The following is a 71,895-nucleotide window of genomic DNA, read 5'->3' on the forward strand; positions in this document are numbered from 1 at the left end:
AGTCAGGGCCTGGCAACAGTATCCAAGATTATAGGAAAAATCATAGTATGATACAAGCAAAAAGCTTTGATGTAGAAAATGAAAGTGGAAATGTGAATAAACAGAAGAAAACACTGAACATGAAGGAAAAAAATACTATAGATGGATAGACATCAAAAAGACAAACCTAGAAGATGGTAACTCCATAACAATTCCAATAGAGGCTCAGAGGAAAAATGACCTGACTACAAGGACATAAGAGTATGAAGCAAGAGATATAACATATGATGTTAAGTGAAATGAAACAAGGACAAAATGGAAAAGAGAGCTTATACCTTGGAATGGAAAGTGGTAAATCTTACTCAAGAATTGAGCTCCCTAAAAACTAGCATAGACCAACCAAAAAGCAATGGCTCCATGAGACAAGAAATATTATTTCCTGTTCCATTAAATGTAGCAACTTATACTTTGGTAAATATCGAATCATTTCATTTAGACAGTTTTATTGGCATATAGTTGTGTGAAAATGCTTTTCTTTTTTCTTAATCAAATTAGCTAATAGCTTATCTATTTTATCGGTTTAAAAAAAATAGATCCTAGTTTTATGTATTAATTAAATGGTTTTTTTTTTTTTACTTTAAATTCTATCAATCTCTCCTTTGTTTTCAAGATTTCTATGTTGGTATTTAATTAGGTTGTGTTTTTTTTTTAATCGCATGCCCATAAGATGATGGAGTTCAGACATAAATATTGTCCCCTAAGTACTATTTTGACCAGATGCCACAAATTCTAGTATGTTGTCTTATTGTCATTATCTTTAATGAAATTATTGGTTGTATCTATAATTTGTTTAGACTCACACATTCTTTCAGATTGCTACTTAGTTATCAATTAATTTTTTTGTCTTTGCTTCAATGTCCTGCTTCAAAATTACATTAAATGTAATTTTTATTACATTTTTATCTCTCTTTTACCAAAAGATCAAGAATATAAAGATAACCAATGGAAAAAAATTGGGAGGGAAAGAGAACAAGCTGTATCAGTTCTTGAACTTTATTACAAAGTAGTAATCATCAAAATAATTTGATACTGGGCAACAAATCGAGGGGTTGATCAGAGGAACAGATAAGGTAAAGAACATAAAGAAGCAAATGAGCACAGTAACCTGGTCTTTGATAGCCCAAGATCCTAGTTGTAAGGAAGAGAAATCTCTATTTAACCAACCTGTTGGAAAAACCAGAAAACAGTCTGGCAGGAACGAAGTACAGACCAACATTTCATACCGTATTACCAAGATAAGCTCAAAATGGGTCATGATTTAGACATAAAAGGTGACATTATAAGCAAATTAATGGAGCATGGAAGAAATTACCTGTCAGATCTATGGATAGGAGGAAAGTTCATGACCAAACAAGAGACAGAGGGGTTCACAGGAGGTCAAATGGATAATCTGGATTGCATAAAAATTAAAAAGTTCTTGCAGAAACAAGACCAATGCAGCTAAAATGAGAAGAAAAACAAGAAACTGGGGGAGGAGAATCTTTGAAGTAGATTTCTCTGATAAAAGTCTCATTCCCAAAATATGTAAGGAACTGAGTCAAATTTACAAGAATATTCCCCAACTGATCAAGGATTATGAATAGGCAGTTTTCAAACGAAGAAATCTAAGCTATCAATAGCCATATGAAAACATGTTCTAAATCATTAATAATTAGAGAAATGCAAATTAAAACAACTTTGAGCTACCACCCTATGCCCATCAGATTGGCTAACATGACAGAAAAGGAAAATGAGAAATTTTGGAGTTGCTATGGAAAAAATAGGTTTACTAATTCATGGGGCTGTGGACTAATTCAACCATTTAGGAAAGCAATTTGAAACTACATTGGAAAGGTTATTTTAACTGTTCATAACCTTTGAACCAGCAATATTGGTACTGGGTCTATACCCTAAAGAGATCAAATAAAGAGGAAAGGGACTTGTTATTTATAGCAGCTCTGTGGGTAGTAGACAAAAATCGTAAACTGAAGGGACATCCATTGATTGGGAAATGTTTGAACAATTATGGAATGGTTGTTGGTTGTTGTCCTTCGTTCTCAAAGATGACCAAAATGACACCGCCATGATAAAGTGATGTTTCAATGTGTCTGACTGTGGCTGATCAGACACAATATGTGCTTGGAATGCTCTACCACAGGCTGGGCACAGATAGTCTGTGTGAACATTTGGGGTGGGTACTCCAAATTTGGGTGTCCTAAGTTTCCTTTGTGCTGTTTCAATTCTGTTTTGCTCACAGAGCACAGCACCTTTTCTGATGTGGGCATGCCATCCTGAGTGGTCCTGTGCCAGTGTTTCCCATGTCCCACAATCAAATCCAAAGTTCTTGAGACAGACCTTGAGAGTGTCCTTGTATCCCATCTTCTGATGTGATCACCTGCCCCATGCGAGTTCTCCATAAAACAGTCTTTTTGGCAAGAGTACATTTTGCATTCGAACAACGTGGCCAGCCCATCAGAGTTTTGCTCTCTGAAGCATAGTTTGAATGCTTAGCAGTTATTAATGTGATGGAATACTATTGTGCTATAAGAAATGGGGAAGGGGATGGTTACAGATAAATCTGGGAAGACTTGTATGAACTGATACAAAGTGAATTGAGCAGAACCAGGAAAACAATTTATCCAATAACGATATTGTAAGGATAATGGACTTTGAAAGACTTAATAACTCTGACTGATACAATGACCAATCACAACTCCAAAGAATGAATGATGAAACATACCATCTACCTCCAGATAGGGAACTGATGAATTCAACAAATTGTAGCGTATTTTATCTTCTTTCTTTCTTTTTCGGATACAGTTAATGTGGAAATTTTTTCAGCATGACTATAGATATTTGTAATTGGCTTTGTTTTTCTTGCCTTCTCAGTAGATGGAAGAGGTGGCAGGAAGAAGGAAATAATTTAATTCAAAAAGAACTGAATCAAAAAAAATTAAATACATAGAAATAAGTGTACATTTCCTTAGCATGGTTAAGTAGTATAGATCTGAAACCAAGAGCCACTATTATATGTAGGAAAGAAAAGCTCAACCTTTCCAGCAAGATCAGTAGTAAAACAAAGATATCTATTAACATCACTATTATTTGACATGGTTCTAGAAATGCTAGCTATAACAGTAAGAAATTTTAAAAGAAATTGAGTAAGCAAAAACAAATACATATGTGTATATACATATATATGCCAGTTCTACAAAGACCACACCTAGAAATAGCAAAAAACAAAAACTTTTATCCAGGCTGACAAGAAACAAAATCAGAGAAGATGTACAAAGGAAAATGTGCCAGAAAATACACAGAGTGAATGAGCTCTCTCACTGGGTATAAGATAGCTCAATCAAAAGAGAGAATCCAAGAGCTCACCTCAAGAGGAAAGTCCCCAAAGACTCTACGTCTGGGGATAGGGATATGATCAAGGTACCAATGCCTCCCAAATGTTGGCTTCTTCCCTGAGTTTCTCCCTTTAGGAAATCACTCCCCCAAAAGAAGCGAGAACTATATGTCTTGTCTCTCAAAGCTGGAAGCCAGAAGATCAAACTTTCTCTTCTCAAGCTCTCTACCACACAGTCCCTCACACAGATATGGAGGGTTGAGTGATCTCCTCCAATAAGAAGAGCTTTATGCAATTGAGTTTCGAGCTTACAATCAGTTACAATAAAATAAAATAAAATGGAGGAGTCAGACCTGAGGGCCTCTGAGGCCCCTTTTAGCTCTTGATCTATGATCTGTAAAATGAGAATAAAAATGCCCGCAATAACTACCATACATCATTGTTCTGAGAATCAAATATAAATTTTACATCAATGTGTAAAATGCTTTGCAAACTTTTAAGATCCTTTATAACAAATGCTCAGATTTATACACTTTAAGGTTTGATCCTCACAGCAATTCTGTGAAGCAGATGCTATTACTATCCCCATTTTACAACTGAAGAAACTGAGGCTAGTAACTTAGCTAGCATCACATAGATTGTAAGTGTTAGAGGTAGGATTCAAACCTAGGACTTTCTGATTCTTAATTCAATGAGTTGCCTACTATACCCTAAAGCATACCAATATTGGCCTGTGGCAGCTGCTTTTATTCCTCATTGGCAGAGGAAACCACCAAGAATTAATTCTTCAATCATCAAATAACATGACCAATAGAAAATATTTCTGTTCTTTTGGCCACTTGAGCTCTGATAAAGTCAACTGAACACTCACCTTTACACCCCATGATAGCACCATGACTGATAGCCATTGAGACAACATATCAATAGCGTAGGATGACAAAATTCTGCAAAGTTGAGCTCCGAGCATCCTGACCTTGGGAACACAGAACTCAGTGTGCCCTTCCCCTGCCAGGCTGGCTATGCCCTGGCAACTCTGACACCTTCCAACTCACCTGGTTCACCCTCGTGGAGATAAGAATCACAGAGTCTTTGAATGTTAGAGATGGAAGGGACCTTAGATATCCTCCAAGGCCAACACTTTATTTCACAAGATAAGGAAACTGAGGCCCAGAGTAGGAAAGGGACTTGCCCAAGGTCACAGATAAAACCAGTGGCAAGGACCCTTCTTCTCTGACTGCCTAATCTAGCTACTCTTTTCATTAGCATTACAGAGGAAGAAGGCTGGGGAGAAAATTAGGCATGGACTAGCTCTGGTCGTCTTACCTAAGAACAACATTCTTCTGAAAATCACCAAATAGCAGAATGTCTACAGGACAGATAGGGCTAACCTGAGCAGAGGAAGAGGAAGCACTGACAAGGTCCCAGGAAGGCACCCTTCCCATACATAAATTATTTCCTTCCCTAATCTCCCTAGCTATCTGAAATTCTTACTGTAATTGTTCATTTCTGTAAAATTCAATTACCTAGGGGGGAGGGAGTATATTATGCTTTCAGTCAGTCACATAATACTGTGAATTCATTCTAAAATGTTTTGCTAGTGGAGATATCAGAATTGAAGGAATTGAAGTTGTTATTTGGGAGGGGAGGGAAAGACCCATATGTATAAAAATGTTTAAAACAGCTATTTGTGTAGTAGCAAAGAACTGTACACTAATGGGGTGTCCATCAACTGGGAAATGGCTGAACAAATTATTATAGAACATAATGGAATACTATTGTAACTTAAGAAATTATGAAAGGAAAGGTTTTGAAGAAATCTGAAAAGACTTATATAACCCATGTAGTATAAGGTGAGCAGACTCAGGAGAACAATTTATACAATAGTAATATTATAAAGAAAAAGTTGTTAAAGCCTTAAGAACTCTAATTAATGCAATGAGTAACCACGATTCTTCAGGTTCTGAAGAGTCTGAAAACTCATTGAGAAGAAACTGCAAGAAGACCAGGTGATTAGCAATGTCGAATGAAATGGAAAGGTTCAGAAGAACTAGAACTGAGAAAAGACAACAGGATGTGGCCATTGAGAGGTGTCTGGTGACTTCAGAGAAGGTATTTTAGTTTAGAGGTGAGGTTGAAAGCCAGATTGCAAAGGGCTGAGGAATAAATGAAAGGAAGCTGGAAGCCACAAAGGTCAACAATTGTGTGGGGATGTTTCCCCTAGGAATTTGGCTGAAAATGGGAGGAGAGATAAAGATGATAGCTATAGGAGTTGATAGAATATAGTAAAAGTTAGCTTTTTTAAAAAACTTAAACTATAGGTGTAGTAAAGGAATAGATCCTGGGGTGTGAGGAGACTGAGGAATTGGGGGGTCAGAGAATTAGAATGAGCATGACCAAGAATGTTGAAGTCTCCCAGTATGAGGGCAGAAGTTCTGGAAGGTAGGAAGATTGTGAACCAGCTGATGAACTCCTTGAGAAAGGAAGGAGAAACACATAGGAATCAGTAGACCAGGGCCAATGGAATCTGTACCAGGTGAAAAATTTTAACTGAGTGAACTTCAAGGTGGGAGAGATCACTGAGTCCCTGAAGCAAAAGGAGAGCCTGAAAGTGGCAATAAAGAGCAAGAAGGACTCTTACTCTCCCTCGAGGACAGTAGGGTGGAGGGAATGGAGAAGACATCCAGGGATATAGTGTCATCTGGGAGAATCCAGGTCTCAGAGTATGCAACAAGTTGGAAGGAATAGAAAAGAAGTCCAGAATGAATGGAAGTTTGTTTATTATAGAATGGGAATTCCAGAGGGCACAGTGGAAGGAGAGGGTAGAAGAAGATGAGAATGAGAGAATAGGAAGCGGAGGTTAGGGAATTTACTCCTAGCAAGCTGGTGATTAAGTAATACAGGGATGCTCAGAGTAGCACATGGTGGGTTAACCACAGGGGCATAATGGATAGAAGACGAATCAGAATGCTCACAAGTAAAATGCTTAGAAACCTCCAAAGGAAATTCCAGACTTTTCCAGTCACTAGCCCCATGACACATCTAAATAACAGCAATCATCTTTCATACTTGTATTTTGTTAATTGATTCACTTTGAATTTTTATACTACAGTCACTTCCCAATAAACCTTCCCCATCTATTGAACCACCATCTATAACAAAGAATAACTATTAAGCAAAACCAATTCACACAGATATTGTATCTGATGTGGGCTGTAGTATCCCATACATACTGTTTAACCACCTCTCTTACAACAAGATGAAAAATATGTTCCTTCTTTCCTCAGAACCAAGACATATCATTGTATTTAATCTTGGTTTTACAATTCTCTATCAGCAAAGAAATGCCTGACCTCCACATTTAGTTGGAAAAATAATGAAAATAAATTCCCAGAGCTACTTTATCTCCTCCTCCCTCCCTAGTAGATGTACTCTAGGTGAGCTCATTCTTCCCAGTAGTAACCTTGCAGTGTCCCAGAGTCTTCCCCATACACATATTTTGTGCCACCTTCCCTGGACACAGAAATTGCTAACTGAAGACTTTCCTGAGAACCTTTCTGCCATTCAATTCCTAATCCACATCCATGTCCTGAGGTCCAGGCAGTCTACAATCAATCCAATCAGCTATCAGTCCAAAAATTGGCAGAGGAGGGGAAGAAATAGGAAAGGGTGAGGTGGAGTAAGATGCTTCCATTATACCATTAAATAAAAAAAACTGTTCTCCCTCTTGGTTTGGTCATTCATCTACTTAGAGGTTGGAAACTGGAATATTAATTCAACTCAATAAATCTTTACTGAGCATCTCTGGAAGTCATGGAACCATGAAAAGAACACAAGTTGGCAGTATACCAGCTGCCACTTACTACCTAAGTGATCTCAGGTAAGTTACATAATGCCTTTAGGTCTCAGTTCCCTCCTTTGTAACAGGAGGAGGTTAGAATAAATGATCTCTATGGTTCCTTCTAGATCTGAATCTATGATCCTCTAATGTGACATATGAGCAGTCTTAAAGTTATCTCCTAATCGTTTTATTCCATGACCAAAACTTAGAATGAACCCTTCCAACATTTTTGAAAGCTATCAGATCCTTCCATTTCTTTACAAAATACACTTCAACCTTCCCACCACACCCAATTCCCAAACTACTGTCACATGGTCCTACTTGAACCCATACTATAGTTTCAGTAAAGTTTGTTATTGTTGTTTGGTTGTTTTTCAATCGTGTCCAACTCTTCTTGACCCCATTTGGTGTTCTCTTGGCTAACATACTGAGGTAGTTTGCCATTCCTTCTCCAGCTCATTTTACAGATAAGAAAAATGAAGCAGGCAGAGGTTAAGTGATTTGCCCAGGGTCACACAGCTAGCAAGTGTGTCTGAGCAGATTTGAACTCACAAAGATGAGTCTTCCTGACTCCAAGCCCATCGATCTATCCCTGTACCACCTAACTGCCCATTCAGCAAAGTTACCAGAATACTAATTTCTATTAAGGGTTAAATATGCCTCTTCCTCGTAGGTATGTGAGGGCTGTGTTTTTTGTTTCTGTTTTTGTTTTAAACAAATCAAGTCAACAAGCATTTATTAAGTGCCTACTATGTGCCAGATGCTGCCAAACAGCAGTCCTTGCCTTCATGAAGCACATAGCATGATGGGGAAGAAAACCAGCAGACAATCTTGTACAAAGAAGCTAGAGACTCGAGATCATCACCAAGGCAAGGCGCTAGCATTTAGGGGGATCAGGAAGGGTCTCCTGCAGAAGCTGATGTTTCAGCTGGCCCTTATGGGAAGCCAGGAAAGCCAGAAGACAGAGATGAGGAGGGCGAGAATAAATGCCTGGAGTTGGGAGATTGAGCATCTTGTGCAAAGAACAGCAAAGTGGTCAATAGCATTATGAGATAAAAGACAGTTACAAGCTAGAAAGGGGCAAGAGAGATGGATGGACGGAGAGATAAGAGATCAAAAGAAGCTTTGAAGCTTGCCCCTTTGTGAAGCTGTTGGAAATGATTTTATTTCACAAAAGAAGTAGGGGGGGGGATCTTATTTAAAATAACCCTGGATTGTGACAAGAAAATGGGAAAACATCAAAATTCATTATCCAAGTACAGTCCCAAAATATCAGGTTCTCCAGAGTCACAGACACTCCACAGAGCTCTCTCACCTGCTCCTGGGACGCAATGTCTCAGAAGAAAATCTGTGAAAATCAGAAACACCAAATCTGATGGAAGTAACCTGACCCATGGTACAGTGTCAAGGATTAAGATCCTCACTTTCAAATCCTATATTAAGGATCATTAAATTGTTTATGGCCAGAAGACAGAAGTATTTAACTTTTTTTCCCCATAAAATAATAGAATGGTTCAGATAGAAACAAAGGATATTAACTCAATCCCTTAATTTCTGAGTAATGGAACTGAAAGAATTGAGTTCAAATCCTGGCTCTGTGACTTACTATTTATGTTGTCTTCAGTAAGATACTTTCCGATTCTGAACCTCAGTTCCGTAATCTATAAAATAAGGGAGTTAAATCAGATAATTCCGTTCCTGCTAATTCTACATAAGCATGAGTATGTGTATTTATTTATGTATGTATACAGAAACAGAAAGAGAAAAACAGAGACAGAGAAACAGTTTAGGATCAATGACCCTCGTGTATAGCCTTCATGGGTATCAGTTGTTATGTACTAGTCAACAAGCACATGAAATCCTCATCACACAGTTTATTTGATCTCTTCCCTTACTCATTATTATCCCAGGTTCTAAGGTAATTAAGGCACATATTCTAATTTTCCTCTTCAATTATAAATTTTTTAGCTATAACCAATTAGCTATGAGCCCCCATCCCTCCCTGTGATTTATTAAATATCATGTCTTAAACAAACTGAGGAAATCTGTTTTCATATGAATATTTGCTCATCTCTCTAAATCCAAAGTCACAAACTCCTTTGGCTATCAGTAGGGCCTGTGGACTCGAAAAATACTGTTGTGCTTTGTTTTGTTTTGCTTGTAAATTCACTAATGAGGGAAACTAAATTTCAGTTGAAGGTTAGTGAAAATAAAGATCTAATTTTTTCCCCAAGTTAAGTGCATGGACCCCTTGAAATCTTAACCCCAGATTACAAATATCTAGGCTACCTCAAATCTTGGAATTGTCTAAGTTTAAATAGACTTACTTAAGTCTATTTAAGTTTGTCAAGGTGGACTTCAGCTTAAGATAACAATATTCAAAGGTCCTAGCTGAGCCTAGTTCTCCAAACACTTCAGCAGACCTAAAAGGGGCAGATGAAATGGTGATCGAGAAGATGAAGGAGAAATACTGGTATGTATCTCTAGTCAGTCTAGGAATGCACACAATGTCCAGATACTTTTGAAAACTCAAAGCAGGCAGCTCCAGAACACAGAAGGCAGGACAAGCTCTGGTAAATGGAATCTGAGTCCAGTGAAATGTTGGCTCTGGCGTATCAGAGCTGTAGGGAACAGTCAGTCCCCAGTAGATTACTGCCTGGGGAAACCCAGTCAGGCAGGGCAAATATGCACTGTGACTCCTCAAAAGGCAACAGTGGAGGGCGAGGGGGGGGGGGGTCAAAGCTAAAGACAGATAGGTAGGCCAACTTTGTGGTGACACACCTGCTAGGGGGTCCTCCAAGAGGCCTAAAGCTAGCCCTCCTAAAGGAACCACAGCAGGAAACAGAGACAGTCTGGGGTTGCATACCAAGGATGAGGTGGGAAGTAGGGGGTGGAGGCATCTCCAGAAGGCACAATACCAGCTTGATCTTCGACATCTAGTTAGGGCCTGTCAGGACCACAGAAAGAAGGTGGATTATGCAAGACAAGCGGAGGCCGGCATTGGCATGGGGCCACCAAAAGGCAGAGACAAAAACCAGGGACTGTGGTAGAGGTCAGGAAATGGGTCCATTCAGAACTGTAATGGGAACAGCACCCAAAATAAAGAATAAACTTACCAAAGATGGCCTGCCAGCCATCAGGAAGAGTATGGCCCTGGCAGAAACTCACAATCCAGGATCCAAGACTGGAGACATAAAGAAAGCAAAGAAGATGCCAACTACTATGGAGGGACATTATGGATTAAGAGAGCCCAAGAGATAAAGACAGAAAAAGATAAGAATTCCATCATTAGAATAAGGAGAGCCTCAGAGAATCAGTTACAAGGACTCCAAAAATAGATGGAAGAAATTAAACAAGAAATTAAAATGAATTAGAACAATTGAGGAAAAAAACTGACTAGGGAATAAATAGCTTAGAACAAGGTCAAAATGAACTCTGTGGTTCTCATAAGACAAGAAGAAATATGAGAATAAAGTCAAAAGACTGAAAAATTACAAGAATGTAAAAGGTATATACTATCAAAAAAACTGATTTGGAAAAAAAGGTCGAAGAGGAATAATTTAAAAATTATCAGACGTCCTGGAAACATGAAACATAAACCAAAAGAGCATGTTTCAAGAAGTCATAAAAGAAAATTGCTCAGATCTATTGGAATCAAAATGCAAAGTGAAAATGGAAAAGATCAACTGGTCAACTCTTGAGAGAAACCACAAATTATAAACATCCAGTAATATCAAAATCAAAATCCAGAGCTTCTAAATCATAGGAGAAATACCACAAACAGCCACAGAAAAGAGTTCAGGTATTAAGAAAGGTCAATAATAAATAAATTTGCAAAGACTCAGAGGTAAGCTGCTTCATCCAGTCTGAAACTGCACCAAAAATATGACTAGGAAAGTGTGGAAGCTGTCAAAGAGGTTGAACCAAAGAAGCCAATGTTGGCTCAGGAAAACTCAGAAGCAATAGAGGCCAAAGGAGAGGTCTCTTGTGAACTCTAGCCAGTCAGGTGGAAGCCAGCAGAAGCTGGGACGTAGGGCAGACACCTACAAATTAACCTGAAGCAGCCAGAGCTCATAACAGTGAACTCACAAGCCAGAGTAATTCCAGTAATCGGATGACTGAAGCCAGATCCCAGCCCTGACCTGCCAAAACAGAAGTGGGTACACCAGCTGTCCCCAAGGAAACAGAATGCCTGAATGTGAACTCCTTCAAGCACTGTGAGCTCCAACAGAAGACCAAGATATCCAAGGCTGTGTGCCATGGAGGGCTGTCCAGGAGGTCTGAGAACAATCTGATCTTAAACCTAACATGGGGGGCACCTGTAAGGACTACATCAGGGCACAGAACCAACTATGAGAATCAACTGAAGAAAAAAAAAGAAAGATACAGCTGAGGCCGGAAGATGGTATATTACCAGGAAACAGATAAGACTCAAGGATAGAGGGTGATACCTAAAAACAGCCCATTCAGATCTCCAGCAGAAGCATCCAGAAGACAGAAGGAAGGAAAAGCATTCATTAAACATCTACTATGTGCCAGGCACTGTGCTAAATGCTTTACAGATATTTATCACATTTGATCCTCACAACAATTCAAGGGAGTAGGTGCTATTATTACTCCCCCTTTTTACAGTTGAGGAAACTGAGGCAGACTGAGGTTAAGTGACTTGCCCAGGGTCACATGGGTAGTAATAGTCTGACTCAGGTCTTCCAGATTTCCATCCACAACACCACATAGCTGCCTTTACCTAACCCATCCAAAAGTGCTAGAAGACACTGGCTGGAATGCAAAAACCTAATGAAAAACTGAAGCAAAAAATATGACCAAACAGAAAGTGATGCTAAACACAAGAAAAATATGGCAGAGGGGAGATTGGGGACAAAACTTCAGAAGAGAATAATCCCAGAGCCTCAGAGAATAAAAAAGAAAAAGAAGCTTGATCATAAGGAAAGACTAGAAGAAATGAAACAAGTTAAAACAAAGTTAACAAACAAAACAAGAACAAGCTAAAAATCAATCAGAAATTAATTGAGAGTTTGGAAAGAAAATCTGAAAGAGAACAAATAGCTTAGAGTAGAAAGTGGAAAATTATAGGGAGCAATGAATTCCCTGAAACACAGAATGGAGCCAACAGAACTCAATTACTCTACAAGAAGGAAACTGAGCAAAATCAAAAGATTAAAAATAAAGGAGGAAACATAAGGCATTCACTATCAAAAACAACTGTCGTGGAATGTGGGTGAAGGATAAATAATTTTAAAAATCGGCCTCCCTGAAAAACATGACAAGATAAAACAAAGATGTTATATTTCAAGAAATCATAAGAGAAAACTGCCCATAGCTATTAGAACCAGAAGGAAAACTGAAAATAAAAAGAATCACCTCAAAATTTTGAAATACAATATTGGAAAAGGCAAAAGACATGCTTTCAACCAGAAATATCTTATAACTGTATGTAATCCTAGAAAGCGGAAGAGAAATGGATTTTTAATAAAAGATTTTCAGACATTCCAAATGAAAAAAACAGAGCAAAGTAGAAACTTTGACATGAAAACTCTGAAGGTAAGAGAATCTAGAAGGTAAATTTGAGTACTTAGAAGGAACTAAATGCTGATAAAGCTCCAGAAAGAAAAGATATTCCATCTAATGATGTGAGTATAGATTTGTTATGTTTTGTTGGTTTTAAGAAAATAAAGTTGAAGGTGGGGGACAAAAGAAATACTTAAAGAAATGAAAAATGAGAGAAGGAACATAAGAGTACATAAATGATATATGTAAGGAGAAGAATAACCAGGTTTCAAGCCTTAAGGCATTTGGTCTGCTCCTGTCTGATTCCTAATTTGGTAGAGTGATGAATCAATACTCCATACCTTAACTAAGGGTGGGGTTGACATGAAAATTTGGAAGAGAAATATTGTTCTTTTTGTTTTACCAAAGGACAAAACATTTCCATATATGAAAAGTAGAAGAGAAAAAAGGATTATATATAAATCTATGACTGCTACACAGTGTGCTTTTTTAAAAAGCATGTAATAACTTCAACATGTTACTTTCAAAGCTGTCCTGCTTCTTTGTGTTTCCCTCTGAACTTCCTTCTATTACCCTTTTTCTTCATTTTTTTCTTTCTGTTTATTTCTACACAAATGTATTCTGCATCCCTTCTCTTCTCCTGCCCCCACAATTGAACAATAAAAAGAAAAAACCCTCATAACAAATGTGCATAACTCAATAAAACAAATACCCACACTGGCCATGTCCAAAAATTGTCTATCTCATTTTGCATTTTAAGTTTAAAACCTTTATTGAAGGAGATGGGTAACATGCTCCATTTTCAGTTCTCAGGCATTGCCCTTTGTCATTAGGTTGATCAGAGTTCTAATGTCTTTCAAAAGTATTTTTCTTTGTAATATTTCTATCATTGTATAATTCGTCTTCCTAGTTTTACTCACTTTACTCTGCATCAGATCACACAACTTCCTCTCATATTCATTACATTGCTTTTTATGATACAATAATGTTACATGCCTATACTATATGACATACTCTATATTTATTTAGCATTCCCCAATAAGTGGGCACTCCTTTAGCTTCCATTGTCTGACTATGAAAAAATCTGCTATAAACATCTATGTGCACAGAGAATTATTCTTCTACATTACTTCTTGAAAGAAACAAGCACTTCTAAACTTGGAGATGGACCTTTGGAAAGAAAGAAAGGACTAGGAAGGCAAACAGGTAGAAGAAAGCTATCTCCTCAACAGGTCCCTAATTCCGGCTTGCCAAAAATGGGTAATCCCCAAGATCTGAGGAATTTTCCCTTGGATGAATTTATCAAGGCCTCTCTCTTGGGTCAGCTGAAATTCCCATTGGGACAGCACATTCACCCTGTGTATTTTCTCAGCAAAGGACAAGATGTATAGATATTGTCATGGAAGCAATAAACATGAACTTAAACAGGCTTCGAAACACAGAGTTCCATTTTATCTCCCTCCCTCCCCACCCGCCCTCATTGAGAAAGCAAGCAATTCAATCTAGGTCATACATGTATAACAATACAAAACACTTCCATAGCAGTCATGTTGTGAAAGACTAACCACATTTCCCTCTGTCCTATCCTGCCCTTCATTTATTCCATTCTCTCCCTTGACCTGTCCTGCCACAATAATGTTTGCTTCTGATTATCCCTTTCCCCAGTTTGCTGTCTCTTTTATTATCTTCCCTCTCATCCCCTTTCCCCTGTCTTCTTGCAGGGTAAAATAGATTTCCCTATCCAATTGAGTGTATGTTATTCCTTCCTTAAGCCAAATCCCATGAGAGTAAGGCTCACTTATTTCCTTTCATCTCCCACCTCTTCCCCGCCATCATTCCCCCCACTTTCTTGCCTCTTCTGTGTAAGATGATTTGTTACATTCTACCTCTCCCTTTCTCTTACTCTTAATATATTCCAATCAACGGTAAATTTTTTTTAGGTATTCTCCCTTCATATTCTTGAATAAACTTAAATTGTTTCTTTTTGGCTGCTTGTAATATTTTCTCCTTGAGCTGGGAACTCTGGATTTTGGCTACAATATGCCCAGGAGTTTTCCTTTTTGGGATCTCTTTCAGGAGGTGATCTGTGAATTCTTTCCATCTATATTTTACTCTCTAGTTCTAGAATATCAGGGCAGTTTTCCTTGATAATTTCTTGGAAGATGATGTCTAGGCTTTTTTTCTAATCATGGTTTTCAGGTGGACTAATAATTTTTAAATTGTCTCTCCTGGATCTATTTTCCAGGTCAGCTGTTTCCCAATGAGATATTTCACAGTCTTCTATTTTTTCATTCTTTTGGTTTTGTTTTATAATTTCTTGGTGTCTCATAAAGTCATTAGCTTCCATCTCTTCTATTCTAATTTTTAAAGAACGATTTTCTTCAGTGAGCTTTTGAACTTCCTTTTCCATTTGGCTAATTCTGCTTTTTAAAGCATTCTCTCCTCACTGACTTTTTGGACCTCTTTTGCCATTTGGGTTAGACTATTTTTAAAGGTGTTATTTTCTTCATCATTTTAGGGGTCCCCTTTAGCAAGCTGTTGATTCTCTTTTCATGATTTTCTTGCATCTCTCTCATTTCTCTTCCCAATTTTTTCTCCACCCCTCTTATTTGATTTTCAAAATCCTTTTTGAGTTCTTCCATGGCCTGAGGCCATTGCATTTTTTTGGAGGCTTTGGATGCAGAAGCCTTGACTTTGCTGTCTTCTTCTGATGATATGCTTTGCTCTTCCTCATCTGAAAGGATAGAAGAAAATACCTTTACACCAAGAAGGTAACCTTCTATACCCTAGACTTCAGAGGTTTTGTTTAGCTGTTCTCCAAGATATGTCTAGAGACCTGTAAATTCTCAGTACTTCCAAGGGGGAATAATCAAGGAAGAGGTGTCTACTCCTCTCCTGACCTGCGCTCTGTTCTTTAAGCAACCACAACCACTCTTTTCTGCCCTGGAACCTTAAGTAGGATTCCCTCTCCACAGCGCCACACCTCCACTCCTCCTCACCCCAGGACCACTACTCAGTACTGAGGCCCAGGTCAGCTGCTGGGTCCCCTAGTATCTGGAGGCCAAAAGCTCCAGTGGATGCTACTGCTACAACAGCAGCTGCCACTGCCCTGGGGCCGGGACTGGGACCTGACCATGCTCCCCTCTCAGCCAGGTGAAAGAACTTTCTCACTGACCTTTGAAGTTGTCTTTGACATTTGTGGGTTGATAAATCTGGAAACTGCACCAGCTGCCTGTGATTTGGTGCCCAAAAGCCTGCTCCAGTCCTGTCTGTGCTGTCCAACTCATGCTGGACTCCGCTGTGCTCCAAGCCTGGTATAACAGACCTTTCCTGTAGACCTTCCAGGCTGTCTTGGGCTGGAAATCTGTTTCACTCTGTCATTTTGTGACTTCTGCTGCTCTAGATTTTGTTTAGAGTCATTTTTTACAGATATTTTAAGGGCTATGGGAGGAGAGCTACAGCAGCTCCATGCTTCTATTCCACCATCTTGGCTCCACCCCCCCACTTCTTATTTTCTGAGTGACTCTGGACAAGCCACTTAACTCCTCTAGGGCAGGATATTTTGGGAAACATTGACAGTGAGAGAGAAAGAGACAAAGATAGGGAGGGAGGAGGAAGTAGGAGAAAGAAAGGGGAAAAGGAGGGAGAATGGGAAAGGGAGAAAGAAAGAAGAAGAGGAAGAGGCAGAGGAGAGGACAGGAAAAAAGAAATAGAGGAGGCAGGGGGAAAAGGGAGAGAGAGAATGTTAGCCAATTCAGAATTGGGGGGGGAGGGTCTCCTTGACCACTTGTACCAGGAGTTTTTGCTCCTGGGCTAGATGCTAAACAGGTATGGCATTCCAAGACAGGCCATTTTTAAACCCAGACATCTAACATATATCTCCCATTTTCCAGCTTGCATTGGGGTACAGGCAGAAGCCAAAAGGAAAGTGACCTACCCTGAGTCACCCAATACCTTTTCCAAAGGATCCTTCCCTTCCCTTTCACCTGTTGTGAAGGGAGAGAGGATGTGAAGGAGAATGTGCCCAGCCAAACTTTTGCCATAGGAAGACTTGTTAACTACAAATGGAAGACAAACATAGCAATGGTATGAACAGATCAGATGAAAGGACAAGGTAGTGGAGTAGAATGAGTATGGGAGCATGGGGCCGTGCTGGAGCCAGTTCAGGCCCAAAAATCAACTGTTAAATTTTCAGTTTATGTAATTCTACCTCAAGAAATCAGAAGACACAATGAATCACTCTTGACTGCAGACTTAGGATAAGTGATGGGATGTTTAGATGTATTAACTCCGGGCTTGGTGGAAACCCCACACTCTACCACCACCCAAAAGGCATACACACATAATAAAACAAAACAAAAACCTCATCCTCAAACCTTCTCAGTGATCTGGTTACTCTCATATTATTCCTAATTAGAAAATCCTAAAATCGTGTCATGATATTAATTTGTTAAAAGAGGGGGATGGGAGGATGTGTCCGTGTCATTCTTCTGCTCTTTGCTAACATCACATTTTGTCTTTGACCTGACGGAGGCCGAAGAGGATTTCTACTTCAGTGAGAACACAGTTTAACAGCCACAGAGAGGGCCAGAAAGATATATCTAGAGATTTCTTTTTCCATCTTAGCATCTTTTTCTCAAGTCCTGTGTATGTGTATAGTAGTCTGGGTGTGTAGATATAGCAAGGAGAGTTTCAGCATGGGTCTATTGGTTAACTGTCTATTCTTGGAAAGTGGAGGCCTATCGATCTTGTTGACCAGATTTTAAAAAGTGAAAGTTGTTCATGCTAAATGCCCAAAGCCAATTCTCATCAGAGGTTTTTGTTCTGTTTTGTTTTGCGTCGACGGCCACATAATTCCACTTTTGCAAAAGATATAAAAAAAAAATGGTAGAGAAAACAAAAATAATGTAGATTAAAATTTAAAGTGTCACCTTTTTTTTTCTGAGAGCAGGTTATTAAACATTTATCAGCTTACCCCCTGGTTTAGAGTAAGACAACTCAGAAACCTCTTTTTTTTTTTTTAATTAATTCATTTATTTTTAGTTTTCAACATTTACTTCCAGAAATTTTAAATTTTTCCCTGCTCCCTCCCCAAGATGGCCTGCAATCTCATATAAGCTTCACATATACATTCCTACTAAAGATATTTTCACATTAGTCATGTTGTATAGAAGAATTTGAACAATGGGAGAAACCATGAGAAAAACAAAACAAAGAGTCTGCTTCAGAAGCCTCTTTTGAGAAGGCTACAATCAAGACAGATTCAGTGTCTCCTGATTTCCTGAGGTAAAATTACTTAAAACTGAAAATGGACCAAGCAAATAGATCTGAGCAACTCAATTGCCTTGGCCTGTTTATCTATAAAATAAGGGGTTTGGTCTAGCTCAGAAGTTCTTAACCTTAACAAATCTACAGATCCCCAGAGTTTTATGGAAGAGGAGGGCTGTGAATTGTAATAGGGGAAAATTATATATTTATTTACGCTCCCCTGTAACTGAAATTTAGTATTTCCTTCTCTTAAGAGTTTAAACATTATGATTCTGAGAAGGGAGACCCGTAGGTTTTGTCAGACTGCAAGGAGGGCATCCATGTCAGTACCAAAACGGCAAACTAAATGATTTCTAAGGTCTTTTCCAAACCAGTCATACTATGAACTGGCATGGGTTCTAGATAATGGACGATGCTCTCGTGCCTTCCCAGACACCAATGGAGTGAAACAGGGCTGTGTGCTTGCTCCCATGCTTTTTAGCATAATGTTTTTGGCCATGTTGTCAAATGCTTTCAGTGAGGATGAACATGGCATAAGGTAAATTCTTCAAGCCAAGACCAAAGTGGAGGGAGGGCTGGTGCGTGATTTTCAGATTGCAGATGACTGTGCACTCAACGAAGCCTCTGAAACTGAGATTCAACATAGTATGGATCACTTCCCTGCTGCCTGTGCTAAATTTGGCCTAACAATGAACACCGAGAAGACCCAGGTGCTCCGTCAGCCAGCACCACACTATCCCACATGTGAGACCATCAGTTACATTAAATGGAGACATTTTGAATGCTGTGGATAAGTTCACTTACCTTGGTAATATACTTTTCAGAAATGTAGGTATTGATAACGAGGTTGGCACACACATCGCCAGAGCAAGCTCAGTGTTTGGGAGGCTCCAAAGGAAGTAATGGGAGAGAAGAGGTATTAGACTGACTACCAAACTGAAGGTCTAGAGCCATTGATTGTGCTGACCTCATTGTTGTATGAACTGCTTCCATCTGAATTGCCTTAGGTACCTGGCAGGATTGAGGTCCTTCCTCAAACTAAACTGCCAAGCATTCAAACTCTGCTTCAGAGAACGCCCCTCCAACGGGCTGGCCACTCTGTTCCAATGCAAACCGTAGCCTCGCTAAAAAACCTGTTTTATGGAGAACGCACACAGGGCAAGCAATCCCATGGCCGTCAGAAGAGGGGATACAAGGTCACTCTCAAGGTCGCTCTTAGGAACTTTGGAATGTGTGACATGGGAGACACTGGCACAGGACCACTCAGCATGGGGTGCCCACATCAGAAAAGGGGCTGTGTTCTATGGGCAAAGCAGAACTGAGAAAGGTCAGATGAAATACAGTCTGCTCAAGTAAATTTAGAGGATCCGCCCCAAATGTTCGCAGGGACTATCTGCGCCCTACCTGTGGTAGAGCACTCCCAGCTCGGACTGGTCTGATCAGCCACAGCTGGGCACAATGACGTCACGCTGGTCCTCTTCAAGAGCCAAGGACAGCCCCCAGGAGTACTTTGTTCTAGCAAACGATAAATAGTTCGGAGCTGTACACTCTGGCTTTCATGGCCCAAGGTGCTCTTGGATTGTTTCTGTGAATAGTTACAATGTATCAAATACAAGTCCCCAGGGGGTCTATAGAAATGGGCCCACGTCCCATCGCGGGGAGCTCCAGGGGGCCCCCCTGAAGCCCGTAGTGACCCTGATGAGCGAAGGAAAGTGAGGACCTCCCCCACGTGGGCACTGCCGGAGGGCTATCTCAGACTCTGCTCAATGGCTTTTGGGGGAGGGGCAACCCCCCCCCCCCCACCCCCGCCCAGGGCAGCTAGTGTGACCACAGCCCGGGCCCAGTTGGATACCAGGTGACAGGGTGGGCCCCCAGCCCCGTTTACCCTGCACTGGCGGTGCGCAGTCTGGGAATACCGACCCCTCAGGGGCTCACACTCCCACTAGGGCAGACTGACGCACAGGGTGGCTAAGACGGGCGGGGGAGCTCTGGGCCTGGGGGTCCTAGACCAGGGACCACTCTTGGGCTGCACCGAGTGACCCCAGGATTCCAGGGGATGGCTGCGAGCAGGGACGGCACGCCAGGTGGAGCCGGTGCAGAGCGGCGAGGGGCGAGAAGGGGACCCCTGAGAGCCGACACCGGTGACCCGGGCCCCGAGGACCAGGCTGGCGCACGTGGAGCACGCAGGCTGTGCAGACTCCAGCACCGTCTGGAAATGGGGGCAGGGGCAGGCTGGACGTGACGACCCCGACGCCCCCGTTCCCCTCCTCCCCGGCCCAGAGCTCTAGAAACCCCGAGACGCACGGCCAGAGCTCCACCCGGCGCAAACGCCTAACTGGCGGGCAGTGTGGGGGAGGGAAGGAACTGCGCGTGCGCAGAGGTGGGGGTGGGGTTCCCTAGAGTGGGAGGGGCGGGGTGGGGCCGGGGAGGCAAAGAGAGAGAGGAGGGACGCGTGGCGCTACGCACATCCAGCTCGTGCCCCGCCCCCTCCTCGCGAGGGGCGGTTGAGGCCCCACCTCCCCACCTCCCCGCCCCAAGGAGAAAGGAAGGAGAGGAGGGGAGTGTGGGACGATGTAGGTGGGGCGGCGTGGCGTGCGCGAGCGCCGCGGAGGAGGGGAGGGCCCGAGGTGGGCGGGCCGGCCAACGTCTCCGCTCCGCCCCGCCCCCTCCTGTGCGGTCGCCATCCGGCCGCCGTCCCTCCCCTGGCGCGTCGCCATTGGCCGAGAGGTGCCGGATGGGCGGGGCCGGGGGCGGTCCGGCGGGCGGGGCGGGCGGGGCGGGCGGGCAGTGATGGCGGCAGGCGATGGGGACTTGAAGCTCGGCACCCTGGGCGGCGGCGGCGGCGGCGAGAGTAGCAGCAGCGGCGGCGGCGGCGAGGCCGGCGGCGAGGCCCCGGCGGGCGGCGCGGAGGAGGGCGGCGGCTGGACGCTGTGGCCCGCGAGCGGCGGCAGCGAGGGCGGCGGCGGCGGCGAGATGCTGCTGAACGTGCTGCTCGTGCTGCTCGTGCTGCTCGGGGCCTACCGGCTGTGGGTGCGCTGGGGCCGGCGCGGGCTGGGCGCGGGCGCGGGCGACAGCCCGGACAGCCCGGCCGCCGCGCTGCCGCGCATGAAGAAGCGCGACTTCAGCTTGGAGCAGCTGCGCCAGTACGACGGCGCGCGCACGCCGCGCATCCTGCTGGCCGTCAACGGCAAAGTGTTCGACGTGACCAAAGGCAGCAAGTTCTACGGGCCCGGTGAGGGCGGGGGCGGGGAGGGGGAGCGCGGGGGGCGGGGGGGGGGAGCGCCAGGGGCAGGGGGGGACGCGCCGCCCTGCCCCCACCCCAGGCCCGGCCTCCGGGCCTGCGCCGCCCTTTGTCCTCGGGCCCGCGGGTGCCCGAGCCGGAGCCTCCCCGGGTCCCAGGCCTGCCCTGCGGCCCTCGAAGAGCGTTGTCGCCAGAGGGCAGGCTCGGGGGCGGGGGAGGGGGCCGGGGTCTGCCCACCTCGGGGCGCCGCGTGGTGCCAGCTGTCATTCCCAGGGAGGCCGCGGGACAGAGTGGAGCAGGGGGAGGGAGCCCCCGAGCGTGCGCGGGTCGGGGGGGGGGGGGCAGGACCTGGGGACCCTTTCCTTTCATGAAGGCGGAGCTCCTGGAGACAAAGTGGGGGTGCGCTCGGGCCTCGGCGGGGCAGGGTGACAGCAGGGTCCCTGAGCCCGGGCTGCCCTGGCGTCTCCTGCCCGTGCCAAGTTGGTCCGACTTGTAAGGGGAGAGGCCCCGGACATGTTAAAGCCGCTGGAATACACGCGCGTTTAGCTTTTGGAGAAGGAAGCCCCGCGCAGGCGGGGCCGGGGGGCGGACCCCAGCCCGGGGGCTCGGACCCCTGCCGGAGCGCCCCCGGCCCCGCGGCCTGGGCCCGCTTTTGGCTAATTCAGCGGGAGGTATTTATAGACGAATCTGAGAAATGCCGCCCACGGGCCGCCTGGGCTCGGAGTGCGTCGGCTTTGTGTAGTGATCAGAGAGGGCGGCATCCCCAGCTCGGCGGCCAGGGCCCGGGGCGGCCGCCCGGGGTCTCCGCCGCCAGGCGGAAGCGCTTTCCCACCCCACTGTCCAGCCAGAGTTACCCTCGTCCGATGGATCGCAGAAATGCAGGCGCTGCCCACGTGCGGGCGAGCCCCAGGCGGCCCAGGCTTCCGCTCCGGCACCGCCCGCTGGGGGAGCTCTCGCAGTGGCGGCAGTGCCCAGCGTGTAGAGGTGAGGCACTGGAGGCATGGAGCAGCCTTCCTCCGGCGTTAGTGCCGCAGAACCCAGATGGCCTGGGTCCCGATTTCGGTTCCCTCAGGAGTGTCCGGCATCCCTTCGGGCCTCAGGGTCAGCCGGGGCTTTTAAAGCTCTTTCCGTGGAACTAGCAGCTTGTGTTGTGCCTTCGAGACGTGCCAAAAGGGAGAGGAAGCGCTGGTGTCTGCGTCTGTGATCGGTGTTGTAGACACCAGGGCCCGTGTGTGATCAGTAGGAGGAACCAGGAAGGCGAGACAATGGGTCTGGTCCTGCAGGGAAGTCACGGTGGCCACCAGGTACAAGCAGAGAGAAGTCCGAAGGGTCTTTTAGGTCACTTTATCGTAAACTGTGGAGTTGAGCTAATTTCGGCCTTTATTAGAATTAAGAAGGAGGGAGGTGACTTTGACGTTTTGTGGAACTATTCCTTGGCTTCCTCATAGTGGGAGAACTGATTTTAAGAAAAGTTTAAGCAAGATCTGATTTTCGGTTGAGATTTGTTGTGGTAGCAGCGGTTTGTTTTTATAGACACATGATCCTAATTTGGCCAGCAGTCCGAGTGCCTGTTTTGTACAAGGGAATGCCTCGGGGCTTGAAGCCAATAGGCCGTGTCCTCAAGGAGCTTACATTCTCTGTGAACTGAGCAAATCCAGCGCGGATGGATCTGTTATAAAGGTAGTGATTATGCGTGCTGGGACTGTTGGTAGGAGGAGAAATTCATCTCTTGCCTTCAGTTTTCTCAACTCCAAATTTAGGGAAGCAGTTGAGATGGTTTCTAAGGGTTGTTATTGCAGTGCTTGTGTTTAAGGGCCCATTAAGCACATGGGTGTTCCTGGTTTCACAGCAGCGTTTGTGTGATAATTAAATTTCTTTTTTAACCTAATTTCCATTCCTAAATTTTTTTCTTCGATATAGCATTTGGAATGATTGCTACAATATATGAATTTGTGAATAAAATGAAAAAAATAGTCATCACATTTCAACTAACTTAAAACATAAAGAAAATATAATGCTAAAAAAAGTGAAGAGAAAACCAGGGTTGGAAGGGCTCTCAGAAGTCGATCTCTGGTCCGGCTTCTAACAGATCTGCGACATCCAGAAAAGTGGATCCCTGGGGATCCTGGGGGACTCACTGTTTGGCACGCTGAGTAAATGCTGTTAGCTCCAGAAAGGGCAGTGCTGTCAGGGAGCCGGTGCGCCTCTGGGGTGCTCACCCTTGCAGGTGGCAATGATCTTCAGGAACCATGACAAAGAAGCTGCCTGAATGTGTCTCTACACATTCAGTAGTCTGTAAGTGAGTCTGTAAACCATTTTTCCCAAAGGAAATTACAAGGTCGGCCCTTCAGACTCATCACCTAAGAATTTAGTTGCTCAAGTGGTACTTATTGTATTCTGTTCATAGGCACTTTTTCTGTTCACTGAGATTTTTTTTTTAATGTGCTCATTTTAGTGCAAAAAAATTGGCTTCTGGAGTTTCCTTATGGCTAAGGTGGTGATAGACCATACATTTCATGCTACGTGGGATCCTTTCTCTCATTTTGCAGATCAGGAAACTGAAGCCCAAGAGGTTAAATGACTTGTCCAGTGTTACACAGGTAGTAGCAGTGCTAGAATTTGAACCCAGGACTTATGGCTCCACATCCAGTGACCTTTCAGTCACACCACACTATCACATTTAATACAAAAATAAAACTAGATTGTTGATTGTGGCTATGATCCATCATGAAATAAGAGTGACTAGAAGAGAAGGCAGATCGTAGGATCATAGGTTTAGTGCTTCAGCGATCTTGTAGTACAAACAGGCTCATCCAGGTGAGGGGCCCAGCAACATCATCATCTAGGTGGCAGTAAGTGTTAGGGTCAGCATTGGAACCCAAGGCCTCCCCCTGTAACAGACTGCTTGACTCCAAGAAGATTCTAGTCTCCCTCTTCTCACACAGTTTCCTCACTTAGGCTAACTAAAATAACCCAGTGGAAAGGAGAGATGACAATACCTCCATCTGCTGGTTGTATTGTAACTAAAGTAAAGCGATTAGAATTTGTAATTGTGACTCCCATTGGGCACAGAAGGAATTCAGGAAAGATTAGCTAACAACCAATTTAATGGAACTGGTTTTCTGCTGCTGTATTTATTAAGTATTTGTGAGAGTTTTAAGAGAAGAGGGTTTTTAACTTTAAAATTGCGTGGAACATAGCCCTAGATCGACAGGTTGGAAATGGCATGTCTAGGATGGCAGTCACCTTTGAATTTAAAGCCAACCTTACATCTTAAAAAGGATACAACAGTTAAGATTTGGTTCTTGGTAGGATTAGAGAATGCTAAGCAGAGCAGTGATAAGGAGGAAGTAGGTGCTGCCCAACATTTGGTGGTGTGACCGCCCAGGCTGCCCCCACCACGTCTGGGGCTATGGAGGCCCAGGAGGCTACTATCCTACTGGATGTGTCAGATGTCAGATCCCATCACAAGTAAAGAAGCCTGTTGCTGCTGGTGGTACCTTTTAGGAATGACTCCACCATCCGGAAGGGGTCAGAGGAGCTTGCCCAAGCGAATCATTGGCCCTGAGGCCTTCTGGAGGCCAGAACTAGAGGCAGAACTAACCTTGATGTACAGTGCCAGAGTGAGTGTCACCCCCACTGCAGGTCTTGAGGCCGAGGCCAGCTGAGTCTCTTGTGGTGAATGCTGTAGAACGGCTCATTAGAGTCTGCTGGCTCACCTGCTCTAGGTCTTGAGGTTCCCTTGAGGATGGCTTTACAAGACCACTTCTTAAACAGGCGCAGGGATACTAAAACTGGAAGAGCCTGAGAAATAATCTAGTTGGCCCTCCCATTTGACAGATGAGGAAGCTGAGGCCTAAAGAGGACCAAGTGATTTGCCTGGGAACGGGCTCAATTCATTAAATTCTTTATTGAATGTACTGGAAATAGAGGGAAAATGAAGCAGTCCCTGCCTTCCAGCCGCCACTACTTGTTCACTATAAGTGTAGCTGAAGGGTGATTGAGGTGGAAGAGACGACTCAGGAAGGAAGAGGCCCTTGCATGGGCCTAGAAGGGCAGCAGGCCCCCTGAGAAGCCAGTGAGTGTAGAAATGTGGTGGAGGCATAATGTAGTGCCTTAGGCAGCAGCTGGAGGTGGTTAATGGCCCTGCCATGAGGCATGGCGCAAGGCAGACTGGAAACCTTTGGAGCTCTCTCCCAATGGAGCATGGGGCACGCGGCCTGGTACCTGGTAGGCACTTAATGCTTATTGATTAATTGCTTCATAAGGTAGTGGTCGCAAAATCAGTAGGGCCATTGGTTGAATTTGCAAGCCTTAGAGCTCTCTGCATGCACTGCTATTGGTCATGTGGACTGGGCTGGACAGCTCCACCCCAGAGATTTCAATGATGTGGACGTAAATAAGTGATTTTAGAAGCTAGAGTTTGAGGCAGCAGCTGTGCACTGACTGCAATCAAGACTCTGCTCACAGGGATATTCCAGTCACCTGCCAGCCTGGCCAGGGCCTGACCAGCCAGGATCCAGGTTCTCACCCAGACAAGCCGCTGTGAGAGGCAAGTGGAATGTCACGAATGCTGGGTAACTTGACAATTATATTTCGTAATCATTCAAGATAATCTTACTGCCTTTAGTAATCTTTTTATTCAGAATAGCAAAGAATACGTAGTAATAGCTAAAATGTATGTGCTGGGCACTATGCCATGTGCTCTGCAGTCGTTTTGATCCTCATGACATCCCTTGGAAGCGGCTGTCATCTCCATTTTACAGATGAGGAAACTGAGGCAACAGAACACTGCTGATAAGTCTCTGAACCTGGATTTCAACTTTGGTCTTTTTAATTCCAGGCCCTGCTCTCTGCACTGCACCACCTGGTGTCAGGGTCTCAAGCCTTGTGAAGGAGTCTTCCAATATTTAGCCTAGATTTTCCTGCTTAGCTTAGGTTATTTCCCACTTACCTATCTTATGCATCATTCCTTCACATACTATATAGGTGTCATTTTCTCCACCTTAATTCTGGTTGCCTTCTATTCCACTCGGAGACACAGCAAGGTGCCCATAGGAGCCAGGCTAAGAGGGATGGAGAGGAGCACATGGTGTAGGTCTCTTCTCATCTGATCATATGTATTGAAAAGGAGGCCTGTCATCTGAATGGATTCTTCTCCCCAGACCCCAGTGGACAGGCAGCTCACGTTCCACATTCCCAGGTCTGATCAGTTCAGACCAGATGGATGTGAACGAACCTGACCTTTGCAGCACAGCTCTGTGCTTGTCCCTTCCTCACCCCAGGCCAAGTCCCAATCCAGCATTCTGTCCACTAGGCAGCTTCAACTCTTATGACATCATTACAGCATTGTGATTCTTTTATGTAATTAGCCATTTCTTTAAACCTGGGGTTAAAAGTACATTTCCTCCAGTAAATCTTTTTTAAGAGCAAAACAACATTTTTCTTCTGGCTTATGTGAACTACAGTTAATCCTTCCACATTGTGACTTGCCAGTTTAGGTTTCAGTACAACGCAGGTTGGCAGAAGAAATGGGAATTTTGGGGGGAGTTTTATAGAAGCTGCAGACGACAAGCAGATGACACAGAAAAAAATTGAGAAACTCAGAAATTCATAAATTATAATGTATAATATCAACATATTTTGTCTTTTAATACCATAATAATTCAGACTTCTCTGGTATGAAGGGAGGGCCCAAAAATTTTATGTGGATTTTTCCAGATCATGAGGACACTGTGCCTCTAACCCCTTACTACTCATTGAAATGATTGTTCACCTCGAGGGGGCCCATTTAAATTTCAGGTATGATTTGTAGTATAAAACATTTTCTTGGATCAAGTTCCTTATGGAATTTATCTTGCGAGGCACCCTTACAATTCATACCACTGCACTGAAATTGCTCCAGGGTCACCAGTGACTTCAGAATAGCAAGATTCAGTGGCACCTTCAGGTTTCATTTTCCTTAACGTCTGCGTCATGTAAGATTCAATGCTGTTGGCCTCTGACTCCTGCTTCTTCTGTCCCTCTCTTCTTTCTCTGTCTTCTTGCATAGCTCTCTCCTTCCTGGTTTTCTGTCCATTTCTGCCCCCCTGCTAATAATATTGTCCAATCCTCAATCGTTAGCCCTGACGGTCATTCTCTCAGAGCTCTGCTTCTACCTCTGCTCCAGCTTTGTTGACCTTTGGCTGTCTCCGATCTTGGACTCTGATCTTCAGATCTGTTGGGTAATACCTAATTTCAGATCTATTGTCCTGCTTTTGTGTAGTCTCTTCACCTGTTTAGAATACATCAAAATAGTCCCCCTCCTTCAAGTTTCATCTCTCCTACTATAGCGATCATGAGTCCTTTCCTGACCACTGGTCAGAGAAGAAATCCATCTTGCCCTTTTTTCAACGGCAGGAGTATCTAAGATCAACCTCTCTTTGTTCACTTATCAAATATCCTGCTCGAAATGGTTGGTGTGGTTTGCTTTTGTCAGCAGAAATCTTTCATTTTACTTGCTGAGACCATCCCTTCCTGACCCCTACCTGTCCTGTGTACACGTACATTGCATACACTGCCCCTCACCCAGTCCTCTCTTTGATCCCATGTTCTCCTTTTTGTGATCTAAGGGGAAGTATCAGGAGGAAAGCCATGTGATGAAACTGCTTGAAAAATCTGTATGTATGTCTGATGAAGGAGCTGTTACAACTAAACAGAGCATGTTTATTAAGGATATACTATGTTCCAAGCCCTACAAATGTGAAGAATTTTCTGAGGAAGACAGAATGTACCTGTACAGATATAGACAAGATACTTTGGCAAAGACAGGTGAGAAACGCTAGCCATGAGGGCACCTGTAAGAGGTGAGCTTTGAGGGACTCTTAAGGATGCTAGCTGGTGCCTGTGAAGGCCAAGAAGAAGGCCAGTCATCCCATCAAGCAGTTGGTGGAATTTCAGTGTGTGTATGAAAAAGGAATGAATATTTTGGGACTGCATAAGGAGAGCATTGTGAGAAGAAATTTGGGGCTTCTGTTTATGTAGAGAACTTCATGGTGGCATTCCATCTGCTTGTACAGTTTTGTCATTTAAAATTTTCTCTTTTAAATAAGGTAACCAGAAATAGATGTATGCTTTAGGACTCCTGAGTTTGGCCCAGGCCTAAACCAGTGAAAACTGCTTCATAAAGAAATTACATTCTAAGCTGTTCATGTATGAAAAATGTGAAATGCTCCATGAATGATATAAATAGGGCATCAAACTCTCAAACATCTTCGAAACCTTTTGTCTAAGTTCTTCTGGCCCACAGCCTTTGAAAGCAGAATGCTTGGTCCTTGACGTTTTCTTATCCCACACCCCACACACACACAGTGTCATTTACTAAAGCAGATTCTACTATGATACTAGATTCCAGAGGGTGTACAGTAGGTTATGTGGCCCTTTTGGCAAATGATTTTATTTATGGCCTTTAGTCTGATGTAGCCCATAAAGGATTTCCCATCTCTGCAGTGATATCTTTACCAGAGACAGACTGATTGTGTCTGGTTGCCACAGGTCACATGACAGCCATTTGAAATCCTTTGGCAGGTGATATGTTGTGCAGGCCTGGTCCATGGCCACAATGGGCACCACTGATTGTGCACCACTGATTGTAAAATTCTAGAAATGACTAGGATTTAATTCAAGAAATATTTATTGAAGTTTACCATCTAACACTATTCTGTTATGCTAATAATTCATATTAATGTAGCATGGTTTCGTATCTGTGAAGGAATGTGTAGGTGTTCAATTTTGTAGACCAGGAAACTGAGATGGAATTTTTTTTTTTTTATACAGTGACAGCAAGTCTGGCTTACAGGGTTCTTGGCTCTGAACATATAAATGAGAGATGCATTTGTCAAGGATTATGATAAGCATTGGTAAAAAAAAAAAAGAAGTCATTCCTTGCTTTTGACAAGCTCACGACCTACATAGGCACTTCCAGTTTCGGGTCAGACAAGTCCACTGGTCATTAGCAAGCCACAGAGATGCATAATCCTTAGTGTCCCTTCAGTTGTTCGGACCAGAGCCATTTCTGCTGCGGAGCCATGGAGTAAGCCAGGGACTTTGGCGAGCACTCTATTTCTACATCTTCAGGAGTCGTGGTAGCCACAGCTGCTGAGCCTCTGGCCAATGGGCACCTCTCCCCAAGCATTGTTTCCCTGGGTCGTGAAGTTCTCCATTCTTCACTCTGAATGAGTCTCCCAGTTATGGGACATGCTGGCATTGAATTTTTAATTCATTAAATTATCCTTAATAAGATCTTTATAAAATGAGTTTCATCCCTAGTTTTATTGACAAGAATAGAGGGACACCTTGAAACACACTAATAGCTAAACTTATTCCTGTAGTTTAGAACTCTTGACAGTGGCTTGTATAGCAGGGCTGAATGCTGGTGAAGTTGGTGGAATTAGAATTAAAGTGTGTTTGGTCATATCTCTTATTGATGATTAACAGGATGTCTAAAAATGGCATCCTTGATCCAGAGATAGGCTATTTTTAAAGGATGTTTTATGAATCACACTGTTTTCCCTTGTTACAATTTTCACTTGAATTTGTAGCTCTATTTTTTTTTTTTTGCTTTAACCCTGCTCATTAGATTCCAAATGATGATTGTTAATTCCTGAATTTATTTTAGTGAACTAGGAATAGCTAATTAGTGAACACTCCCTCATTTTCAGACTTAATGTTGCATTATAACACTATTATTGATTGGGTGTATCCTTACTTATTCACCATCATTGAAAACCAAGTGCAGCTAACAAAACATGACCCAATCAGTTACACAAGAGTTTAATAGAATGGGAATTATGACTGGTTTCTGAGGTTGTACCTCTTTTTCATGGGTCCATATTGCTAATACTAGAAAAGGCTCCTTTCATTAGAATAGCATTAATCACACCCAGAATTGACTGATCCCACATACAAAACCATGTTATGATCTTGCATAACTTTTTGGTGAAAGTGAAGAAATCTATTGCCACAGAGACTTTGGAGAGCTTAGTCTTTCATGTAAAATGCAGCAATTTTTAAAGAAGATGTGCTGAAAAGTTGAGTGGGGAAACATCTGTTTACCACCAAGCCATTTCTCTTCCAGAGTCAGTAAATCATACTTTTGTTTTGGTTTTGGCATGGCATTTTAACTGTTTACACAAGTCCATTTTAATTCAACAGCTGTCAAGAAGAAAAAGGGGTGATGTATTCAAAATCAAAACCCCTTGGGGAAAATTGGCATTACACACAAATGGGATCAAACTCTAGCGGATATATTAATTTCCTAAAACTAGCTTTTCTAACAATTTTCAAAAATAATAGCTATCTTTTTCTTTGCCTTTCTACCCTTAAAATGAAAAACCATGTAAATCTGCCATTGGAACAACCTCCTCTAGCTTGAGCTTTCCATGCCTCATTGGCCTTGGACAGGTCATTTATATAGGTGTTATCTTCCTCTTCTGTTAAATAAGGTGACCTTTAAAGTGCCTTCCATCTTCTGATTTCAGTTAAGAGTTAGATACTCTGCAGGAATTTTTTTCTTGATGTGCAAGGAGTGAGTTGTGGGAGTGAGGAGCCATAGAATCTGAGTATGTATTTATCTTAGTTCTGTCATTAACTAGCACTATGACTTTAGAAAAGTTGTTTTGTTCTTGTCCTGTTCATTGAAGTGTGAATGGAAAGGCCCAGACATCTAAGGGTGCTGGAACTGTCTGTGACCTCCAGGTATGAAAGATATAATAGTAGGTGGACCCTTCGTGCCATGGCAGTGATCCTCCCATCTTATCACAAGGACTGTGAGAGGTTATTCTTTGCTCATGCAATTGGTATGAGCAAGGGATTTGCCCTCCCACCTTTGAGAAAGGGAGTTATCCCTGGAAGTCTTACTTGAGCTAATTTTGGAAGAGGGATACAGGGAGGAGACAGTATCTAGGACAGGACCTGACCTGACTGGGCTGGACTAGAAGAGAGCCTTATGGCTGGCAACCTGCTCCTACAAAATTCTAGATGGAGTCTAGACCACAAGTTTAGTTTGATCTTGGATGTGTTGAATTCGATGTGCCAGTGGGACATCCACATGGAGGTCTTGGGAATTTAGAGTAATCCAGATGTGATTAATAGCTGATGATTAAGGAGCTGTGGAGTTTTTATTGGGTTTTTTAGGTTCTTCTGGGAAGTAGGGAGGAAATTTTATCAGCTAATAGCGTGACATAGTTCTCATTATCTCAAAGTGACCAGAAAAACCAAACTTGGCTCACCTGAAAGAGAAATACTAATGAAGGTCAGCAGCAAAGTGGGTGTGTACATCAGGGCACTCCATGAGGTGGAATCAACTAAAATAATTAGCAAGAAGATTATTAAAAGATTGTATATGTATGGCCTATATCAGATTGCTTGGGGAGTGGAAAGGAGAGCAAGGGAGAGAAAAAATCTGGGTCGCAAAATCTTATAAAAATGAATGTTGAAAACTAAATTTTTAAAATAGTAAAAAGGAATCCAAGATGGCTGAGTAGAAGCAGACTTGATAGAGTTCTCCCCCCAAGCCCAGCCAAATGCCTGTAAAAAATTACTCTAAACAAATTCTGGAGCTGCAAAACCCACAGAATGATGGAGTGAAGCAAATCTCCAGCCCAAGACAACCTGAAAGGTTGATGGGAAGCATCTATCACACAGTCCAGCATGGGCTGAGCCAGCACAGATGGGACCTGAGAAGACTGAATCTCTTTCATGTGTGGCAGTTTTCAGACTTCATGACCCCAAAACACCGAGGACAAATTGGAAGGTCAGTGGAAAAAACCTACCAGACCTATGTAAGAGAGTAGAGTGGTCCAGACTCCAGCCCCTGGGCAGTGGAGGGGGTGGAGAAGCTGCAGTGGGGCAGTGGCTGTTTCTGGAGCTCTAGGCCCACAGATTGTGATCAAGCTACTGGCACAGTACCCCACCCCCTTACCCCCCTCCACTGGAAGCAGAGAACTACCATAACAAAGAGCTCAGAATTCAAGTTCTGGCTGGGGAAATGAGCAAAAAACAGAGAAAGAATCAGACTATAGAATCTTACTTTGGTGACAAGGAAGATCAAAATATATATACAACCAGAAGACAAAGTCAAAGCTCCTGCATCCAAAGCCTCCAAGAAAAATGTGAATTGGTCTCAGGCCATGGAAGAGCTCAAAAAGGATTTTGAAAATCAAGTAAGAAAAGTAGAGCAAAAATTGGGAAGAGAAATGAGAGCAATGCAAGAAAATCATGAAAAATGAGTCAACTGCTTGCTTAAGGAGACACAGAAAAGTGCTGAAGAACACCTTAAAAAATACAGTAACCCAAATGACAAAAGAGATCCAAAAAGCCAATGAGGAGAAGAATGCCTTAAAAAGCAGAATTGGCCAGATGCAAAAGGAAGTCCAAAAGCTCACTGAAGAAAATAAAAATAATTCCTTAAAGATTAGGATGGAGCAGATGGAAGTTAATGACTTTATGAAAAATCAAGATATTATCAAACAAAACCAAAGGAATGAAAAAATAGCAGACAATGTGAAATATCTCATTGGAAAAACAACTGACCTGGAAAATAGATCCAGGAGAGAGAGTTTAAAAATTATGAGACTACCCAAAAGCCATGATTAAACAAGAGCCTAGACATCATCTTTCAAGAAATTATCAAGGAAAACTGCTCTGATCTTCTAGAATCAGAGGATAAAATAGATATTGGAAGAATTTACCAATCACTTCCTAAAAGAGATCCCAAAAGGAAAACTTCTAGGAATATTGTAACCAAATTCCAGAGCTCCCAGGCCAAGGAGAAAATGTTGCAAGCACCCAGAAAGAAACAATTTGAATATTGTGGAAATACAATCAGGATAACACAAATCTAGGAGCTTCTACATTAAGGGATCACAGGGCTTAGAGTATGATACTCAAGAGGTCAAAGGAGCTAGGATTAAAACCAAGAATTACCTACCCAGCAAAACTGAGTATAATACTTGAGGGGGAAAAAAATAGTCATTCAGTGAAATAGAGGACTTGAAAGCATTCCTGATTAAAGGATCAGAGCTGAATAGAAAATTTGACTTCCAAACACAAGAATCAAGAGAAGAATGAAAAGGTAAACAGGAAAGAGAAATCATAAGGGACTTACTAAAGTTAAACTGTTTACATTCCTACATGGAAAGATAATATTTGTAACTCTTGAGACTTTTCTCAATGTTGGGGTAGTTGGAGGGATTATAGACATACAGATAGAGGGCAAAGGGTAAGTTGAATATGAAGAAATGATATCTAAAAAATAAAATTAAGGAGTGAGAGAGGAATATATTAGAAGAAAGGGAGAAATAGAGTGGGATAAAATATGCCACATAAAAGAGGCAAGAAAAAGTTTTTTCAGTGGAGGGGAAGGCGGGGAGGTGAGAGGGAAAAAGTGAACCTTACTCCCATGGGATTTGGCTTAAGGAAGGAATAACATGCACACTCAATTTGGTATGAAAACCTTATCTTACGCTACAGGCAAGTAGGGGGAAGGGGGATAAACGAAGGGGAGGGGGTGATAAAAGGGTGGAGAGGATACTTACAAGTAAACACTTTTGAGGAGGGACAGGGTCAAAAGAGAATAGAGTAAATGAGGGTCAGGATAGGATGGAGGGAAATGTAGTTAGTCTTTCATATCGTGACTGCTATGGAAGTGTTTTACATGACTACACATGTATAAGCTATATCGAATTGCTTGCCTTCTCAGTGGGGATGGATGAGGAGAAAGGAAGAAAAGTTGGAACTCAAAGTTTTAAAAATGAATGTTAAAAATGGTTTTTACATACAACTGAGAAATAAGACATATAGTCAATGAGGTATAAAAATCTATCTTGCCCTATAAGAAAATAGAGGGGAAGGGGGTGATAGAAGGGAAGACCAATTGGGAGAAGGGGTAATCAGAATGCATGATGTCTTGGTGTGGGTGGAGGGGAGAGATGGGGAGAAAATTTGGAACTCAAAATCCTGTGGAAGTGAATGTTGAAAACTAAAAATTAATTAATTAAAAAAGTGGAGGAGAAGATGATGATTGGAAATCTAGATTTTATAGTCATTGGTTTTAACAATGAATCTTGCGCTAACTGTATTTGCTACCTTGACGTGTTATTCAATACTAGCATGAAGCCATCAGAATTAACAGACATTGACAAATGCATGAGCTTTTATTGCCAAAAGTCATGTACATGGGTCATCTCTAAGAATGCTTGTGCCCACATTTTAACAGCTTGATAACAGAAGAGTCTAGCCAGTTAAAAAAAACCTTCCAAAGACTCTGGGTTTTGAACCCATTTGTTTAAAAAAAAAAAAAAAGCAACATCTTTTGATTAGTTTGCAAGAATGATTAACATTAAGAAAGATGGATATTTACTAGCTAAATTTCACCAAAATCCTTCTGCCTAATTGGTGGTTAAGTCCATGGCCAGTGGTGCATTTCTTCTTCCACTGGGATCTTTGGATCCTTGTCTTGGAAAGTATTCTTTTAGCTATGACAATCATTAAATCCAAGTACTTAAATAAATAGCTTTACAACAAGGCCTTTGAATTATTGAATCATAAACTGTTAAACCAAGATTTTAAAAAATAACAGTCCATCACATTGCTCTCACAAAAAAAATTACTCCCTTTTTTATGGGCACAAGTTTTATGTACCATTAATAAAATGAAATGTTTTTAACATACTGTTTATTTCACCTATATATCAGCCTTTTAAAGTCTGTCTAGTATGTTTTCTAATGTACATAATATGTCAGTACAGTTACTATATTGTGTAATTTATGAATATACATACATTAGAGTCTGTTCTCAAAAAAATTTTTCTTTATAGGGGTACATGATCCAAAAAGATTAGAGACCACTGCTCTAGAACTTACTTTAGCTTGTGCTATAGCTTTTTTATTTCAGAGGTTATTTATTTCCCTAAAACGTTAAAAACCATTTAAGCAAACTAGAATCTAATTCAATAGTATCTTGGTAGATCATATTCATTTTTACTTTCAAATATTTTGCAGTTAAATTTTTGGAAGAGATTCCTTTGGAACACCAATTAAAATAATTGTTTTAACAGTAGCCAATATTAGCTAATCCAGTAATCCCTCATTTGCTTTGGAAGACAAATTAGAAAGTACCTGGAAATGTTTCGGAGCCCGTTCCCCCCCCTTTTTGCTCACTGTCATGTTAGCTTGAAAATATGTCATAATTAAAATTTTCATGCTAATACCAATTCATTTGTCTTCACAGAAATAATTTACCTTCGTGGTCCATAAGACTGACCCATTTTACTGGGCTGATGAACACAAGAACTTTTAAACAGTTGAGAGAACAAGAAAACCTAAATTTCAAGTGTGCATTTAGAAAGTGTTCTCCCCACTCGCACTTAGGGGTGTTAGAAAAACACTCTATTTAGAGATGCTTAGATCAGAGTGTCCCCAAGACCCTTTCCAGGAGGAGATGCACTTTTCAGAAGGTCCCAAGAAAAAAAAATGATGAGTTTATTGATCCACCACCTGACTGACCTTGCTAAATGAATATGTGTGCATAATTCTAGGTGAAAGTATCAGCTAAATCAGAGTGCATAGAAAGGCACTCTCCTTATCATAAATAAGAATTCATACAATTCATTCTGTAATGACTCAGGATTCAGTATTGTTATAAAAGTGTGCACAGGAGTAAAGAACCAAGAAAGCCAGCAGAAACATAGAGGCCTCATAGGGCACTGGGCCTGGAGTCCGGAAGCCCTGAGTTCAGATGCTATCTCAGATTCTTGGAGCTGGGTGACCCTGGGCAAGTTACTTAGCCTCAGCTTTTCTCAGTTTCCTTATCCGGAGGTGATAATAATAACACCTCACATCTAGGGTTATGGTGATTAATTGAGCCAATATTTGTTTTGCAAGGCCTAAAGTGATATGGAGTGTTCACTTTGGTGGTGGTAGTGGTGGTGTTACTCTGTCATGAAGAGCCTCAGGAGACCTGGCAGCTCTTGAAGTTCCATGTACTTTATACTTGGTCACATAACATAAACGTTAATTGACATATATTCTGATCATTTGTATTAAGTAATTGTTTTGTTTTATACGTAGTCGAACCCTTTGGGGGAGTTCAGTTGGGATCAGTTTTTGAGACTAAATTGTGACCCTGTGGATTAAGTACAGATTAAATATTAGATTCATGAATTCTTTGGGAGGTTATTTTGGAGGGAGGAGGAATGTGATAGAAGTTTTTTAAATAGCTGTTTGTATTAACAAATGAACTCTTTAGAAGTTAACATTTTATTATTTTAGTCATTAAATTAGCATGAGCTTTTTAAAGAGCTGTATTATTAATACTCAGAATCCTTTACGTTTTTTAATTTATTCCGTTGAATTGTTGTTTGCCCCATTTTCTCCTCCCTTCTGCCTCTCTTTAACCATTTAACTAGTTATTAGTAAGAAAATTGTGACCCACAAAAACTTTCTTCCCTAATTCCACAGATAATCAGTATCTGACTGAATTGGCAAAAGGAAAATACTCTCTAAGGTCTCTAGTCTTTTTCTTACCTCTTTATATTAAGCTGCTTTTTATAAATACTAATTTTTTAAATAGATTTTATCCATTCACCTAGACATCCTACGCTAAGAGAATTTCAGTCCCTTATCAGGAGCAAATAATCCAACTAGAACTTCCTACAATGCATTTCCATTGAAGTTTTCTTAAAATGCATTTATGTTCCAGCTTATTTGTAAGCTGGATATTAATAATAAGGTTAAAGTGGGAATTTGGCTGGAATTTCGAGGTGGGCTCACAGTGCCAGCTCTTTCCTGTCAGAGAGAAGGTTAATAAGTAAGGGAGACCAGATTTGGGAGAAAGAAAAAGTATAAGTGCTATTTGCGTAGGATTTCTTCTCTACTTAATACAGAGAACAAAATCAGGGTTTTTGGGTGGGGTGTTTTTTTCTCATGTACCATATATTTGGTTGAAAATTGTTTTTCCTCTGATGTATCTTTCTTTAAAGTTCCTATTAGAAGTTGTCATATAGTCTAGATGATGGAAGCTCTTGTCCGTAGCTCCAGCTCAGGCTTCCTCCTTTCTCTGAGTTCTGGGGCTAGCCCACTGTCTTCCTTGCCTTCACGCCTGCCGTCAGATTAGGGGACTGAACAGTCATGTAGATCTCTAGGACCCTGTGTCTGCCTCCTCCCGTTCTATGACCTCAGCCACCCACAGGAATGACCCCACTCTGGATCTCACCCTCCACCAAAAATAGATTTCAGGACCAGAAATTCTGATAGTTCTTCACCTGGCTCTAACCTCCCTCTGGCTCACCTCTGTAAACCTCTATCCCCAGTACTTCTCAGGCCATTGACCCTGCTCTGATGTCACTTTCTTCTCTTCTCAGTCTCAACCCCGTAGTTAGCTAATTCAAATCTGCATTGTTCTCTATCCTTACATCTCATACCTTGCCAAACTCCAGCCTTGAATTACTACCAACCTCCGTTTCTCCTCCTTCTCTCTCCCTCTCTCTGTCTCGTGTCTTTGTGTCCTTGCAAGTGACCAACACATAGTAAGCTCTAATAAGTGCTCACTGGTTGATACCACTTTGTGATTCTCCCACTAATTACTTCCAGAAAAGCATTAATTTTATCATTGTAGTTTATCAGATACAAAATAGATCACAGGCCCCCTCCATTCCTTAGTTAAGTGCTCTTTGGTTACCAAGGCCGACACAATCTGGTGGCATTTAACTGCTGTGAAACTAATTGGTCTTCGGAGTTGTGAAGACCATTATGCCAAGCCTTTCCCACTTTGGCAGGACCTACCAAAATTTGTACATCTTATTAACGTAGCCATCAAAAATTCTCCACACCATGATGATGAATCATCAGAGTAGGTATGTTGCTGTGTGCAGTGTGAGATTACGAATATTTGTCAATGTCATTTCCCCCTATTTCCAAATCAGTTGGTTCCCAGAAAGGGTAACAGTAGCAACCATGTCTTACCTAATTGTACCCCCATCCTTGGCACAGTTTGTGAATTGATGATGTGAGTAGGGTACCTAAATGAATGGATGATGCCGTTGGTGTTACTATGTTGCTTTGTGACACACAGCAGGTCTCATAGTCTGAGGAAGGGTGGAAACCCTGCAGCCTCTTAATGAAAGGATTTGTTCTTTAAAACTTAGACTCAGTCAAAAGACCGTACCCAAGGACCTAGAGGTTTCCCCATCCCTGCTTTTTATAAACTATGTTTAGAGTTTTAACAGAATCTCACTTAAAAACATACTTCAACATTAGGCTACCTGCCTTGAGTTTTGAAAAGTAGGTTCATATATTGCAAAAATTTCTATATCTGACTTCACAGCATACAGTTCTAAGTTGTACTTCTGTTATCCTCTAATTAATGATAAACTTCTCAGAATAAGGGACTAGATATCCACCGTATTTGGCTAATGTAATTAAGAAAAACTTTGCAAAATGTACCACATCAGTCCTTTACATATTGAAAGAATGCATAGGACCCCAGGACAGAAAAATCTTAATTATGATTCTCCAAAATGCATAATCTTCACAGGGCTCCTGGCATCTTCAAAAAAACTGATCAGTTCAGGGAACTCCCTGTGTGAGTTCAGAAAGTGAGAAATTGGAGGCGATATTTTCAGATTTCGGTGAAAGAAAATATGTGGCAGTATGAATAAAAGACACCAAATCCCCCAAAAGTGAAAAACAATCTAATGCACAATTAGGTTAAAGAAATAAAGGGGAAAAAACATTTGAATCAGTGACAGTAATAATAATATTTAGCATGTGTGTATAGAGCCTACTATGTGCCCCAGTACTATGAAAGGCACTTTATCAATATGCTCTCATTTGATCCTCACAACAACTCTGAGAGGCAGGTGCTCCCATTATTCCCGTTTTACAGAGGAAGAAGCAGGCAAGCCGAGGCTACCTGATCTGACTATGATCATACAGCCAGTATATGTTTGAGGCTGGATTCGAATCCAGGTCTTCCTGACTCCAGGCCTGCCTCTATCACTGAGCCACCAGGCACATCCACAACAATGTAACAATACCAGATGTAGCAAAGTAATTTTACTGAATGCTTGTGTTTAAAGAAAATAGATGAAGTGTATGTGTCTCAGGACACTAGAAAGGAACAACAAAGTCCAAGTAAAAACCCACTGATAAAGAGTTTACTAGAAAATGAAAGGGAACGACAACAGAAAATATAATAAACAAGACAGGGCGTCAGGTCGCGCTGCCAGAAACCGAAACTCCCCTGGCCTGGATTAGTGTACAGATTGTCTGTACAAAGACCCAGGATTTGAGAGTGACACAGATTATTCCTAACTGTAGCATGCACATTGCTCCTTTTCATGAGGTAAATAGTTTTGACCTTAAAACCTGGGAAAGATATTCAGATATTCACTCAGAGCTATGGACACATATACATGATGCAGATCGCAATCTGTCCCCCCCTTCTCAACAGCCTGTGGCAGATCTGCCCCGCTTGCACAGTGAGGGGGCCAGGGCAGCCCCCGCTGTGACTGGCCCATCTCTTCTCATTCGACATTCGACGTTTCTTTGATGAAATCCTTTAAGGAAATTCTAGAGGAATTGCTTTCATGATCTCAATGCCAAATACAAAATAATTAGCTAATGGAATAGAATACTACTCCTCCTGATGTGCTTTTTTCTCACTTTAAAATTTACTTGCATCTTTATGACGCATAAGAATTGCAAGCATTCTTTCCCCGATTTTAAAGGGAAGAAATTGAGGCACGGTGGGGTGAAGAGGGAAACAGCCAACCCCCGAGCTCCCCCCCCCCCCCCCCCGCCAGCCCTTGTGGCCTCTTTTAAGACGTACAGTACATTTCCAAAAAATTAGTCATCATGAACAATGACACAGGGTTTGTATGCCACGTGCACAACACTGTTTCAACATTAAAAAAAACTATCAATGTAACATTACAAACCACCAAACCTCATGATTTCTTCAGTAAAGGGGAAAAATCTTTCATAAAATTGAGTATTAATTTATAGTTACACAAAGAACAATGATGTAGATTCCTGTATTGTAGAGGAATTCTCCCCCAACACTCAAGTAGTATGATCTCATTGAAGAGTGAGTTCCCTTTTATTTGTGCAGATAGCAAACCACCCATGCTCACTCATTTGCTCCCACCCACTGGCTGTGCTTGAGGTCCAGAGCTGTTGGCGAAGCCCTCTTGGCCCTCTGGTTGCCATCCCTGCTTCTGCCACATGCCTATCTGGTCTTCTTTTTCTGACACAAAACACCTTAAAGACTTCCTTTACCCCTGGTCCTAAGAGTTTCTCACTGGTTAGATGGCTCAGCCTTTGCACACTGACTTGCCATAGCAGAACAGCAATAAAATGTTGATGTTGAAAAGATTGCTGTTTACTATTAATAGGAGGTTTGAGAATCAGCTTTGAAATTTCCCCAAGGTTTTCAGCTCTGGGCCTAGTGCGTGCACGCATGCACACGCACACACACACACACACACACACACACACACACACACACGTTGAAATCTGGGCAATAAACATTCATCATCCACTTGGTCTTTCCCATGTGTGGACCAAAAGACTTTGGGGGGATTACAGATCTCAAGACAAGGTACTTTTATTATCTCTGAGCAGACAAAATGAAGAAAGATTAAAAATTCCTGCTAAAAATTGGAGCCAAAAAAATCTGTCTGCTTTAACCCCTTCTATTTAACATAGAGGTAACATAGCAAGGAATGGTAGGTGGAATGCCAGAGCTAGAGTCCAAAAGCCTGGCTCCAGATGATTCCTCAGACCCTGGCTCCCTGAGTCACTTCACTTTTCTGGAATAGCCTCATGCTAGTTCAGGTGGGTGTCACCCACTCTCCCAGACTGTTGTGATGACTTTGAAATGAGACCAAGCTTTCTGCAATCTTCGAAACGTTGCATAAGTGCCCATTAAAATTAGTGTATGGCAAATGATAGCAATTGGAGTAAACAGTAAAGAAATTAGGATTATCTACTTTTCTCTATTATCTCTGCATTATTGAGTCACCATTCATTACAGCCCAGTAATCCATTATATCCATCTACCACATTTTGTTGAGCCATTCTCCAAAGGGTGGTACCCAGGTTCTTTCTACAGTTCTTTGCTAGAACAAATGCTGCCATAAAGATTAAACATGTGGGTCTTTTCACCCCCACCCGTTTTTTTAAACCTCTTTGAGGTATTGTTGTCCAGTTGTGTCTCACTGTGTATGTCCCCATATGGGATTTTCTTGGCAGAGATACGGGAGTGATTTGCCATTTCTTTCTCCAGTGCATTAAGGCAAAAGGAGGCTCACACTGCCAGAGAGTGTCTGAAGCCAGATTTGAACTCAGGTCTTCCTGATTCCAGGCCATGAGCTTTAGCTGCTACAATGTAAGGTATATGGTGATGGCATTCCTTGGTGACATTTTGGGATAGTGCCAAATTATTTTCTAGATTGGTTGCAAAATTCAATAATTCAGTTCTGCCATTTATCTTTTGTGCTTTTTGTTGGTTCAGTGGATGTGAAGTGAAACCTCAAGGTTGTTTTTCATATTTGTCTTATATGTGATTTTTAAGCTTTTTTTTTCTTTTGTCATTGCAAAAAAACAAGACATGACCTAAATTCCTAATTGTGTAGGAGTGGTTAAATAAGCTGTGGTACATTAATGTGATGAAATATTTCAATGCAAATAATATACATGTTTGAAGAATACAAAGAAATATAGAAAGACCTTTTTGAAATAATGCAAAATTTTATATTATTCATTAAAACTCATGCTTAAATATAGTTACAAGATAAGCTTAATTGTTTACATTAGAATTGAAAGTATTTGTAATTGTTTTTAAAATATAAAACTTCCTTCAAAGGGGCTTGCAACCTAATGTGAGAGAGGCAGAGATGATAAGAAATGTCAGAGAAGGACACAGTGTGCTAGAGGAGCTCCCAAATGGGAGGTCCGGCTCAGAAGCATCAGAGAAGATAAAGAAAGTGGAGGTAGTTGTGCTGGGCAGGCGAGCGTGGGGAGAGCGAGGATGAGGGGCCACTAGGCAGTGGGAAGCCACTGAAGGCTTTTGAGCAGTTGAAAAGCATGCTCAAGTTTTTACCTTAAAAAGATCAGCCTGGCAGCATCAAGAAAAATGGATTAAGGCAGCAGCAGCAAGACAAGAGGCAAGGAGACCAACTCAATCAGATAAGTACTTATTAGTATGGAGTATGGGCCGGGTGCAATCATATCCTCTTACATTAATATACTGCAATCTGGTGAGTCAAAAATGTAGCCACAGTCTGGGTCAAGTCCTCCCTCTGATTGAATGCAAATTTCACAGAACAAATCCCCTTAATAAAAAGGATTTGCAAAACTTTCACTCAACAAGGGTACACTAGAGGACCTAGAAGGCTACATTTGGCCTTGAGGCCATAGGTTCCCACCCCTGCTCTGGCCACTTGGACTCGGGGTATTGGTGTTAGGAGAAAGTTCTTCCCATTAGGAAAGAGACCAAAAAATACAACCATACTGAGTTAGTCATGACTGGTTGAAAACCACTGAGTGCATCAAGTATTCAGCGTTGCTGTGAAGGAATGTTTTGAATGGTGACAAAAGACAACACAAGAATGTGTTAATAAAATAATGACTAGACCAATTAGACAGAGCAGGAATTCTGTGAGGGTTCGTGGCAGTGAGGCAGCAGAGGCAACAGAGAGCCAAAGAGTGGATGAGCTCGAATGCCAGACCAAGGAAACCACCCAAGGCTTTTGAGCAGTTGGCAGGATGGTCATGTCCCTGCTCTGTCCACATGTTTATGAGCAAATCATATAAAGACATAGGTGGCATGCTTGTCGCCCACATTTCAGAATACTTGAAACTGTCTTAATATTACAAATAACAAATCAAGATCCAAAAAGACAATAGTGTTGACTGAGAGTTTAGCAGTTGGCTAGATAAAACTTCACCTTGGTCATAAAAGTTTAGTAGGTGTGACCACACATTCATATTGGCCACTTACTGATACTGCCATGAGGGTCAGTGACTTCACGTGGCTGCCAGGGATGCTGCATAGAAGTCTCAAAGGGAACTGAGAGTCCACCTGTATTTGTGTTGATCAGACCATTCCCGGAGGAGTGTATTCAGTTCTGGTCGCCATGTTTTGGATGGAATGTTGGTAAATGAGCATATCTGGAAGATATGAAAATGAAGAGAGGACTGGGAGTTATGTGAGGATTGATTGAAGGAACTTGGAATGTTTAGTCATAAAAATAGAATTTAGGGTGGGACTTTTAGATATTTGAAGCTGTGTCATATGGAAGAGAGAGGTGACATGTATGACACAAGAAAAAAGGAACTAGAATTTATAGACAGTTTACAGGGAGATCAACTTCAGCTCATTTGAGAATTTTTTTTTTCTAATGACCTGGAGCAGTCCAAAAATGGAACAGGATTCCTCCTGAAACAGCCTGTCCCTCAGGAGCATTGCAGGAAGAAGCCGGATGAGCACTTGTTAGAGATAATGAAGAGGACGTTAGATATGATCACTCCCAAGGTCCCTTTTCAAATTTAGGATACTGAGACAAATTTAGGAAACTGATTTGGATGTAAAGACATGGTGCCTAGAATGGTATGAATGTATGTAGACTATTCTACAGGAGACTGTTCAGATTGAGAGTTTGGGCCTGGATAAGGAAAAAACAACAGGTCCTTGTCTGTATTTTATGTTCTTGTTATTTTAAATAACTTTTTTATTGCTAGTACCTGTACAGTGAAATATTATGGAAACAGGCAAGCAAAACCTGGAATTTCTGTCCTAAAGCAACTGGCAATCAGCATCTGGCCTATAAGAAGATTTGATATGACTCAGTGATTTAGTGATGGCGACTTAGCTTTACATGTTGAAAGTGAGAGGAGGACTGGGCCTGAGTCCCAAAGGGTTGGATCCTCATGGATATACTTATAACTTACCTAATGTGTGTATGTATATATTATTCCCCATTACCTTACATGGGAATTTTCTCTTTCATTTTTTAAAGACAAAATTTTAAGAATCTTAAACAACAGAATACAGTTTGACTTTGATCATAAAACAAACTTTTTACTGTTCTGAACCTACTGGCTTTAACTAGTAGCCCCAGCTAATATCAATTCAGACTTCTCCATTAGAGGCTTATGGAAGTAAGGGCTATCTGTGCATGAAAGCACAGGCCATACTGTGGGGTCGTTTCCATATCTTCCTGCCAGATCTTTTAAAATATGGATTGACCTAATAGAACAAACTTTAAAAATAATCGTTTTTCTTTTTTTCTCTTCAGTGGGACCATATGGAATATTTGCTGGTAGAGATGCCTCCAGGGGACTAGCAACATTCTGTCTAGATAAAGAGGCGCTCAAAGATGAATACGATGATCTCTCAGACTTGAACGCTGTACAGATGGAAAGTGTTAGAGAGTGGGAAATGCAGTTTAAAGGTACTGGTGGTGGGTGAATACAGAGTATGTGCCCAATTCTTCATCATTAGGAAATATATTTTATTTTTCATTTACTTCTAAAGCCCAGAGATGCAACACTTTTCAGTATGATTCTAATTTTGTGATACTAATATATTTGAATATTCCTAAGGAAATCAGATACATACTGTTGCCACTTAGGTATTCAAAAGAGTATTCAAATCTGGTGTGTCACATCCAGAGTATAGAAGCTCTGGGTGTGTACTCTCTTATCTAAAATCCCCAAAATTGCTTTGTTATTCAAACTGTTGTTTACTTATGTTGACATAATTTAATTATAATTAAAATCCAATTTTTAAAAAACTTTATTATGCCCCCTAGCATATATTGGGAAGGTCCTGCTTTCTGAGCAGCCTGTTTCTTTAGACAGTTCTACTAGCCTCCCGTTCACTTCCATCCAGCCATTACACTATTGTGTATGTGTAGAGCAAAGTTTATTAATAATTCAGAATGCCTTCATCGTGAAGCATGAGCTTCTAGAGGCACGACGTGGCTTAGATGTGTGTGCATGCACACCCCAACGGGCCATGGGGTCCCAAGACCTCTAATTTTTTTTCCGTAATTTCAATAGTTCTTCTGGATGAGTGATGTTAAAAAATTTTGAGATTGTTTCTCCTTGGATTCCTGCTAAAAAAGAGCTTCCCAAGTCTCATCAGCATTCACGTTTTGTTTGGAGTAGCAAATGATAAAGAAGTCGCTTAGTCTAATAGACATGATGGAGGACTTTCCCCTTCTGGAGTGACAGGAATTGCTGGCTAGGTCACTGATGGTCTTTTCCTGTCTCTTACAGAAAAATACGATTATGTCGGTAGACTCCTCAAACCAGGGGAGGAACCCTCAGAATACACAGATGAAGAAGACACCAAGGATCACAGCAAACAGGATTGAACTTGGTAAAACAACCAAAGTCAGGGGCCTTCCGAACTGCAACCTCTTTGAATTCCCTTTCACAGAATGTCCTGCATCTTTGGGTTGGGTTCATCTGCTGCGAGAAGAAAAAGGAAACATTCAACAGATTTTGTACAAGAGAAGGTGTGGTCGTGCTCCGGAGCTTTGACTGCTAGACATCATCTGTGCTGCCAAACGTTTTGTTCAGGGTGTCCAGTGCAGCTGTATCACTGTGGGCAGGGATTCTAGAAGGTGGAACAAAACCACACAGCTGCTCCTCTTTGGGGAATCACAGACACCCGGTAGCATTTGCTGCTCTGGAAGTGTGCTGGTCTCTGAAAAACAGCATGGATATGTTTTTTTATGTGCTGTATTTTTGTTTCAGCCTTGAGGGAAAACTCTTGTGTACATCCATCCGTTTGAGTAGTTGGCCTACTGAAACATTAAAATGTGAATTTCCAAACTTTTGTCATAGAGGTGTTACTAGCTCTGGCAAAAAAAAAATAAACAAACAAATGAAAACAACACTTCAGTCCTAAGAAACCTTGGCAGATTAGAAGGGGGATATCAGGTTGTGTTTCTCCCAGGTGGATTTATGTCAAAACTTATTTCCCAGCATCAAGAACCCCGAAGCCAGTCTTTACCCCTTTCTTCAAATCAAATCTACATGAATTGTGCCTTATTTCATTTAGGTAGACTTGGATTGTTTTAAGGAGAACCCCATTTGTGATGTCAGAAGTCACTACAAGCAGCGTTGAGACTGAAGCTGAGAATGTTGTGTTGACTGGAAACTTTGATGTCATTCTGTGTGCATAGAATGTAAAAGGGATATTCAGTGTTACTGCCGTATCTGTTAATGTACATGAACTTAATTAATTAGCATTGCAATGGCCAAATACACCCTCCATGATCTCTTTTTAAAAAAACAAAAATCTGAAACAAAAAGGAACCTCCCTATCCCCCAAGCAGCTGCCTGACCATGGGAGCCCAGCCCTTGCGTCTCCTGATGGTGAGAGTGTGCAGGGGGATTGTGTGGCTGGGTGTCTGCAGGTGTGTCTGTCTTAGTGGGAATGTGTGAGTGTGCGTGCGTGAGAGAGGGCCTCGGAAGGGGCTGCTTCTGCAGTGTTGTAAATACAAATGCCATTTTAAATAAAGCATGTACAATAAACCAAAATAAGTTTGAGTTGGGACTTTATATACAGTGTTAAGTCTGAATTAGGCTTTTGTTGGCCAGGTTTATACTGTCAGCTTAGGATAAGGAAGACTCAGTCATGAAAAGTAGGCATTGTTAGCTGATGGCACCACATCCGCTAGAACTTCATGAATTCTCAAGAAAAACGAATTCAGGTTAAGAATTGATTTGTTAAAACATACATTTTTGATGACATCAACCAGTAATACAGAGGGAAAGCACTGCAGGTAGCAATAATTGAAAACGTAATAAAAAAGGAAATAGTCCCCCATTGTTCATGAAATTCTCTCGCATCCAGATTGAAAACGGTCATCATTTGTCCAATCGTTGGACTTCATTATGACTGCTTAGTTCCTCAGCAAGGTGACAAGTTGCCCAAGAAAAGCAATTATCTTTAAAAAGTCAGCAATTAATGAGATGACTTCTTTCTGTTGTACAGACTTGATGTATTCAGAAGCAATCTCAAAAAGGAAAACACTAAAACTGCAATAAATTGAGCTTAGTAGACATGAACTACTGTGTTCCGTATCCAGTTTGGGAATGTTTTGTACAAAACAGTTGAACCTCAGACTAATTTGTGTTAGGGAGTGGTTGTAAGGACTGAAGAACGTTGGTAGATGCTGTGTGTGTGTTTACATAAGACATTTTCTAGAAAAAACTAATGTTAAGATAGATTTGTCACAAATTGATATATAAATCACTTGAGCCCAAAGTTCATAGTAAATCCACACTTGTGACTACTTCAATTTTAAAGATTGATGCAGCAAAAGAAAAAATTATGCAAGTCTGTTGAGACAAAAAGAACAATTTGTGTTTGAATTTAAAATAAACAGTGTTCTGTAGATAACACTCTGGACTTCAGTTAAATGTGTTGCTCATCTTGGATTATTCTTTCTCAGCAGTCAGCGTAAACTGATGAGCCTTTCCTTCCCCTCGTCCCAAAGGTCTTTGCCCCATCTTTTAGGAAAGCTGAGCGTCAGGTTAACTTCATCGCCAGATATTTGATGTTGATGTCTCAAAGTCCCCACAGAGGTAAATATGGGTTCTAGTTTTTTAAGAGACTAACCTGGGGAATAAGAATAAGAAAGCAAAAGCATCAGTGAGTCTTGTCTGAACCTGGCCAAGGGCTGGATTCATTCTTCCAAATGCAACTCTATTTGTGCCAATAGCCAGCCTGGGCCTGCCCTTGCCACCTGTGCTTAATCAAAACAGTGGGTGGGGAGAAGAAAGGATACCTGCTTTCCCTTTATTCCTCCTCCCTCCAGCATTGCTGATAGGATTCAGTCTGTTCCTAGCAGGAAAATACCCCTTGTCTCTCTTTTTAAAGCCTTGCCTAACCTTTGTTTTTCCTCCAAATAGTTAAAGAATTCTGCTCCAGAGAATAAAAACCCTGGCAATATTATTGGGCGTAGTGAATCTCTTTCCATCTGAGGGAATATTGAAGTCAGCAGAAGAATGAGGGCAAAGAAAAGACACAAGTCCTGGACATGCTAACCCTTGGAACTGACGTAGAACTCACGAACGGTGAGGGGACCAAGTGCTAGTGGTGCTGGGCCTGCTTGTACAAACAGTGAAAGTGCCTCGAGTGCCAGGAGTAGCGTCAGGTGGAGATTTAGAAAGACTTTTAATGGCTGTTTGCCTGCGTTTGACAGCTTTATGTGCTAAGGGTGTTGGTTTTGCCCAAATGCTGCTACTTGGACGGTAATAGTTACTATTGAAAGATCATTTGAGACAGCATACGTCTAGTTCTTTGCAAACCTATCACTATATATGAATGTTTTGGTTATCTGGGGCTCATGAAGCTTCGATAGTGCAAGGAAGCAACTTGGGTACCTTTTAATAGCTGTCGTCACTGTGTACAGCACCTTTTTTGAAATTTATTCTAGCATCAAAACAGCACTGACACACAAATAGTGAGTGTTCATGGGGTGGTCATTAGAATAATGACGAGACTCAAAACCATGTGATGGATCCGTCAAAGGACCTGGGAATGTTTGCCTTGCAGAAGATGAGACTTGAGTGGAACATGATTCCTGCTGTGGAGTATTTGAAGGATTGTCAGCTTAGAAGACACAAGAACCAGGAGCAATGATTGCAAGTTATGGGGACAAATGATTAGTCTGATGGCTGCCTTGAGATGGTAATGCCTAGGTATCCCAGGTAGTATATGTGAGTGAGAGCTTATCTGAGCCATTATTGTGGATTAATTGATAGAAAGAGAATAGGCTTGGGGCAAAATAACCTTCCAGTTTGTATTCTCTGAATGGGTGGGATGCACTGGGACCAAATTCAAGAAGATGAATACACGTTTGGTGAATCCTATTCTTTTTGCTATCTACGTTATAATCAAAAAAATCATTGATAGAAATCTGCATGCATAGGTCTGTATTCAAAACGCTGTTTGGGCTAAGATGGAGTCAGATAAGGAGGCTGGGAGATAGTACTAGTCTTGCTTCATCCAGGCACCAGCTTTCTGCATAAGCACATAAATTCCCCAGGTTTCACATTAACAATTCGTTGTTTCATGTAAGTCTTGTTTAAATGGTCGACCACAAGGTAATGCCCTGTTAGGCGCAGTAATTGTTTAACTTTCGTTATACTAATAACTTAAACTTTAGCAAACTAAAGTTTGCTATTTGTAACCAAGACCAGTGGAGTTTTATTAATGCTACAAACATGTCCAAGAAAAGCAGTATGGCATGGTGGATAGAGGGTCAGCCTTGGAGTCAGTGAGATGAAGGTTCAGGTTCTGCCTGACAGATCCATACTGGCTATATGCCCACTGGCACATCACCAAACCTTTCAGTGCCCCCCAAGCAACTCTCAGAGCCTCTCAATTCCAGTGCTGCTCTACATCCAAGGGAGTTTCCACCCTGTAAGTACCCCACTCTGAGTACTCTCCTTCCAAGCTTTGATAGTAATGGGCAGTGAGATGGACTAGTCTCAAAAGAATGAAAAAGCATTGATGGACTAAGTGCTGGGGATACAAGTACAGAAGGAAGACAATCCCAACACTCGATAGAGGAGTGATGGACAAGGAAGGAGGTGTTGAAAGGACCAAAAGGCTCTCCAGTGACACCACCTTTTCTGAGTTCTTTGAAGTGTTCGTTGGATTCCAGTTCTCTGGGCTAGGAAGGTTGGGGTTGGGATACTCTTTGGTAGGTCAGGAGATGAGGACCCCTGGGACTAGGGATGCAGGGATGAGTGACTGAAGAGCCTTCCAAAACCAGGAAACTTGGAAAATGTGAATAGGAGAGGGAAAGAATGGGTTCTTGTGTAGGGCCCAACATCCTGGACATTTAGTGACCCCTTATTAGTGGTCTCAATGAAAACGAGCTGTTTTTAAAGTGTTGACCATACCTATTGATAGTTTCTTGATGCTTCTTGTCATTTGGTAGACAAGCTGTGTCCCTAAAGTATATTTGAGAAGAACCCAACCATGACCCCTTTGCATCCTACCACTCCCTCCTAATTACACACACACCAAAGAAGCCAAAGTCGTCTACTGGATATGGTGAAATGCCCCTCTGCCCGTTTAGGCTCAGTCCCCCCGAAACCTGGAGGAGTAGAATCTGTATGCTGACGTTCTTGCCATGGGAAAATGTCCCTGGAGAGCTCTGGGTGCTGACTCATATTTCTCTTCCCCAAGCATGCTGTGCCCTTGCATGCTAAGTAGCAATGAAGAGTACTGGCAAAGTCACTTTCCTGGGCTTTCTTAGTATTTTTGCGGACTCAGGCCCTGGTGCAATATCACTATGAAGCTGTCGTAATGACATCTGCATCCCATGAGTGTCTGTTTCCCATGGTTAAAGCCAAAAGAGATTATTTGGAATGTGTGCTTCATGTCAGGGGTGGTAGGGAATTAACATGTTTGCCAGCTGGTCCTTCCTGTCAGTTCAGTTTTCCTTCATTCCCAAAGCTAATGTTGTTGGCAGAGATTAGGGTCTGCCCCTGGGGGAGCCTCCATAAAGCCAACGGAGAGACTGTGTCACATATAGTGTCTGTGAAGACTGGCACCAGTAGAGCCTCTAAGCCACCTTTGGTTAAATTTCAGTGGCCGGCCAGCCTGCCACAAAGGTGCCAAGATTGTTCTGATAAGTGTTGGGGTTCCCATATTCAGTGAAAGACTTCATAAGACTTGATTCACTGTGAGTTTGTTTTCCTTCTGTTCTGTATTCTTACTTAAACCCTGATGTGTGCACACCCTCCAAAAAAAAAAAACCAACTCTATTTGATGATTATTTTTAAGGCAGAAAGGTTGGCAAAATGCTGACTTCAAATGGGATTTTTCAGCAATTATGAAGACGGTCTGATCTCTCAAGAAACAAAGAAGAAGTGAACAGTAAATGTTTATTATGTTTTTAAAACAGCTTATGTTATGAAATATGTCTAGGTTCTTTGTGTCATGGCTTTCAGGTGTGATTCCCAGACTCTCTCTCTTTAATCTGTTTTCCAGGTCACTTGTTTTTACAAGATACTTATATTTTCTTCTTTTTCGTGTTCTTTTGTCTTGTTTTTGTATTTCTTGCCTCATGGAATATCATCTTCTATTTGGTCTGTTCCAATTTTCTGATTTAATTTTTAAACTCTTGCTTCATCTTTTTCAGGAATTCTGGTTGAATTTGTGCTCGAGCTGTGCTTTTTTTCTTGGACAAGTTTTTTGTAATTGTGCCACAGCATTAATTCCATTTCTGATTCTTTCTTCCATACTTCTCATTTCTTTTCCATTTTTTTCCTGAAGCAGTCTCTTTTCATTTATTTTAAAAAAAAAACAAAACATTTTTAAACTATTTTTTGTTAAGTCTAGCTCTGTGTCTTCCAGGAATTCTCACTGAACTTGTGCTTGAACTACGTTTTTCTTTTAAGACTTTCCTTGTAGATATTTGGATGTCATTCTCTTTTCTGGGTTTGTATCTTGAGTGGTCCTGAAACCATGATTGCTTTTTACTATGGAATTCTTTTTTTGTTTGCTTATTATTTCAACCAACTTCCTGACTTCAGACTTTATATTAGGGCTAGACTTAGCATACCTCTGGAAAGAATGCCTGAGCTGATCCTACTGCTGCTTTCTTGGGGTATTGAGTGTTGTGTGATTCAGGATATCAGGGACAACCCAGGCTAGGAACCTGCAAGCTCTCAGTGCTCCCAAAGTTGTCTGATCCAAAGTAAATCCTCATTTTTCCCTTCTGCCTGAGCTCTGCAAGTTCCTAGCTTAGGTTTGGGTCTTAGCAACACACCTGTGGGTTTGCCCCTTGGTGGAAGTTCCAGTAGACTGCTGTTGGATCCAGCAATTATTAGCCAACTAGAAAGACTGTACTGGTTCAGTGTGACAACTGTAGGCTCTCCTTTTGTCTGGGATTCCTGCCCTGGTTATTTAGCTGCAGGCTTTAGCCTGGGCTGGAGGCCGCAAATGAGACCCTGCTCCATTCCTAGGGTCAGAGCCCCACAGCTGCTGCTTACTTCTTGTGAAGTGCATATCTTATGACCACCACTCCTAGATCCCCTCCTTGATTCACTCTGACTCTGTGAGCTAGAATGAGGTAATGAGTGGCAGGGCTACCACTTGACACCTGTTCCTGCTACTACCCCACGCAAACAAGGTCAGGCCCTTGTGAGCAGGGTCTCAGATCTCATCTTGCCCTGGTACAGCCTCACTCTCTGCCGGCATTCTCAAGGTTCCTGGTTAAACCATATCCCCAGTGTCCAAGACCTGGCCTCCTATGCTCATGGCACAGGGAACAGAATACTAGGCCTGGGGTCAAAAGACATGAGTTCAAAACCTGGCCTCAGACCCTTACTGGCTGTGTTAACCTGGTCAAGGCACTTAAGCTGGCCTCAGTTTCCTCAACTTAAAATAAAGATAAAATGTAAAATAAAGCACCTACCTTACAGGGTTGTGAGGATCAATTAGCACTTAGCACAGGGATGGACACATAGACAGAGCTTATTCCTTTCTCTTCCCCTCTGTGCTGACCTGAGCAGGAAGAATGACTCACCAAATCTTCTAGGATTTCCCCAGCAGGACTTGGTGTCTTTGCCATGCCAGGCCAGTTGCTAACTGCACAACAGAAGCAGCTGCCAGGGTTCCTAACTGGACACAGAGTGGATGTTGTTCATACCACATTCCACCCATGAGTGGCAAGATCCTAAAAATTATCCCAGGGACTTTCTGCCTCTTAAATGGCCTTAGGGACATTAATCACTAGTAGGGGACAACTTTGGGGATACAAGAAGCCTGGTGTAGATAGCCCTGGACGAGAAGACACCATCCCCTACTCCCTGAAAAAAAGTATCAATGTCCTCCTAAAAGAATGAAGATGAAAAATTACAGACTTCACATCCGTGCTTCAGAATGACCATATCCCAGATCTGAATGCACTAGGCTAGGATGCAGAGGGGAGGTTAGCAGTTTATAACAAATCTCACAATATCTCATACTGATAAGGATATGAGGAGGAGCGGCATTACAGAAACATTCAGGCTTTGGCACAGCTTATCTGTACTAAGAGTAAGAGGTCATAACATCTACTGCAAGCAGCCTGTCACAGGGAACCCAACAGGGAAAAGGAAGCAAGGATGCCAAAGCCATGCCTCTTTGGAGGCATTCCCAGAGGGCTTTGCCCCTCCTGCAGAGGTCTGGTGTGGCAAGGACTCTCCCATACCTTCCTTCGGGGACTCAGGATTGCCACCAAGTCAGCTAAAAGATCTGCTACCTTCCAGCTAAGTTCATACCCAGCCCAGCAATGCAGAATTAGTTTCACTGCTAGCCTTCTCTTCTCTGGCCTTACCCTGATAGTACCACTGCTACCAGCCTGGCTCAGGCCCTCCTCCTCTCTCCAACCTGGACTACTGTGATGGCCTCCTCATGGGTCTCCATGCCTCCATTCTCTCCCCTCTTCAATCCATTCCTCAGACCACTGTGAGAATAATCTGCCTGCTTCAGAGACCTTGGAATTCCAAGCCCTCCCTGGGCAAAAGACACCTGGTGTTCATTGAATGGAACGTGGTGATTTCTCCATGGTGCATGGTGCCCTTTGAAGGGACAGAATCCAAAGATCAGGGAAACTGCACAGCACGTAAAATTGATGTCCTTTGTTTTTGGAGAGAGCCAAGTGATGTCATAGAATGCACATGGATTGGAATCAGGTAAGTTAGAGTGGTACAGGGTCATCAGCCTCACTCGGAAGGACAAAAGGAGATAGAATAAGGAAAAGCTGAAGAGGGCCAATTGAAAGTATGTCTCAGAGCAGTCCATCCTTAGGGTAAAATCCAGACCCAAGAAGACTGCTGGCCCAGAGAGGCTTCCTGGTTCCTAGCAGGGTGATAATTCATCTCTGACATGGCATCTGAGAGAGGCAGGACACCCCAACCTTGAGACTGACAAAGTGGGGCAGCAGTTTTAGGAGCTACCTTAAAGAATAAAAGGCCTTTACTACCCTGATCTGGGCAGTCTTTATAGTTTTACTAGTACCCCCATAGTCTGGCCATCTATCTTCTTAACCTTATGTTTCAGAGATGTATCCCAAATTACTAACAGGAGATGTGGTCACTCTCCACTCATCCAGAGGGCCAGCAAGTGCTGGGCCTAATTTCGCCATTTGTAGGTGGACAACCACTGTGACCATCTGATCTCCTTCTCATGCTTCACCAGTTGCTGAAATGCCCACAGTTGTATGATGGTATGGCAGAGGAGGCTCAATTCTGATCTCATTTGGATGGAGTTCTCCCATCAAAGCCATCTTTAGAGGATTTTTACCTCTGCCTTGAAAATTCCCCTTGTGGAACTGCTGCAAAAGTGACTCTTTATTGGATCAGGTATATGTGACTCCCCGTCTTAGCTACCTAAAAAGAAAAAAAGGGTAGTCCTTATCTGGAGTCCCTAATCATCAGTGCATTGGTTGTGTCTGAAAATGTGTGTCTCTCATCCATCACCTCTTGTGGTAAGAGCATTATCTACTAGGGCCACTGCCATGACAGTTGGGCTAACCTTTTCTAAGGTCTTGTCCTATGCCAATTAAGCTAGTCTTTCTTTGAAAAGGACTGAAGCTGTTCTGAAGTATTCATCGATTTCCAGGTATGGTGGTGCACACCTGTAATCCCTGCTGCTCAGGAAAATGAGGCTAATGGATCCCTTGACCTTGGGAGTTCTGAGCTACAGCTAGGCTAAAGCTGATCAGGTGTCTGCACTAAGTCCAGCACCAATATGACAAGACCCTGAAAGGAGAGGGTCACCAGTAGGGACACACCATCCCAGAGCAGAAATGGAGGTCAAAGCTTCTGTGCCAGTCAGGAATGAGATCAGCTTCTGAGTGGCTACTACTCACCCTATTGTGCCACTTGACCAGTTTGGGCAGGATAGGAAGAAGTCTCCCCACCCAGAAAAGGTCTTAATTGGTCTAGGGGGCTCAGGCTACTGACATAAAGACAAAACACAAAGGCAAGTGTATGAGAAGTCAGGATCTCCTCCCTCTGACTTGGTACCAGGCCACCAGCACAGCCAACAGACTCAGCTGAAACAGTGCTGTGTCCTTGCTGACTATCCTTTCTGTGCCATGATTAAGTAAACCTTCTGTTACCAGCTAGATGGCTTCCAAGTATCTCATTCTAATCCTGAACCACCAGACCAGCCTTTGCCTATAAGAGAACTGTCTTGGCCTCAAAGTAGTAGTAGACTATGGCTCAGCACTTAGCCCAATGACACACAGTAGGTGCTTTTAACAAGTGTTTATTGATTATCATTGCAGAAGGACAACATTGCATGTTGTCAGACATGAGCAGCAAGTTGGGGTTTTTCCTTAATTATATCTCTTTGTTAAAAGGAAAGGTCCTTTGCGATGTCATTGGAAGATGACATCAATATAAAAAAAAAATCTATCAATAATTTTTAGTCATGTGAGAATTAATGAAGAGCTGTGTTCCAGAGAGTATATGTTAGGGCCTGATCCAGGCCTTCAGGAACTTTCCACTAGTCCATGTCTTGGACCACAGGATAGCAATAAATGAAGAACTGAATACGTGGCCTTCAGGGAGCATTAGCCTGACCCCATGGGTAATGTGCTTCAGAGCCTCCAGACTGGATCAGGAGAGTGAGGACCAAAGTCCAGACCATAAAGCCACTGCGCTACCTTTGCCCTTTGTGTGAGCTCTGGCCCCCTGTACAAGGGCTGAACTCCTGGACTCAGGGAAGGTTTCTCAGAGGCATCAAGGCCAGGCCTTTCCCTGTCTGCTGACAGACCCAAAGTCAGTCCCTTTTCACTTTCTACTTCTTTCATGCCGACTCAACCAAGGAGAATGTTCCAAGATTCTAAAGGCTCAGACTGGGAACAGAGGTGACCGAGACCACCAGTCACTGCTGTGAAACCCCAGAGAAACCAGGAAAGCAGAAGGAGCATCCTAACCACACTTCAGAGAGGGGACCTCTAGACCAAAGGAGAAAACTGGAAAGCCATCCAACTTGGGTTTCTATGAGCCTGGAGGTGTACAATCCTCCCCTCTCCAGATAGCCTAAACATGAGGGAACTATCAATACCAGCCTTGTGATCCCTGAGTTTGAGTTGGGGCTTTCTCTCCTCTTCCTCCCCAGCCACGGAATCACTCACATTTACTGCATCTGCTGCCGGACAGAGGGATTAAAATAGGCAGGAGAATATGATAGGTTTTTCTGTTCATTTTAAAGAAGAATGCTACCACCTAGAAAAATAGCACTAACTCACTTGGTGCCCAGAGTGGGGATAATTCATGCATTATGTAGAGGATTCTGAGTTATATTGTTATATTACATATATAGTAGTATAATATATTGATAGTCTAATTAATAATTGGATTCAAGAATGAGGAGTAATTTATCAAGCATTTACCATATGCCAACCATTGTGATAAGTGTGGAGAATACAGTGAGAAAACCAGGGAGTTCTTGCCTTCAAGGAGATCTGATTCTGTCTCAGGGAGACAACCCAGAGAGGGGAGTTCAGCTACAGGGAAAATGTAAAGCCTGGAGGTCCATTTGATCAGAAGGATTGTAGTTGGTTACTCCCTACTTGGACCTCAGTGGCCCCAGCACCCTTGGCAAGGCTTCCTGGGCATAAAAATTCCAACAGCAGTGTGGGGCCAGTCAGACCCAATAGGAGCCTAAGCAATGGGAGTGGCCATACCATACTGACTCAGTAACCAGAACCAAGGCCAAGTACCACCATATTCTTCATGTCTTAGGGCAAAGTAAACCTCTTCCTTTGTTACATGTTCAATGACTTGTGAGTGCCTCCTTTCATCCCGACATTGAACCTGACCCAAGACAATCCTCCTCCAAGCAGTGTGAGCAGCTGTCAAGGATATTATATCCTATTGGAGAAAACAACTCTCTCTCTGTCTCTCTCTCTCTCTCTCTCTCTCTCTCTCTGTTTCTCTCTCTCTCTCTCTCTCTCTCTCTCTGTCTCTCTCTCTCTCTCTCTCTCTCTCTCTCTCTCTCTCTCTCTCTCTGTCTCTCTCACACACACACACACACACGTTTGGGCTGAATATATATGCTTATATGTGTGTGTGTTCAACCTAAGCGTCATGTTCTACAAGAAGATTTTCATGAATATATACACACACATGCATGCGTATATATTATAGTATACATACACACACACACATATACAGCATCAATAGAAAATCTATATGAAGTACTTAGGGAGGGAGGACACAAGTACCTTTGGGGTATGGGGAAGATTCATGAAATGCTTCTTGTAGAGGGTGAGGCTTGAGCTGGATCTTGCAGAAGGCAGAGGTAATGCAGAGTCAGCAAATGCGAAGATGAGAGACAGAGTTCTGTGCATGAGGATCAAGAAGGTCAATCTGACTGGACCCTAGAGTGGGAGACAGGAGGCTGGAGAGGTGGGACCAGATTTTCAGGGGTTTATCTCAAAGGCAATAATGAGCCACAGGAGTTTGTTGAGGAGGGGAATAACGTGGCCAAGTTGGCAGAAATCATTAATTTATTAAATGCATTTCACTCCTGGAAGAGTGAACTATGAGAGTACTTAGAGGTTACTTTGCAACAGTGAAGGGGAAGAATGTTATTCAACCTCAATTTGTGTCTTTTTTAAAAAAGATGTCATTTTTTTCTCTTCTGAAAACCAACAATTCGAATAATTATTCATTTACTCCAGAACTTTAACACCTGGGCAGTGTTTGCTAACCTTTCCTTCTGGAGTGCTCAGAATCAAAATACTAATAGGTTAGAGTGAGAAAGAGCTCAGATTTAGACTCCAAAAATCTAAAATTGAATTCTAGTCCTCCACTTATGATATGACTTTGGGCCTCATTTTCCTCTCATGTAAGATGGAAAAGTTAGATTAGGGGTCTCCAACTTATGAACCTGTAAGATTCAGGGCAGCTGATGGAGCTGTGGATGGAGTGCTGGACCTAGAATTGGGAAAAGTGAGTTCAAAACCAGCTTTAGACACTTATTAGCTGTAAACCCTTAGGCAAATCACCTAACCTCATGGCAATAAATAGCACTAACCCCTCCCCCAGGCTTTGTGAGGACCAAGTGAGATAATATCTGTAGAGCACTTAGCACATTGCCTGGCACATGTTTTGTTGTTCAGTCGTTTCAATCACGTCCCACTCTTTCTGCCCCCATTTGGGGTTTTCTTGGCAGAGACACGGGAGTGGTTTGCCATTTCCTTCTCCAGTTAATTTTACAGATGAGGAAACTGAGGCAAACAGGGTGGAGTGACTTGCCCACGGTCACACAGTCAGTAAATGTCTGAAGCTGGATTTCAACTCAGGAAGATGAGTCTTCTTGACTCCTGGCCCTGGACTTTATTCACTATACCACTTAGGTACCATATAAATTTTAGGGCTATTATTATTATTGCTAAAATGGCTCCAATAATGCTTTCACTACCTGCCTCACAAGGTTGAAGATCAAATGAAACAATGTACTCAGAATACTTTATAAATTTCAAAGCATTATGTGTCATTTTTATCATCATGATGAGACAGGACGACTTGTAGTCATCCAGCCCAGCACCAATGCTCAAGGCCATAATTTTCCATATTTATTAAAATTCCCATTTGCCCAGACCATAATTGATTTGAGGCCTGACCTCATTTAGAGACAAGTAGGGGTGGGGAGAGAAAGTAGTGTTGGGTTCTGAAATAACTGGTATAACTGGATGAATCTATAGTTGAAATGCTGGGATCCAGGCAAGGACCTTCCAGGAGATTATTCTAATCACCAGCTTCGAAGAATTAAATTGTTGGGTCACCTTGTTAATCATCTGATAAACAAAAAAGTGGGTCCTGTGTGTGTGTGCACGCCCGCAGCAAGGATTTATCACTGGCGGCAAGATTTAATTTCCCTAGCTGAAAAAAAGTAATACATTTTTTGTTTGGCACAAAAAATACCACTTCCCAATGTAGCCCTTTGACCTGGCAAGCACTGCCATAAGAAAGGTCAGATTCCAGAAATGGCCAAATGGATTCTGTCCCAGAATTCATTTGCTTCATGACCTTTTTTGAATGAGAAGCCAGAGATGCCATCTTGAATGTCAGCCAGAGAAGAGGTGGTGGGCAGGGATGAGCTCAGTTCCTCTATGTCATCCCATACCTACCACCTTCTGCACTGCCTTTGGGACTCTGAAGGGGTATTCTTAGGGGATGGTGGCAAGCAGAGCTGAAGAGACCATCAGGAGCTGACCAAAGTGCTGAAATGGCCTGACTGCTAAGACTGCCTGGAAACTGTCCTTTTCAAGCATTAGATGAGAAAGTCACGTTGCTGCTGTTCAGTTGTGTCCAAGTCTTCATGACCCCCATGCACCATGTTGCTCATGAGTTTTTCTTGGCAAAGATATTGGAGTGGTGGATTAAGGCAAGCAGAGGTTAGGTGACCTGCCCAGGGTCACACAGCTAGTAAGTATGTGTGGTCCGATTTGAGCTCAGGTCTTCCTGCCTCCAAATCCAGCATTCTATCCACTGAGTCACCTAGCTGCCTCCTAAGAAAGTCATAGAGAAATGCTAATACTAAGCTTCATTTGCCCCTCAGAGAGCCTGGTGTTAAACAAGCTGCTCCTTTGCCATCTATGTGTCTGATAAATTTTTTAAAAGTTGGTGGCTTCCTACATCCTTGTTTGTGTGATTAGAGATTTGGGAAACGGTCTTTGGCCCTTTAAAAGAGACAGATATTGCTTTTTTTTTCTGCATGAGCTGAAACACAAGGGAGGGATTGAGAAAGATGTCATTTGGATTCTCATCCATGGGAGTATACATAAACATGAAGCTTAATTATCTCTCCTAAACCAAACATTGAAAGGTCCTTCAGGCAAATGTGAGTCCAGGCGAGATAAGCTTTGCCCTGAATGACGACTGAGGAATGTTTTCCAGTGGGGGAGCTGCTGAGACCCAGACAACTTTTAACTTTGCCCAGAGGCTGGTGTTTGCTGAAGCTGTTTTAGCCTGGGAAGGTTTAGCTGTGGGTCACTGGAGCTGGTCACAATTGAAGATTTCCCAGAACCTGTACAAGTGAATAGACTAGAGGTTACACTTAGCCATTCAATCTCCCTCCCCAATAATTGTTACACACACAATCCCTCTGGCCCCTTTATTCACCTTCTATGTAGGACCTGGATTCATGTCCCACAAAGGGAGTCCTTGCATACTATAAGTTAGGTGCTCCTTCCATTATAATATACCTACATCAAAAAACACCCCTTCCCCTAAAAAAAGTCAAGCAAAACTGTTTGATGAAGTGTTGGCAATTAGTAGCACATGTAACTTTGCATTCTTATAGGTGGTCATTAGTTGGATCATAGTTGTGGTTAGAGACTTATTATTCTTTTTTCTCAGTTCCATGTTCTCCCCCTCCTCTCCCCTCTTCTCCCATCCATCGAGAAGGCGAGAACAATAATAGTTTATTTTTTTTAATAGAAAAGAAGGAAAATGAGGGTACAGGGAGAAATTTAAGCAATAGTAAAAAACCACAAAGATCCAAAATTTACTTAAAAAAAAAAAGAGGCAGGCTTCAGTTTTTTCATCTGTAAAGGAAAGGATGTTTGGATTTGCATATCTTTAAGGATCCTTCCAGACCTCAATCTATGATTCTGAGTGTGTTTGAACCTCGGGCATATGTAGCCAACCTTGACTGTGAAACTGGACTTGAATTTTTTGAGTGCTGTATTTATTATGGTCACACACAAATGATTCCTCCTTGTTCTGGTTTCTTTTCACTGCATCAGGTCATATAAGTCTTCCCTTGCTTCTCTGAATTCCTCTTAGTCATTGTTTTCTTACAATGCAATACTATTCTGATATATTCACATACCCCCAAATTACTGAGTTGTTCCCCAATAATTGGGGGCACACTTTACTTCCAACTTTTTGCTACTGCAGCACTTAGCACAGGGCCTGGCACATAGTAGGTGCTTAATAAATGCGTCTTTGACCTCCATGGGATTTAATCTAAGTCATCTTCTTGTATACTTCTCCCTTGTTGCCCAGAATGGGCATTTATAGCTCTGTCAACAGTATTGGAGCTGAAATATTAAAAGCTGGAGGCTGCCTGATGTTTGCCCTTAATTTATCAATTTCTGGGGTTCAGGGGTGGTGCCACTTTGGTCTGAATTACCTGTAGTTGGAACCCTTTCAATACTGATTATGTACCCTCTAATGAACTTCTTGGTGTAGACACCTCCTCACATGGTGAAGATCTTGACCCAACCCCATTTATCATTCTGTGCGATTCTTGTCAGTGCCTTTCCTTGAGTCCTTCATAGGGGACATGAGAGGCCATCCTCTCAATTTTTTCATATTTTCTGGGTACCAATGTGGCTGTTTGGCTCACCTCTTCATCCAGGCGTTTGGGTGACCTGGAACATGATTTTGGGGGGTTGTATTTTGGAAATGTTCTTCAATGATCTGCAGCTACTTGGAATCTTTTTGTCTTTCAGGGAAACTAGGACACTGAGAGACTAAGCATTCTGCCCACGATCACATGTCTAATATCAGAGATAGGATCTGAACCCAGGCCTTCCTGATTCCAAAGCTAGCTTTCCATCCACCATGTTGCCTCTTTGAAACTGATCACAGAATACTCAAAAAAAAAAAAAGAAACTAAACTAAACAATTGTTTTGTCTTAGTCCTGTTTGTTAAGTAAAACTAGTGGTTTCATGACTAAGGGTCCTATCTTTCCCAAGCATGCAGTGTGCTAGGAGGTGTATTTTCCTGAAATGCTTACACTACAAAGTTAAACAGTCTGCTGGAATGTTAAAATGCTGGTCACTACAATTAAGAAATCATTTCATTGACATGCACAAAGTGTTAATGCAACATGTTCCTAAGTGGCCTCTCAGTGCACACCCTTGGACCAATTACTTCTGACTGATTTCAACTTGAAGGATCTATTTGAGATAAAGATTGGAGATTAAACTAGAAAAGGTTGGTTTTATTGTTTTAATTACATGATACATCCTTTCCTGAATGGCTTCTCTGCTTGATAAGATCTGATCTCGAGGCGCTTAAATTACTTTAGCCATTTCTGATAGACACTTGAGCCCTGAATGTAGCCCTTATCAACAGGAGCACTCTTGGTCCAGATCGTCTAAAAGAACTTTTCACTTATAACCTCTAAATTACTATTTCATTACTGGTCACATGATAGGGAGGAAATTTCACCAATTCCTAATTATCAGCCTTCCCCATTCCCTTTGCCCCCTACTGTCTAAGACTCGAAGGTCCATCTGAAATTCAGGTAAAATGGCATCATTTAGCAACTGAATTCCAAATTCCCAAGATAAGTGGACTCAAATGAGCTTTGCATTTTGACTCCATATTACTGGAGTTTTCTGCTCAGTTATTTTGACTATAAAATGAAGGGGAATGAGAAGGAAAGTGGTGTAGGGCTTCAATACCAACCCTGAAAATCTCCCCTAACTTTTGAGCTTCTCACCTTTATTTACTGAAGGATAGTAATTATAGCTATGTGGCATAGCAGATAGAGGCTCAGGCCTGAAGTAAGAAGGACCTGAGTTCAAATCCAGCCTCAGACATTTCCCAGTCATGTGACCCTGGGAAAGTCACTTATTCCTGGTTGCCTCAGTTCCCTTAACTGTAAAATGAGCTGGAGAAGGAAATGGAAAACCACTCCAGTATCTTTGCCAAGAAAACCTGGGGGGTCACAAAGCATCAGATAAGATATAAAGGATTGAACGACCACAAGTAATTACATGGCGGTCAGTAGTTAAATGAATCTGAATCTGGATTTCATATCGGTCCCTTCTACCCCCTGCCAAGAAAGAGATATATGATTGGTAAAGTGTTTGAAAAGCCCTGTTTATAGACTTATGGGCCAAGGTGACTGCCCGCATTGAGGCAGATAGCCCAGTTCCCACACACCTACTCCAGCAAAAATCTAAAAATAGAATCAGATAAAATAACAGTCAAGAAATCCAATGAGAAAGGACAGAAAGTGACTTTTTTCACCCCAAAACTGCACAAAAAGTGAGCCCATAGACAACAGAGAAAAGGGATCAACATACTGTTGATAGAGGTATGAATTGTCCAGCCATTCTGGACAACAATTAGGGAAGTGTGCAGGAAAACTACTTAGTTTAAACTTCACAGAGTTAAGTACTGTTGACCTGAAAACTTTGGTTAGAGAAAAGGCAACAGGCTAAATGCATACATTTTATGATGTAATTAATTAATTAATCAGTTCCCTATTAAAGAAAACAGTAACATAATGCATTATGGAGCCAGAAAGATGTTCTGGCTACCCAGTACAGAAATCTTCTGGCTTATATACATTTTGCTGTGAGAAAGGAGTTCTCTTAGATAAACACACTGAAAACAAAGTAGCATCAGTTGGGTTTTATGATCCCAAGCTATGGGCATCTTCTTTCCATAGCATGCCTTTGTGATTTAAGATAAGGAAAAAGTCCCATCACCCAGATTGCAGACATCCTGTCCTAAACAGGCCTTTGAAGTTGTTTATCTTAACAGAGTTGACAAAGCTGAAGTTACAACTCAAGGTATCTGTGTTTTTCTCTTATCACTAGGATGCTAGAAGAAGGGTTTGATAAGGAAGTCCCATTTGCTTGACATCAAAAGGCATCCTCTAAGTTAAACAAAGGGGACTATTAGGTTCAGGCTCTTCTTAATTCAAACTTTGGCCCTTATTAAAGTCTAAAATTTATATTAAATATTATCAGTACCTACTATGTACCATGCATTGTGCTAAGTGCTATATATAGTAGCAAAAACTTGGAAGTAAAGAATGGCCCTGATTATTGGAGAACAACTCCACAATTTGTGGCATAAGACTGTAGCAGAATATTATTTCAGAGCAAAGTTAGCACCAGCCTGCAAATGAAGGAGAACTCTCCCAGCACAACCAGAGAGAAGGGCCAAAGACATTTGCAGCCTGCAAGGAGTGGGGAGTTTCCCTGAGAAAGCCCCAGTGGGTTTGGAAGCCTACAGAGAGGATGTTGTAGATCCTTTGTTCTAGAAGAGGACCAATGACATCACAAGGTGATGTGTTGGCTTTTGAGTGAATTGGGTACCAGTGGAGTAAGGCTGCACGAAGTCATCAGACTCACTCTTTCTTCCAGGCATCAGGGTCCAGTGGAAAGACAAGGTCAAGATGACTGGCAATGGCCTGGCATGGAGTCAGTGACCTCAGCCTTTCTAAATTAAGATCTTGCACAGGTCTCAGTCTGGCTGAGGCTATGTCCATTCAGTGACTAAGGGCCTGGTTAGAATTGAGACAAAAGATGGCTCAATTTGCTACCACAAAGATATTGATCTGAGAGGGCAAGACCCTCTGAGTTTCTGGCCAGAACAGAAAACAATTGCTATTTACACTCATTCTAAGCCATTAAAACCTAAACAATGGGTCATAGAGGCGTGGGCTAGGGCTATTCAGTGAAAGCCAGAGCGATTTGGGTTTTAAGGTGGAGCCAAGTAACTGTATTTAAACACAATAGGCTTTTAAAAAGCTCTATTTTCAGAGCTATCTTTCAAGAAATCAAAAAAGTGAAAACCATGCAGGACAAAAAGTAAATTGTCGTAGCTTTTTTAGCGGAAAAAAGTAATAAAATAAATAAATGAGGGCCCATTGGAAACATCTGTGAGTATCAGGAACCAGTGTAGTTACAGCAGTACTTAGACCAGGACACTGTGGGCCCGGGGACTCCATGGTCCCTAGCAGTCAATTCAGAGATGCCATTGAGAACCCTAAAGATCCAGCATTCCAAACCTCAAAGATCGTCAGACTAACCCAAGAAGGTCAGCACAGGAAACCCAGGTGATCAGGTTATATATGGCCTCCATCAAAATATGCAGCAGGAGACAGAGCCTGGCCCTGGCCCAAAGACCCAATTCAAGAACTAATGATGAGATGAGTAAGCTCAAGTAGATACAGACCCTTTTAGAGAATTGTAATAGATTCAGAAATACCCGAAAAACACAACCAAGGAGAGACTAACTCCATGACAACTGTAAACAGAGACTCCAAAGAAAAAAAGGGTTTTCCACAAGGAAATACTTCTACTACAGGAAAAATAAAGCAAGAGATAAAAACTGAAATGAAAGTTCTAACAAAAAGAATCCATTCAAAAAAGAACAAACCGCTTAGAACTGAAAGTTGTCAATCTTATCCAAATAACAAACTGCTTGAAAATTAGAGTAAATCAAACAGAAATCAGCGACTCCATGAGAAAGCAGAAATTAGTAGAACCAAATTGTGAGGGATACAGCAACCCTTACTCAAGTTAAACTCCGAGATTTCTCAAGATAGAAGGCAAAGGAATTTATTACAATCTCATGAGAAGGAGCACTTCCCAGGAGACCATGGGTGGTGTCAGCAAGGGAGTGCACCTGAGTGGAGTGGAGTACAGCATTATATAGTCCCTTATAGGGAAACCCACTAGCCTCTCTTTCTATTGGTTGGGAATCCAGGTGTATAGTCTAAGCACAAGAATCTACCCCAGAAACAAAGAACATGGAAAGGATCTTTGTTCACCAATGAGAGTTTTTGTTACCAAATATGGAACTTAAGGGAAGAATGCTCATGTGGCATAAGGGGCAGTAAAGGGGAAGGGTACACCAGGTCACATGACCAGAACTTTGGCGGTTCTCCTCCTTCCTGGAGCATTTTATTTGCCTAAGGGGGATACTTAGTTATTTTAGCTTTGGCAGGAAGGGGGGGGGGGGGGGCTTTAGGGAATTCATGCCTGAGGGGTCTTCACTTAACCTGATTTTACTCAAAAATCAACACTAGAAAAATAGAAAAAAAATTTAAAGGTATCTGCTAGCAAAAACAACTGGCCTACAAAATAGATCAAAGAGAGATAAATTAAAGATCCCTGTGTTGTGGTCTAGGAGTGCTAGGAAACTCAAAATGTAAGGGTACAGAGTAGGGGTCTGCTTTGAAAGAATTCAACCACTCAGGCCTTCTTTCAGTCCAAATAGTGAGGTAGATGAGATGCCTAATGGGTAGTTGAATTTCATTTATAGGGAAAAAGACTGTGGGAAGATCTGGTTGGGATCTAGGAGTAGCATGTAGCCTGGGGTGGTCCTCAGGTAACAGAGATGAAAGGCTAGGTAGGGTGAGAGGGGGGCCACAGTGGAAGGACAGTTGAAAGGATTATTGACTGAGATGGACAATGCCTCAGGGGAACGCCAGAGATCTTGGCTGCTGAAATTTGTGGGAAAGTTCAAGGACCCTTTTCTGGGGTCCCATTGCTCCATCAGCCTCATCACCTGAACACCCTGAAAATCCTGATTTTTAAAAAAAAACTAGATATTTTATTTCAAAAAATCATTAGCAAAAACGATTCAGATCTAGTAGAACAAGAAGACCAAGTAAAGAGGGAAAGAATCCACTGATCACCATCTAAAAGAAACCCAAAAGGAAAAGTCCCAGGAATATATCATTGCCAATATCCACAGTTTTGAGGTCAAAGAAAAAATGCTGTAGACATCCAGAAAGTGTTCAAGTACTAACTACCACAATTGAAGCCACAGAAGAAACAGTTTAAAAAAAGGTAAAAAGTCATGTTTACATTTATAATTCCCTTTACCTTTAACTTTCAGGTTTGGGGTTTACCCACCCAGTTTATACTGTTGGCTTCTCCTCACAGGGTTAAAAGCATATTGGGGAAGCCACTTCTCTCTAGTTCAGGAGACAAAGAAAGAGAGAAAGTTCAGAAAAGGAATGTTCCTAGTTAACCCTTCCTTTTCCCCACTCTAGCCACTATCAAACAGGTAGTATTTAAATAAGATAGGCTTGGACCTGGCCACTTACTGGGTTTGGGGAGTGACAACGAAGGAACAAGGATGATTCCACCATTGTAAGCCTGAGTTTACTGGTGGTGACTTCAACAGAAATAGCAAACTTAGGCATAGGGTAGGTTTGAGGAGAACATACTAGAGCTCAGGAAAGAGATAAGGGCTGGGTGAGAATAATTTGGAGTTATCTGCACAGAGATGATAATTAAACAGCCAGAATGAGCATATAAAGAGAAAAGATAAGAGGACCCTGAACCATTCCTTAGGTTACGCCCACTGGAAAGGGTGAGACATAAATGGTGATACAGAAAAGGAGCTGGAGAAGAAAGAAACAGGAGAGAGCAGCCTTTTGTGAACCCATGAAGGGGAGAGTGGCCAGAGAATCCAAGATGGCAGAGAGGTCAAGGAGTAAGACTGATAAAGGGCCACAGCAGTTGTCGATTGCTGATAAACTCTTTTCCTGTCATTTTTTTTCTAGTTGAGTTGTAGGGTCAGTTGTCAGATTCAAGGGTGACTGCGAAGTAAATGAGAGGTAAGGCACTGAGAGCAAAGAATGAAGACAGTGTTCTTTTGTCTTAAGGATATGTCAGGGTCAGATAAAGATATGCATTTTTTTAAGGATACGGGTGATCAGGGAATGGACAGAAGGGAAGGAACCAGCATCAAAAGATTGGAAACTACAAAAAGAGAAGAAATGATTTCCTGGAGGAGTTGGGATCAAGGGCACAAGTAGAGGAGGGGTTGACCTTGACAAAGAGAAGGACCATCTTTTCATTCCAGACTGGCACAAAAAAGGCAGTGTTTGACTCCATCAAAAGCAAAGCGCAAGCCAAGGTTAGCAAGATGCAGGATTCTTGGCTCAGTAAGAAGGCACAGGAGATTCACTTTTATGCTGATAGTAACAATCCAAAGCACTTACGTGTTTTTTTCTTTAATAAATTAATTTATTTTTAGTTTACAATATTCAGTTCCACAAACTTTTGAATTCCAAGTTTTCTCCCCTTTCCCCCCTTTCTCACTCCCCAAAACAGCATGCAATCTGATATAGGTTCTACATATACATTCACATTAAACATTTTCACATTAGTCATGTTGCAAAGAAGAGTGGCAACCAATGAAATGAACCACGAGAAAGAATAAACAAAACATAACAAAAAGAAAAAGAGAGAAAGCAAATAGTCTACTTGGATCTGCATTCAGACTCCATAATCCTTTCTCTGGATGTGGATAGCATTGTCCATCAAGAGTCTTTTGATGTTGTCTTAGATCCTTGCATTGCTGAGAAGAGCCAAGTCTATCAAACTTAGTCATGCATACTGTGGCTGTAACTGTGTACGATGTTCTCCTGGTTCTACTCATTTAACTCAGCATCTGTTCATTGTAACCTTTCCAGGTTTTTTCTGAAGTCTGCCTGCTCATCATTTCTTTTAGCACAATAGTATTCCATTACATTCATCCACCACAGTTTGTTCAGCCATTCCCCAAATGATGGGTCTCCCATCAATTTCCAGTTCTTGGCCACCATAAAAAGCTGCTATAAATATTTTTGTACATGTGGGTCCTTTTCACATTTGTATGATCTCTTTGGGATACAGTGCTAGAAACAAAACACTTACTTCAATGATGCCCTGAAGGCTGTTATGGTCCAGAGACTTTTAGTGCATCTCGACCACTTGATGCAGGTGATAGATGGAGCAAAAGAGGACAGAGTGGGGGGTAATATTAAGGGGAGTTGAGAAACGGGAACAAGAAGCAGCTCCTGACACATGGCCTCAGTTTTCTTCATCTAGTATGAGGCAAGATCCTCTGCTAAGAGCAAAGGGAAAGAATATGGCATAGGAAGCTTGAGGAGAAGAGATGGTCTGGCACAGTCATTGAGATACAGAGTCAGCACAGAAGGATACAAAGAACTGGAAGGCAGCAGGGAGGACCCCACCAAGATCAGACAATATAAATTGGTGATAGACCTAGGCAGGATGGCTGTATGACTTTTCCTCTCCACTCAACACTTTGGAAACAAGAGTGAAGAAGGCAGGTGTTCAGGGTAATGCAGAGTTAAGGCCAAGCACCGAAGAACTTGTTGATGCTGAACTTGTTAACTCTCAGAACAACATTTCAAAGAAGGGAAGTAAGGCCAGAAGCAGGCCAACAGCCAGAGAGAGCAGGAAGGGTGGAAATTACCCGAGGCTGTGAGGAAGTCAAAGAAAAGTTCAGGAGGAATTGAGACACTGAGAAATGGAAGAACAAAAAGTTATGGTCAGATGGAAGAAATTCAGAGCTCTCAATGACATTCTATCCCAAAAAGTCACTTCTGGCAGGGTTGATGCATCATCACAGAACAGGAAATTGGGCAATCGGGATTGTGCAAGGAAGAGAACTTTCCTTTTCCAAAATGTGGAGGGAGTGGAGAGAGAAAGATGGCAAAGAGATGGGCAGCCAGGTCAGGCAAAGATGAGCTGATCTTTGATCTTATTGGTGACCATGCAGGGAAAGCCATCCACCCCAAAATCCTTAAGGAGAGAAAAAACTCATTAGAGCAAAGACATTTAACCTGGGGACCTTGTCCAAGAAGTGTGTAATAGGAGAAGGAGGTAGACTGAACTTACAAGAGCCCAGGATTGACAGACAGACAGTCAATCAATAAGCATTTATCAAGCACCTACTATGTGCTAAGTGCTGGGGATTCAAAGAAAGGTAAAAAGCATTTCCTGCCCTCAATAAGCTCACGATCTAATGGGGAGACGACATGAAAGCAACTATGTACAGGATTTGTCCTGTATATATTGTATATGGGATAAATAGGAAATAATCAGCAGATGGAAGACACTTGGGGCAGCCAGGTGGTGCAGTGGATAGAAAAGACTCCTCTTGCTGAGTTCAATTCTAGCCTCAGACACTTAACTATCCTGGGAAAGTCACTTAACTCCATTTGCCTTAGTTTCCTCATCTGTAAAAATAAACAGGAGGAGGAAATGGCATACCAGTACTTTTGCCAAGAAAATCCCAAATGGGGTCACATAGAGTTGGACATGACTGGAAAATGACTGAACAACAAGGAACGCACTTAAATTAAGGGGTATCTGGAAAGATTCCCTGCAGAAGGAAGGAGAGAAGGAAGAAGGAAGCAGAAAAGAAAGAAAGGAAGTCAGAAAAGCCAGGAGGCAGAAATGAGGAGAGAGAGCAATCCAGGCACAGGAGATAGTCAGTACAAAGATACAGAAACAGGAGAAAGGGGGAGATGACAAGTGTTATAAAGCACCTGCTATGTGCCAGGCACTGTGCTGAGTGCTTTATAAATGTTATCTCATTTGATCCCCACTACAAGCCTGGGAGTCACACAGCTGGTGAGCATCTGAGGACAAAATTGAATTCACATCTTCCTGACCACTGGACCACCCAGCTGCCTCCAAAAAGAAACAGTCAGGAAGTCGATGCTGCTGAAATCCAGAGTATATGGCAAGGAGTAAGGTGTAAAGAGATCAGAAAGGAAGGAAAGAGCTGGTAGTAATGGTTGACCAGAACTCCAATGCACTGTGTAAAGGAAAGTAGTGTAATGTAAGGTTATGGGGGGTGGAGGGAAGGTTTAGGAGGAAAGATCATGAATTGAGTTAGGGACAAATCTACTGGACATCCAGTTCAAGATGTCTGAAATAAGGTTGGAGATGTGATACTGGAGGTCAGAAGAGAGATAAGGTCTAGACCAGAAGTCATCTGCATAGGAATGATAATTGAAGCCAGTCAGCTAAATGTGTGGTGAAGAACCTCTTCAACTGGCTCCATATTAGGAACTGGAGGGGGAGGGGGGGTGGGGTGTTTCTTCGAAATGCCTCTGCAAACCTCCTCCTCTTTCCTCTGGTAGTCTGACTTTTTTGCTGATGGGGTCCTTTCACAGAGACAATGGTATTGGGGGAGAGCCTCAAGGAAGGCACTTAAGCCCTTGAGCCCTTCCTTCATTTAAGTGCCTTGCTCTTGAGGGCAGGGATTGGTTGTGCCCCAATACTTAGCACAGTGACTAGCACATAGTAGGACTTAATACATGCTTACTGACTATTTGCTTAAAATAGAGCAGAACTTGGCTTGTCCTGGAGTGACAAATCTCAGAAGAGTTAGACAATTAGTGGGAGTTTCTTTGCCAGTGCAGAAGCAGAGGCAAAGGAAGGCATTTTGGAGGGGATACTCAGCATCCAGGGGTTGAATTTCTCAGCATTCTCTCAGTCTCTGCTTCCATCCGCCTGGCACAACAGCAAGGCCACTAGAGATCTACTGCCCTTCATTCCCCCATCACCTACTTCTGACAGAATAGAAGGAGGGAAAGTCGGCCTCTCCCAAAGGCAGGGGGAGTGGTGAGCTTTAGATTTGTTATCTCTGTAAATGGCACTTTAGAGTCTTCCTGTTGTGCATTTGAAACTGTATTAAAACCAAAGAGCTATAGTGAGTTCTGTGGCCTTAGTATCTCAGAACCAAGTTGGCTAACCTACCCCCTCAAGACTCTAGGGGTACACCAGAGGGACTTAGTGTGTCTTTCTCCAGTGCTATCTGCATGAGCCCCCATTCTGGTGTGGTTTTCACACACGTACTGTTAATCTCCAGTGATAAACACCCCAGCTCCATTCCACCAATTAACATCAATTAGCTTTTTTTTTTTAGATACAGCAAGAGCATTTCCACATAACACAACACTACAGGGGCCCACTGTTCCCTATGTCACTTCAGGCCCTGGGGAGGATGGACTCAGACATAACGTAGTTTCCATATGGCTTTAGTCCC

At 42.2% G+C, this 71,895-nt stretch overlaps 1 protein-coding gene and 2 long non-coding RNA genes across 15 annotated transcripts; 1 reads left to right on the plus strand and 2 right to left on the minus strand.

Annotated features, from left to right (window-relative positions):
- Positions 1 to 13,480: 13,480 nt before the first annotated feature.
- LOC140514349 (uncharacterized) lies at positions 13,481 to 20,775 on the minus strand. 12 transcript variants are annotated; one of them, XR_011970566.1, is made up of 5 exons: positions 19,888 to 20,775; positions 19,407 to 19,587; positions 18,807 to 19,135; positions 15,910 to 18,632; positions 13,481 to 15,468 (listed from the first exon to the last, which is right to left on the minus strand). It is a non-coding gene; the product is annotated as an uncharacterized lncRNA (long non-coding RNA). The 12 variants fall into 12 exon arrangements; XR_011970563.1 differs by having other exon boundaries at positions 18,807 to 19,303; XR_011970561.1 differs by having other exon boundaries at positions 18,807 to 19,320.
- Positions 20,776 to 20,777: 2 nt separating this feature from the next.
- PGRMC2 (progesterone receptor membrane component 2) lies at positions 20,778 to 47,705 on the plus strand. The gene is made up of 3 exons (XM_072624566.1): positions 20,778 to 21,234; positions 44,582 to 44,737; positions 45,567 to 47,705. The coding sequence occupies exons 1-3, from the start codon at positions 20,793 to 20,795 to the stop codon at positions 45,662 to 45,664; spliced, it is 696 nt and encodes a 231-aa protein (XP_072480667.1). The 5' UTR covers positions 20,778 to 20,792; the 3' UTR covers positions 45,665 to 47,705.
- A 3,487-nt stretch (positions 47,706 to 51,192) lies between these two features.
- On the minus strand, positions 51,193 to 53,861 carry LOC140514351 (uncharacterized). Of its 2 annotated transcripts, none has more exons than XR_011970571.1 (3): positions 53,645 to 53,861; positions 52,742 to 52,947; positions 51,193 to 51,781 (listed from the first exon to the last, which is right to left on the minus strand). It is a non-coding gene; the product is annotated as an uncharacterized lncRNA (long non-coding RNA). The 2 variants fall into 2 exon arrangements; XR_011970572.1 differs by having other exon boundaries at positions 51,193 to 51,603; positions 53,645 to 53,860.
- Positions 53,862 to 71,895: the final 18,034 nt, after the last annotated feature.

This window comes from Notamacropus eugenii, chromosome 7, assembly GCF_028372415.1.
Source record: "Notamacropus eugenii isolate mMacEug1 chromosome 7, mMacEug1.pri_v2, whole genome shotgun sequence".
Taxonomy (NCBI): Eukaryota; Metazoa; Chordata; class Mammalia; order Diprotodontia; family Macropodidae; genus Notamacropus; species Notamacropus eugenii.

What these genes read in the sequence shown, in the direction of transcription:
- PGRMC2 (XM_072624566.1), top strand. Translation starts at nt 20,793, where the DNA reads ATGGCGGCAGGCGATGGGGACTTGAAGCTCGGCACCCTGGGCGGCGGC. An exon ending in CAGCAAGTTCTACGGGCCCG is followed by an intron (nt 21,235 to 44,581) that starts GTGAGGGCGGGG and finishes TTTTCTCTTCAG; the next exon opens with TGGGACCATATGGAATATTT. An exon ending in GTGGGAAATGCAGTTTAAAG is followed by an intron (nt 44,738 to 45,566) that starts GTACTGGTGGTG and finishes TGTCTCTTACAG; the next exon opens with AAAAATACGATTATGTCGGT.